General features: G+C 46.6%; 3 protein-coding genes across 6 annotated transcripts in view; all 3 read right to left on the bottom strand.

Annotated features, from left to right (window-relative positions):
• AHCYL2 (adenosylhomocysteinase like 2) overlaps positions 1-337 on the bottom strand; it is a 163,453-nt gene extending 163,116 nt beyond the window's left edge. Inside the window, exon 1 of one of the 2 annotated variants that reach the window (XM_034671909.1) lies at positions 96-337. The gene's annotated coding sequence lies outside the window, so the exon portion shown is untranslated. Of the gene's footprint in view, positions 1-30; positions 68-95 lie in introns of those variants that run through there. The other variant, XM_034671912.1, reaches the window with a different exon arrangement.
• Positions 338-7,495: 7,158 nt separating this feature from the next.
• Positions 7,496-27,512, bottom strand: SMO (smoothened, frizzled class receptor). Of its 2 annotated transcripts, XM_034671884.1 has the most exons (13): positions 26,609-26,746; positions 16,414-16,530; positions 15,561-15,766; positions 14,596-14,805; positions 14,169-14,341; positions 13,607-13,826; positions 13,397-13,520; positions 12,049-12,141; positions 11,494-11,602; positions 10,505-10,690; positions 9,897-10,045; positions 9,265-9,399; positions 7,496-9,019 (listed from the first exon to the last, which is right to left on the bottom strand). In XM_034671884.1, exons 3-13 carry the CDS (start codon positions 15,705-15,707, stop codon positions 8,586-8,588), a joined length of 1,980 nt encoding a protein of 659 aa, XP_034527775.1. In that variant the 5' UTR covers positions 15,708-15,766; positions 16,414-16,530; positions 26,609-26,746; the 3' UTR covers positions 7,496-8,585. The 2 variants fall into 2 exon arrangements, with proteins under 2 accessions (XP_034527775.1, XP_034527770.1); XM_034671879.1 differs by lacking the exon at positions 16,414-16,530 and having other exon boundaries at positions 26,609-27,512.
• A 14,080-nt stretch (positions 27,513-41,592) lies between these two features.
• Positions 41,593-60,191, bottom strand: TSPAN33 (tetraspanin 33). Of its 2 annotated transcripts, none has more exons than XM_034671872.1 (8): positions 59,832-60,191; positions 47,274-47,331; positions 46,483-46,607; positions 46,064-46,138; positions 44,922-45,017; positions 43,483-43,611; positions 42,919-43,080; positions 41,593-42,708 (listed from the first exon to the last, which is right to left on the bottom strand). In XM_034671872.1, the coding sequence occupies exons 1-8, from the start codon at positions 59,931-59,933 to the stop codon at positions 42,607-42,609; spliced, it is 849 nt and encodes a 282-aa protein (XP_034527763.1). In that variant the 5' UTR covers positions 59,934-60,191; the 3' UTR covers positions 41,593-42,606. The 2 variants fall into 2 exon arrangements, with proteins under 2 accessions (XP_034527763.1, XP_034527759.1); XM_034671868.1 differs by having other exon boundaries at positions 46,483-46,610; positions 59,832-60,189.
• Positions 60,192-68,122: the final 7,931 nt, after the last annotated feature.

Below are 68,122 nucleotides of genomic sequence, written 5' to 3'. Positions count from 1 at the left end.
GCTCGGCTCGCGCGCGAGGCGCCACGGAACCTGTAGCGCGCTTGCTCCGGGCAGCACGCGGCCAGAAGACCGTGGGACCTCAGCCCCCGACCTACACTGCGAGCCACTGGGGGCGGGGCCCGCGACGTCTCTTGGGAGTCGTAGTCCCAGTCGCCCTGCCTCTGGCTAGTGGGATTCTGTAAGAGAGATGGAGCTCTAGCACCCGCGACTAACGGAAAGGAAAGGAGTGAGATTAGACGAACACGATGTAGACGATGAGGAAGAAAATCTCCTGAGGAGCTGCGGCTTCCGGGAAGGGAAAGCCAGGAACCCTAGGGTTGGGAAGGTGGGGGAGGAACGACTCCCCACCCTGACAGCATGAATTTCCTCCGTCTGTGCGCGTCTGTGATCACGTGACCAGACATTTAAAGGAAAAGCGGAGACGTCACGTGGGGCGAGTGCCGGCCTAAGGCTTAAAGTGGCTTGGTTTTTCCCTTTCTGTGAAGTCTGGACCCCCCACGCAGCTTTCCGAATTTTAATGGCTATGTTTGTAGAAGGAATAAAAATAGGACCTTACCTGCTGTGGCAAATCCTGTCACGTTTTGAGTTTGGAAGTTTAAAATCAGTCTAAAAAAGAAGTTAGGTATCACTAGGTCGAAATTTCAAAACTAAGAAATAACACGTAACCTTAAGCAAGGCAAAATCTGACCCATTAATTCTACCAGAGAAATAATATGAAATTCGGATAAATACAGAAACAGAGAGGCGTATTAACTAAAATATGAACAGTAATTTCTTTAAGTGATGAGATTTGAGATGACTTTTTACTCTGTAGTTTTAAGTTTTTCTTCGAGGTTTTAGACTGTTTGTCGATGCCGAAGTAGTTTTTTAGATGAAACTTTTGTTTTATTTTAAAAGATCTAAACACAAAGACATATAATGGTTTTATTCTTAGTAACAAAAAGGTTTTGAAATTACTTTAATGTCCAGCAATAGGGGAATGGTTACAGCCTTTAAAATTTAGTTTGCCAAGAACTTTTTTTAATGATGAAGAGAAATAAATGCTTATGATAATATGCTAAAAAAGCAGGATACAAAATTTCACAAAAAGCAGGATACAAAATTTCACATTCCATAAGATTTTACTGTTTAAATGATATTTGAAAAAATACATTAGGGGGACCTGGATGGATCAGTTGGTTAGGCATCTGCCTTCGGCTTAGGTCATGATCCCAGGGTCCTGGGATCACGCTTCCTGCTCAGTGGGGAGTCTGCTTCTCCCTTTCCTTCCGTGCCTACCACCCCCCTCGTGCTTGCTCTCTCTCACTCTCTCTCTCTCTCAAATACGTAAATAAATTATTTTAAAATAGAAAAAAATACATTAAAATGCAATTGAGTGGCAGATTATGGGTTAGGTTATTTCTTCTCTATACTGAGGGAAACTGAGGCAAGGGGGATCTTACAGTTTGGGTTGTTCAGAGAGTAATCAATAGCTCTGACAATCCCAGAAGACCTCTGGACATCTAGTCTTTAGAGTAACTAAATTTTCCCTGGCAAGGAGAGGGAGAAATCATCTGCTTTGATCTCCTACTTCTTTGTTACAGCTGTCTTGGGAAATCTGTTCATTTGTGGAGTTGTTTTACCCTGAATGGAGTCTTTGGCATCCTGGTCTTCAAATTTATGCCTAACACTATGTGTTGGAAGGCATGTGAGCATTGCCATTTCCACAAAGCCCACAAGTCCACCAGACCCAAGGGCTTCTTAAGGTTTCTTTTCACACTGTGCCTTTCAGAATTTCCTTCCTGTTATAAAGAACCAGCCCAGAGCTTCATCCTCCAGCTGTCGGAGCAGAGATTAGCAGCTCTATAACTGATTTCTTTCTTCCCCCTAATACACAAGGGACCTGTGGTACAGCCACCTGGCATGTGTCGGAGCTCATAGACAGCAGCTGCCTACCTGGACTGCCACCAGAATTGATTACTGAAGGGAGGAATTAATTCCTCAGTGGGATGTGGTTACAAAACCTAAGGAGTTGGAACGCTGAAGGAAACTGATATTCATCCTTTATTTATCCAGACACCCTCCTCTGGTTAGGACCAAACATCAGGGCACACTCCTCAACCATTCTCAACTCCATCCTACACACCTGCTGCTTCTGCCATCTTTGTTACTGAGGGACACCAGGCACAGTTGAAGATGGAAATACCAAGCTGGAAACAGGATGATTAAGCACAAGTTTGTGAAATATTTATTTGTTAGTTTGTTTTTCAAAGTTCCAAAGATACAAGAGAATTTCGTGAAAAGTAAATCACCTTCAGCTCCTCTCCCTGCATGCAACCAGTTAAGTTTCATCTGCAACCTTCTAGAAATATTCTATGTATTTATGTATGTATTCTCCTTTTTACAAAGAGTAGCCAGGACCCTTGCTGCTTTCACTCAACAATGGAGATAGCAAACCCAGAGAATTACATATAATTGGAAGGGTCCTCTAATCCTCACATTGTAAAAATAATGAGATTAATAATTGAGGTTAAAATGATTTACTTAGAGTACTTCAGATTTAGCAGCAGATTCAGGACCAGAAGTCAGAGATCTTTATACTGCAAGATTATCTGTCCAATAAGAAGTACGGGATTGGGCAGTCACTGAGTACATGTGGTCCATGACTTCCCACTGGGTATGGAGGGCCTTGTTGTGTTTCTATATACCACTCTCCTTCCTCTGGGTTAGGATCTTAAAACTTCACCGAGATGTCCAGGCAATGCTCCACCAAAAATTCTTCTGTGTTTGCAAGCTGCATGCTCAGATAGCCATCTACAGATACCAGATAGCCTTTGTACTCCATTCCAGACTTCGGTTTCACCATACTGCCTATCTTGTCAATCCATTCAGGAAAGGTTTGGGATTGAGGGACAAACTCATCGCAATTACAAGCAAATGCCACAGGCCACTCACTGCCGACTGAGCTGTCGTCTGGCCCTTGTGACTGGAGGAGCCACGGCCAGCAGTTTATGAAATATTTAGACTACAGTTCTTCCCTACTAGTTCTATTCAGCTGCTACACCCTGGCAAGCAAGAATGTATGTGCCATGTGGGAAATTGGAAGAACTTCTGAGGTATCTGACCAACTCAAGAGAGAAAACTTGAAGATAATCAACACTGAGAGTTCCCCCAAGGAAATGGGCCAGCCAGATCACTCTTGATGAAGACCATACCCATTTTCACAGAGTTTCCAGAGAACCATTTAGCGTCACACTCTTAAGTACGAGCAGATAGACAGTCCTCAGATATATGAAGAAAACCTTTAATACAAAAGACAGAGACCAACATAAGCAAGGAGAAAAAAATAAGTGACTTAAAGGAAACAGAAACTATGCATCAAGAAAAAAATCAAGACCAAAAAAAAAAAATCATGAATATCCTCAGAGACTTAAGATACTGTATTTCTGAAAGAACATGCTATTTTAAGAAGTGAACATTGAGAAAACAAACATGAGACTTTTAAAATGAAAGCACGGAGCAGACATTTTTTTAAAACTCAATAAATAAAAAGAGAAAGAAATTAAAACCGGGAAAATTGCATTTTCTTTTTGCTCAGATTGTTGAAGAATGGTGGCTTGTTTCATGGTTTTTAATTTGTGCCTAATGCATGTTTTAACATGATAGATGGAATGCATTGTGTAGTTACAGTTTTCCGGAAAAGTTGGTCTTTTAGGAATTGTTTTTCATATCTTCAATAAGTTTTTTCTTTAAATTAAAAAGAAGAAGAAGAAGAGACTCCTGGCTGGCTCAATCAGAAGAGCGTGCGACTTTTGATCTCGGGGTCATGAGTTCGAGCCTCAGGTTGAGTGTACAGATTACTCAAAAGCAAACAAACAAATTAAATGAATTAGAAGACCAGTCCAAGAAGTCCAACATCTGAGTAATAAGAGTGTTAAATGAGGTGACGAAGTAAATGAGGTGTGTGTGTGTGTGTGTGTGTGTGGAGGGGGATGTGAATCAAATAAATAATTTTTTACATTTCCCAAAACTGAAAGATGAGAATTTCCTCAATGAAAGGGGTCATTAGGTACCTAGCCCAACAGATGAAAATAGACCTACATTAATATACATCATCATAAAACTTCAAAGTTCTAGGGACAAAGAGATAATCCTTTAAATGTCTGGAGTGGGTCAAGGAATAAAAATTTTACAAAAGCTCAAGAGTCAGAAAGATGTTGAACTTGTTAAAATTAATTCTGGAAGCTAGAAGATAATTCTTTCAAATACCTACTCTGTTAACCTTCCCTAGATAATGAATGGACAGAAAGCCAGGTGTGAGAACGGCAGTCATCTGACTGCTCAGAATTAGATAGGAGATCAGGGACAAGTCGTCCTGTTTTCATTTCTACCTTCAGAAGTACCCTCTGCCTCCAATTCAAAGTCTTCTGGGCGTGCTGCAATGTAAGTTTTCCCTCCTGCTGGCTAAGACTTTGCTTTTTCACATCTGCCAAATTACCACTCATCATTTGCTTTCCAGCTTTGGAAGCTGTTACTATTGGCTCCTCCCCCTGCCGCTCTGTTTTTCCCGTAGGCAAAGATTGAAATACCACTAAATCCTGATACTGTGTATCAAAAAGTCAAATGATAACACCTCAAATGAACATTCAAGAGGTAACATTATCATGTTGTTCAGACATATGGAAGTAAATATAAAAATCGTCTAAAATAAATTGGTTGACTCCCAAGAACAGGAAATGATGGGGTATCTGGTGGAGTCAGGTCCCAAGACAGCTGTGTTAAACAAGACCCATAGAACAATTTGACTTTTCACACTGTATCACGTGCAGCTCAAAAGAAGTTGAAAAGATGAAAAGAAAAAGTTAAAAAGCAGGCAAAAGCAATACATAAACAGTTTATGGCTACCTAGCTGCATATGCATATATGAAAGTTCAATAATGGACTGGAAGGCAACCCACTGACCTCAAAGAGTTGTTTTTCTGTCAAAGAGAGGGAAATTGGGAGGAAAAATGGACCGGGGATGTTGGTCACAGGGGACGTTAGCAAAATCTGTTACACTTTATTTCTTAAAAAAATAATAATAATAAGCTGGAAGGAAATATGGTAAAATAATTTTTAAAAAAGGAGTTAATTCTGAGTAGTGGGAATATGGGTGTTTATTAGGTTGTTCTTTGTGCTTTTCTATATCTTTTCAATTTCTTAGGTGAAAAAAAAAATGGAACTCCAGCAGGCAGAGGAAGGGTTGGGGCAGTGGCCAGACCACTTAAAGGAAGTTGGGACCAACAGAGGCAGGCCTCCCCACCTAGGAAGATGGATGGATGCCTAAACTCAGTGTGGCAAGGGACCCAAAGGAGCAGTTGAGGGAGGAAGTGCCCTGGCACTGAATGCCTGGAGACCTCTGTTCTCAGGGCAGCAGCCAGGCCACAGGGAGCTCCCCAACCAAGCTCTTTTTGGACCGTGAAGTATCTCATCCAGGGATCTAGTTCAGGAGCTTTGGTAGGAAAGTGCACTGTGACTCAGTCCTGAAAGCTGGTGCTCCTATGAAAATACTGCAAGATTTCTTGCCCTGCTGGAATGTCTCAGTCCTGGACCTCTGTCTGCCGCCTAACGTAAGTGTTCACAAAAAGTGGGCTCACAGTGCCCTCTTGTGGTTACAGCGTCTCTGCCAGCCTCCACGACCAGAGGTAGAAAGGTAACATTTCTGAGCTTTTAAAACCCACAGTCAACTCCCCACTATGTCCCATTCCTCATCCTTTATATAAGTATTCCCATTAAAGAAAGAAGGGATGGAGGGAATGTCCACGGAGGTGAAAAGAAATAAAATTGTTAACATTTTCCCTTATTTCGGAAAAGATCATTAGACCACGCTGATACATTTTACTGTTTTGAATACTCTTGTCGATAAGGGTTAAAAAATAGCTATATCCCCACTGAGAGAGGCACTAATGGCAAGAATGAGTGAGGTAAGCAAGCACCAAGGGGTTCAGGGAGGCCAGAGGGAACCCAGCACAGAAAACCTGGAGGGGAGGAAAAATCCAGAGCCAGAGCTGAGACTGGAGAGTCTGGATTTGTTTAGTTAGGAACACCCTAGGGCCGGGGTCCATACGAGCTGTGAGGTTGTGAGTAAGTCATTTTGCTTTGCTGAAGTTATTTCTTCAAAAAACTAGATCCTCTAGGGGCGCCTGGGTGGCACAGCGGCTAAGCGTCTGCCTTTGGCTCAGGGCGTGATCCTGGCGTTATGGGATCGAGCCCCACATCACTCCTCTGCTATGAGCCTGCTTCTTCCTCTTCCCACTCCCCCTGCTTGTGTTCCCTCTCTCACTGGCTGTCCCTATCTCTGTCAAATAAATAAATAAAATCTTTAAAAAAAAAAAAAAAAAACTAGATCCTCTAATCCCTCTGAATTAAACAGGAGGCAGTCAGACGCAGCAGCCAAGAGCTCACCCTGGAGCCAGATATTGGGAGAATCCCCACATTACCACTTACTATGTGGCCTCGGCTGAACCATTAAAACCCCTCTGCCTCACAGATCTGTTGTGAGAGTCAATGCGTTAATGTATGCGAAGTGCTTGAAAAGAGCCTAGCAAGCATTCAATAAGAGTTAGCTATGATTATAATCGTTTGTGTGTGATGTACCCAGAATACGATCAGATCATTACGCTAGTTCCCTTTCCCCTAAAATCTGGCTCTGGGCAGTTTTGCTTATGTCCCCATCACAGGAACAAACCTGGTCAGTACTCCACAATAGCTTCCCAGTCTGTGGGTATCACCCCCTTTCCTCCAGAGATCCTTTCCCCATGATCCTGAGTCCTTGCAACCCACCTCCTGATCTTCTACTGACATCTTTTTGGAGGAGGTGGTGCTAACAGGCTTTCCTCGGGGAAGTCGGAATTCCTTTGACTGCCCAGCTGTGGATCAGAATGCACTGGTCTTACTGACACCCCTTTTAGAATGAAGAGGTCCCCAGAGGTGGGAAGCAGGATTGCCACCAGAGCTATGCTCACCGACACTAGCGAGGGGGCCCCTTGGTTCCGATCATCAGTGCAGAGGCAGGCTGCATGTTCTCGCTCAGTCGGCTTATGGGCAGTACACGGTGAGGCAGCTGTGGCTACAGAAGAGTGTTTGTCCACATGGAAACCAGCGGCCGGGAAGGCCAGCCAGCACATTAAGCTGACATCAGCCTGACATCTGTCCGTCATGACCTCAATAGCACCAAGCTGTTTGCCTTTCAGAATAGCCTGAGGAGGAAGTGGGGGAAAATGCGATCAGGACCAGGTAAACAGGTCAAGACCAGGGCCTATGGACTTTATGTTATGTTATGTTGTTATGTTATTTTATTTTATTTTAATTTAATTTTACTTTACTTTTTACTTTTTTTTTTTTTTTAAGTAATCTCTATGGCTAATGTGGGGCTCAAACTCTCGACCCTGAGATGAAGAGTTGCACGCTCTACTGACTGAGCCAGTCAGGTGTCCCTCTCAAGACCAGGGCCTGTGAAAAAGCAGCACACCAAGAGTTTTATACAAAAACCTTTTATTTACTGTTTGTATTTCGTCTCCCCATCCCTATCCCCGATCTGGAACCCAGCCAGCTCCTAAGGCTTCCTGCTGTCTGGTTCTTGAAATTGGGGCCTCGGGGACATAGTTAGGAGTTATGAGAAGTGGGAATCTCCTCACCCACCAGTTGTGGAAGTTGAAGGAAGCTCTCCTGCCTGGCTGAAGCTCCAGCAGCCTCGCAGGGTAGCCCCTCAAGTCAGAGGATCCATCCCCCACTGGATGGATGGAAGAGATAACACACGTCTCTCCTGGGCCCAGAGGCTCCCTGTCACTCACTGCTTCTACCCCACGCCAGGCTCCAGAGCTGAGCCAATCTCTCACCTGGAGATGGAGCCCAGCATCAGAAGGGGGGGGGGGGACATGCAGCAGTTCTGGGTCCTAATCGACAAACGGGAAACAGGAAGAGGTTGGCCTGGTTGAACTGAAATGGGAAAGGGGAAGGAGGGTACAGGAGCACACAGGATGGGTTACTGGCCTGGGGTCGGGCCAGCTGGACTCCTGTGGAGAGAGGTTATAGCCCCTGTGAGAATGGGCACTTCCAGCTCCACAACCACCTGGAAGAGGGAGAAGGGAGCCCTGTCCCCACTTAGACAAAGGGCTATGACACAATAAACGCATTTGGTCTGAGAGTGCCAGAAAAGGGCAGCCAGCCCTCATCTGCCAGGCACAGGCTTGGCTGCCTCGTTGGCCACCACAGCCCACTCTGGGTACTGTCACCTCCGCCTCTACCATTACTGTCCCCCCTCAAGCTCTGCCTATCCCATGACCGAGCTGCGGATGGATACCGCCAGCCAGACTCCAGCTGGCGGGGCAGAAACAGGGACCCTGAGCTCCAGGGCCCTTCCCCGGATGAGGCCCACCCGTGGAGACGTCAGGGCCCTTCCCCACAGTCCCACTGCCAGGAGCCAGACACAGAGAGCCCTCCTGGGAGGGCACTGCACCCTCGGGTTCTCCGGAAGACAAGATCCTGGGGAGGCACTCTCAGGGGGGATGAAGCACCTCAGAACGGTCTTTGCTCCTCTTTCCGAGCCCCGGCCCCGCTCTCCAGGGTCAGAAGTCTGAATCTGCGTCCACGAGCTCGGCCTCCATCAGGTTGGTGCGGGAGTGAACGGGCCCCAGCCCCTGGCGGCAGCCCTGAGCCCAGGCCGTGGGAACTGCGGCACTGGGCAGAAATGGGTCCCGCAGGGGACCGGGCTCTGGGCAGAAAGGGTTGGAGACCAGGGTCCAAGCTCTCTGTCGGCAGGATTCCCCGGCTCCCCAGGCACCTGCGGCCACCAAACACTTCTGCCGGGGCAGCTGCGGCAGGCGAGGAACGGCGCTGGTCGCAGGGGCCGGGGCGGGGTGGTGAAGCTCAGGGGGTGGCACCAGGGGGCACACCTCCTTCTTCCTCTTCCTCCGCTTCTTCTTCCGGCCCAGGCGCTTCTCCAGCTCTGGGGAGATCTCTGCCTCAACCAACCACAGGTTGGCTTTTTCCTCTGGGGGCACTGGTGGCAGGAGAGAGAACGTGAGCTTGGGAGGCTGGCTCTGTCCGTATCACCCGTTCTGTCCTCAGACCCCTACTTTTGAGCTCTGTGACCCACAACTCTAGGTCTCCAGTGCCTCAGTTCCACACTCTAGACCCACCAGGGCCTTTCCTTCCTCCTCCCCTCTGGCAGCTGCTGGTGCTCCGGTCCCAAGAACCCCCAGCCTCCATGCCCCCACCTTCCTACAGAAGCCTGATCCCTCATACCTGGAGTTGCCACAGGGGTGACAGACACATCCTGGGGCAGTATGGCTCCTCGCCGAGCCACCATCTTCGTGACATGCTGGGCCCAGGCAGAGGACACGTCTGCGGAGGGCTCATTGAGGTCAAAGGCCAAACCCGCTGTGGGGATGGAAGGAAAGGCTAGGGAATCATGACTGCCCAGTCCTTGGATGGCTCCTCCCTTACTCAGCACATTTACCTTCTCCCAGCAGCTCCTTCCCCGTCCAGCTAGCCCAGAAAGCCCACCCAGGTAATCACAGCGATCTACCCAGTCCCAGTGTGAAGAGTAGGGCCTCACTAGAGGCCAGAAATCCAGTTCCTGGAGCCCTGATTTACTCTAGCCCAGGGAGAACAATTGGAGAGGACAGAAGGGAGAGGGAGATGAGTCCTTTTGAAACCAAAGTACCAGCAGGCAGAACCAGGAGCAAAAAGAGAGGGCAGAGTAGCCAGGGATGGAAGGGGGACTGGACAGAGTTGAGTGTGTGAGGAGAGGCCGGGGTGCTTTATTCCTCCCAGCCTTCCAGACAGTCCATGTGTCCACACCAGCCTAGGGGGATGGGGCCCAGGTACTATGGGTATTGAGTGGCTCCAGTGGAGGAAAGGGGCCCACAGCTCACCCACAGGCCCATCGTGGGAGACAGTGTGCATGCTGAAGGAGAGTTCCTGGCCTGGGTTCTGCAGCAGCTCACGCCGCTTGGAGAAGGCCTTGGCAATCATTTTGCTCTTCTTGATGCGTTTGGGCTCATCATCACTCTGCCCAGTCAACCTGAGAGCAGAAGAGGTGGGGGAGGGGAAGTGGAGGAGCAGCCTCTTCCCATCAAACCTCGTGAAAGACCAGTGAAGCCATTCCCTCCAGGGAAGTAGCCTCCAGAGGGCCCCAAGTCCCTCGAGGACTCTGAGGTGTAGAGACCTCTGCAAAGAAGTGGGCCTAGAATTCGGGGCTCCTGTATGCCCAGTACTCAAATCACTCTGATCATTCCACTCGTAGAAGATGCCAGAAGCTGGCTCAGCACTTGATCAGTCCTCCCAAGGACAGGAGGTGTCACCAGGGGGCAGTGGTGAGCCACAGAGAAGGCAGCCTTACGCAGCTCAGCGCAGACCCTTAGAAAACCAGCCTGCCCAAGACTGCTGGGGGACCATGGAGCCCACAACACCTGTTGGTGGGGACACCAAGCCTGAGAGAAGTAAGGCCACAAGGTCAGAACCAGCTGGCTGCTGACCCCACCTGCACCAGGTGCGCCTCCAGATGAGCAGCGTGGCTTTGGTCCAGACCCAGGTGCTCATGGCAATGCCGGTTCCAAACATGGCGAACAGGTTGATCTTCTCCACCAGGAGGCTAGGGCGATTCTTGATTTCACAGTCGGGGATGGGCTTCTTGGTGGGCAGCCCGATGGTCACATTGGCCTGGCACCTGTGGCAGGGGGATAGCAGACAGTTGAGGGTTTCTGGGTCTCCTGAGTAGTACCTAGAAAATCCATCCAAAGACTTCAGAAAGAGCTAAGCCCCACAGCAATGATTCACAACCCTGGGTGCTTGTTAGAGTCACTTGGGACATTAGAGTTACTTTTAATAACTACTAGTGTCTGGGTCACACCCCAGACAATTAAATCAAATCTCTGGGGAAGAACCAGCCATCAGTGTGGTTTAAAGACTGGAAGCTGGAGCCCTTAAGGAAGAGCCGGAGGCAGTCGGGACATGGACTGGTGTTCCTTTTAATGAGCCCTGTAACTGCTGTTCCTGCCATCAGCAAGGGTTTCAGCGGGTGAGCTGCCTTACGCTCAGATTCATCGTCACGGTGACACAGAAAAGCACAGACAAAGCTAGCAAGTATTAGCAGGTCGTTAACCTATCCTGGCGAGGCAACTATTTCTGTGCAGAGCTCTGTAACAGAGTACGTGAGAATGAGAGTGGCCAACACAGAGTCATCAGAGAAGCCCCCACATGAGAGGGCTTAACAGTTACAAACACACCAGCCAGACCGCGGCTCGTGCAGAGAGGAGGGCAGAGTTGAGCCAGGGTAGGAGAGCTGTCTGCCGTGCTTGCAAATTACAGAGCAAATGACATCTCGGGCGCCCAGAGCAAGGTGGGCAGTTTCACCTGCCATCGGAGGCAGGGACCTGGCAGACCCTTGCTGAGGGGCAAGAAGGGCGATCTCTGCAGTCCAGGCTTCAGCTCCCACGGCAGCTGCCCCCCAGCCCCCACCTCTGCACTCACAACACATAGTCCCGGAAGCTGCGCTCCCACTCAGCCTGGTTGAAGAAGTCGTAGAAATGGCAGCTGAAGGTGATGAGCACAAAGCCAAAGGCCAGGAAGCCAAAAATGCCTGTGGAGGTCCAGGGGTGGGCAGAGCATTACCTATCCAAGGTGTGGAGCAGCAGTGGGGACAAGGTACTTGCCCCCTCAGGCCTGAAAGATAGCTGAGTCTGGGGTGAATCCATGCCAGGCTCAGTTTGCTGTATTGTCCCACACGAGGCCTGAAGGGCACGTCAGCCAACTGTGGAGCAGTGGCCACGAGGAAGCGATCTTGGCGTGAACTTGAATTCCTCTGTCCAAGAAGGCCCCCTTCTTTTGAGTGGCTACCACCATCACCACACACGCACACGCACACGCGCACACACACACACACACTCCCCAAAGCCTTGTCTTGTCCCCCTGGCTGCTAACTTGCACCACTGACACTGCGTCCTCCAAGACCCTATCCCACAGGTCCCACAGCCCCAGGAGGGGACAGTGTTGGACTGGCCAGTAAAGGCCTTGAGGTCCACTCACCCAGGCGCAGCATGGTCTCATTGATCTTGCTGGCAGCCTTCTCACTCAGCAACCCAGGATGGTTGCTCTTGATGGAAAACAGAGTCATGACTCCTGGATAGAAGGAAGATGGCGGACATTAGTGGGGTGAGGCCACTCTCCCGGGAGGGATGGGTGGGGCAGGGAGTCCCCAGTCTGCTCCCTCCTATGGTTTACAGCTTGGGGAACTGGAGACACTGGAGAAAGGGAGCACAGGTGGTGGCAGATGTGCTGTGCCCTGGAAGGACCGGGGCAGAGCCCCGAACAGACAGACAAGAACAGAGAGAAAGAGACAAGAAGAGAGAGAAGGTGCCTTGTCCTGGCTCCAGCCACCCCTACGTAAGGCAGCCAGGTCAAAGCAGTGCTGATGGAAAAGGCATTAAAAAGAGACGCAAGAACAGGCTAGCCAACAGCAATGCAACGTGAGCCACATACATAATCTCAGATTTTCTAGCAGCCACATTAAAAAAGTAAAAAGATGCAAGGGAGGCTAATTTCCACACATTTCATAAACAATATGTCATTGTTTATTTAATTAACATTTCAACACAGATTCCATATAACAAACTACTGATGAGCTAGTTTGCTTTCTTTGTGCTAAGTATTTGCAATACCGCGCGGATATTATACTCAGGACACATCTCAATCTGGACGGGTTTCAACACATGCGGCCGGTGCCTACCGTACAGGACCGCACAGATACGAAACATGAATCAGAGGCCCCGAGACTGCCAACAAGAGGCGTGGGTTGAACCGAAGGCTGACAGCACAGGGCGAGGGGGCTGAAGTTTACAAAGAAAATGCAACAAGAAGGGGCTAAGAAGAGACGGAGGCTTACAGTGGAGGCGGCGGCTTCAGACGGGAAATGAGGGAACAGCAAATCTGTGAGTGTTGTGGAAACCGTTGTGGGTAGGAAGCGGATGAAGAGCCTGGCTCCAAGACATGGAGACCAGAGAGAAATTCAGGGTGCACACACTGTGCAAGGTGGCAAGGACTGCCATGACCGAAGGCCCTGAGCTGGTGAATGGGGACAGGCCAGGCGCTAGATCCCAGCTCAGGATCTGTGCAACAGGCTGCGAGCTCTGGCCCAAGGCCCTGGAGAAAGCGGCTGCATTTCTCTGGCCAGCACAAAAGGGCTGCCGCACCCCAAGGAGCCATGATACTGTGTCTGCCCAGAGGGGGCACCTTCCATTAGCACTGAGACCCTGGGTGAGCGACGGAGGTCCCACCGCCAAGGCAGCAAGCTGCCTTGCTCCTTGCTCCTCCTTCCGCAGAGCAGGTGCTCAGTGCATTTTGTTGCCTGGCTGGTGCTGGCCCGCTGCTCACTCACCTCGGATGAGGAAGTAACCTCCCACGATGAGCACCAGGCCGATCGGGGCCAGGACGAAGCCAGCGCGGTATCGGTAGTTCTTGTAGCCAACAAAACAGATGCCACTTACGGAGTCCCCATCCACCTGCGGCAGGAAGGGGTGGGGGAGGGACACAGTGGGTCACCAAGCCCACTCCGCTCTGGTCCCCAGTCCCCTACCAGTCGCCATACCTGGGCCACGGCAAGGATTGCCACGGTGAGGACAAAGGGGAGTGACCACGTGAGCAGGTGGAAGTAGGAGGTCTTGCCGGAGAGAGGCTGGTAGGTGGTGCCCAGGGCTTTGAAGGAGGTGTGCCAGGCGTAGGTGAGGACCACAAACCAGACAACACCAGCCATCAGGGCGTAGTACACGATGACAAAGATGATGACGCAGGACAGGGTCTCATTGGAGCTGTGCGGACACGTGAGGGGTCAGCTGGGGAGGTCATTCTGTACTTCCTTTATCTGCTCTCTCCACCCTGTCCCCAGATCCTTGGCTTCTAAGGTCTGGAGGTTCCCTAGGAGTCAGGGCTTAGAGACAGGACCCAGGTGGGATTCAAAGAGGGTATGGAACATGCCCCCCGGAGCAGATGCCAATAACCATAGCCCTAACGCTGGAATCTTCGGGCACCACAAGCAGAGCTGAAGCGTACACTGAAATCTCACTTTCAAGCCCCACCTGTCCCTTTTGTGGGAAACACACATTTCAGCCTTCTGCCCCTCACCCTTCCTTCTGGGTCCCCAAGACACCTACGTGGGCTCCCCAAGCCTCATGGTGCCATCTGCACGGCAGACGATCTCCCGGCGGGCGCCATCCATGAACTGGGCCAGCCAGCCAATGCTCCCCACAAAGAAACACGCGTTGACATAGAAGAGAATGACAGCAGGGTAGCGATTCGAATTCCGCCAGTCAGCCACAAACGTGGCCTAGGAGAGAGAAGTGAAAGGGCCGTTCTATGAGGTCAGGGTGATTCTGCTGCCACAGACACCCTTGTCTGAACCCCGGGCCCCTCCTATCCAGACCCTTCCCTGGGGACCCGACCAGGTTATCCCCTCCCCGCTTCCCTCTGCCCCCATAGTCCAGCTGCCTGACAATCCACTTCCTTCCCACTTTCTAGGCTGTGGGTTCTAGGCCCCCTTTCCGCTGACACCCCCCCCCCGCAGGCCTGCCCTCCACTGACCAGGGTGAAGAGCGTGCAGAGGCCCGTGAGCGCCCCGAAGGCTGCGATGTAGCTGTGCATGTCCTGGTGCTCGGCCTCGGTGAACAGCGGGTTCTGACACTGGATCCCACATCCCTCCACGTCCTCATACCAGCTCTTGGGGTTGTCAGTCCGAACCAAGGGAGCCTCGCACTGGCCCGAACTGTTGAACTTGATGTTCTGCACCTCATTCTGGCACAAGGGAAGGGGAGAAGCCAGTGCAAAAGGGAGCAGGAGGCCCAGGGGTGCTCTTTGGTTTAATACGAGGCATCAGGGTAGCACGGCGGAGTGCCCAAGAGCACAGGCTGGAGACAACCTTCCAGCTTTTGAATCCCAGCCTGGCCACTCCATGACAATTATATCAATAGCCTGGGGCAAATTATCTGACCTCTCTCTTGCCTCAGTTTCCCCAGCTCTAAGATAGCAATTGCTACTTCAGGGTATGGTGTAAGGGTTAAATGAATAAATAGATGTAAACTGCTTATATGGTATTTGGCTGGTAGTAAATAAAAATAACTAGTATTATTACCAAAATCATTGCTGTTATTATTATTATGACTTCCACCTCTCCTTGGCCACCAGAATGAGATCACCCACCCTCCATCTTGGCATCTCTAGCTGTTTTACGTGTGCATGCCTTGACCCCTAAATACGTGATAAACTTCTTGGAGAAGGAGCTCCTGGCGTCCGTGAGGCCACAAACTCCCCAACACCTAGTAGAGTAGGTGCTCAAAAAATATTTGTTGAACGCAGTTATCTTTTATAAGTAACAGATAATCCCTAACAGACGGGCCCAGCCAGTGAGCGTCAGTTTGGGTTTGTGGCTCATTGACCCCATGGCTGCAGATGTGGGGTCTCCCAGGAGAGAAGGCTGTGGGGCTCCCCTGCCCCTGCCTCCTGTGGGGGCCCTGCCCTAGGCCTGGGGCCTGCCCCCTCAAAGCACTCACCGGGCAGCCCTCGGGGAAGCGGTCGGGGGTACAGCGCAGGAAGTCAGGCCAGCCGCGCTCCCTCTCCACGATGGCACAGGGGCCTCGGGTAGCCTGGCAGAGGGTGCGGCTGGGCAGCTCCACCCGGTCATTCTCGCATTTGGGCATGTACACAGCACACAGCAGGGGCTGGATCACTGCCCAGCAGCGGGGGGCGTTCCGGAGGCCTGTGGGAAGGCAACAGTGTGGATACATTGCCGTGAAACCCCTCCCCACGCTGACCCACAGTCACAGCTGTTCCCAGGCCTCAGGCAAGTCTCTGTGCCACAATGCTAGAGCGGGCAGGCACAGTGTTTCTCAACAGGGCATTTGGGCAGGATGATTCTTTGTGCTGCAGGATATTTGGCCTCCCTAGACCCTTCCCACTAAATGCCAGCAGAACCCCGAAGTCATTATGACAACCAAAAAATGCCCCCCTTTGCCCTTACTCCAGGGTTGGTGACTGGAAGAAGGCCAGAAGGGGAGCCTCTGGGATGCTGGTCATGTTCCATTTCTTGATCTGGTAGTGGTTACATGTGTGTGTTCACCTTGTGAAAAGCAAGCCTGTGATCCACACACTTTTCTGAATGTATATTGCAATTCAATTTAAGTTTTTAAAAAGCAGCCTCCATTTCCAAATGCCCTGCTAGGGAGTATTATGCCTCTGGCTGAGAACCCCAAGCCGACTTGCCTTTTACCTTTTCAGGGGCATCCTTAAAACCTTCTACATGTCTCTTCCAGGGAAAAGGGAGGTGGGACCCACCCCTCGCAGGGCCCACGCACCAGAACCAGATGTTGCCCCTCGCCCAGACCCCAGGATCCTTGTTTCTCTTACCAAGCTGAGGTGAAACAGAGAACAGGTGGGAGCTTAAGAAGAGGTAGTCAGGGGAGCCAGGTACTCCAAAGCCAGAGGAGGAAACAGGAAATCAGATGGAGAGAAACAGAGGAGGCTCTGTCCAGTGCAGAGGGAGGAAACGTGTTGTCAGCAAGACAGAAACAGGTGGAGGTCTCCCAGCGCCCCTGGCCCAACCCAGGCCTCTACCCTGCTCCCCAGGGGCTGGGCCCACTCAGCATTCTGCCCTCGTTGCCCTCCTGAGTCATCCCTGCTTCAGGAACACATGTTGCCCACACAAGAAGTTGTATTAGGAGAGGCTTCTAAGGACGTGAGACCAAACTGGGTGACTGCCACACTGCCAGGCTGGGGGTGGTGGGGGCAGGTGCCTGCTCTTTTTGGGAGGGAGGCAATACAGTAGAGAGATATGGGGCATGGAAACTGCAATTAGCCTCCCTAGGTCCCCAAACCTTGGCTCTACCATTAGCCGGCTGTGTGATCTTGGGCAAATTTATCTCTAGCCTCAGTTTCCTCATCTGTGAAGTGGGGATAATAGATTTACCTCGTGGAAATGTGAAGAGTTAGATAATGCATTGAATGTGGTTAGCATCGTACCTGTCAGATAGTAGGTGCCCAGGAAATATTTGCTGTTATTACTCATCTGAGATCTCTGACCACTCACAGCTCCCACCACCACAAGCCTATTCCCAGGGCCACAGAGCAAGTTCCCATCAAGAAGTGATGTCGTGGGATGCCTGGGTGGCTCAGTCTGTTCAGCGTCTGCCTTCAGCTCAGGTCATGATCCCAGACTCCTGGGATCGAGTCCTACATTGGGCTCCCTGCTCAGTGGGGAGCCTGCTTCTCCCTCTCCCTCTGCCTGCCACTCCCCCTGCTTGTGCGTGTGCTCTCTCTCTGACAAATAAATAAATAAAATCTTAAAAAAAAAACAAAACTGACTTATAAAAAAAAAAAAGAAGAAGCAATGTCCTCAGTTAACTGTTTCCAGACCCGACTCAAATCAGAATCACCTGGGGACCCTTATCATTCTAGATGGAGAACCCTGCTCTCAGAAATTCTGACCAAGTCAGTATGGATGGAGAACACAGCAGTAAGGTTGCCAGGAGTTGGGTAGGAGGAGAATTTGCCTGCAAAGGAGCAGCACAAGGGAATATTTGGATCTGATGGGATTGTCACTATCTTCAGTGTAGTGGCTGGTTACCTAACTATGTGTTTGTCTAAATTCATAGAACTGTACAACAAAGAAAAAGTGAATGTTACTGGATGCCTACTGAAAAATATATTTAAAATGGCGGGAGCTCACTGGAGTAAAATGTATTCCAGAGGAGTAGCAAGCAGTTGATTAATAAAAATATTGTGTTGTTTTTCTGCATTTTGTGATATTTGCAGTAATCAACTTCTAAAAATGTGGAATTTTGTTGCTTTTCTTTTTTTTTCATTTAAAATATTGTTTTGTACTGTAAAAATAAACTACCCAAGGAAAAGACAGATTATTAAAGAAATCTTAGAAGACAATTGAAGAACTATCTAGGGGAAAAAATAATTTGGATCCTTACCCCATTTCTTACATAAAAATAAATTCTGGATGAATCAAAATGACTACATGTGTTTTAAAAATTAAAGTACCAGAGGAAAAGATGAGAAATGTTTTTTAAAATCTTGAAATAGAGAAGGTTTTTTTGAAGTATGACACAAAACCCAGAAGCTATAAAAGATTTAAAAAGACTTCAGAAAAGTAGATAATTCAGTAGAGTAAAATACAAGATCATAAGAAAAGCAATACACTTAAGAAAATATATATTCTTTTCTTTTTTTTTAAGATTTTATTTATTGGACAGAGAGAGACACAGAAAGACAGGGAACACCAGCAGGGGGAGTGGGAGAGGAAGAAGCAGGCTCCCCGCTGAGCAGGGAGCCCGATGTGGGGCTCAATCCCAGGACCCTGGGATCATGACCTGGGCCAAAGACAGATGCTTAACCGACTGAGCCACGCAGGTGCCCCTCATTCTTTTTTTTTTTTTTTTTAAGATTGTATTCATTTATTTGAGAGAGAGAGAGAGAGTGCAAGCAGGAGGCAGGGCAGGGGGGAGGAGGAGGGAGAGAGACATGGGGCTCCATCCCACCACCCTGAGATCATGACCTGAGCTGAAGCCAAGAGTCAGACCAAGGGTTTGAAGCTGAAGGTCGGTCGACTCAGCCACCCAGGTGCCCCTCAATCTCACTCTTAATGAACTAAATGTGAAATAAAGCTACAATGAGATAGAATTTTTAAACTTTTAGAGTGATAAAGATCAAAATAGTTGAAAACGTTGTATTTTTTTTTTAAAGATTTTATTTATTTATTCGACAGAGATAGAGACAGCCAGCGAGAGAGGGAACACAAGCAGGGGGAGTGGGAGAGGAAGAAGCAGGCTCATAGTGGAAGAGCCTGATATGGGGCTCGATCCCATAACGCCGGGATCACGCCCTGAGCTGAAGGCAGACGCTTAACCGCTATGCCACCCGGGTGCCCCGAAAACGTTGTATTGACAAGAATGTGGGTGAAACTGGCACGTATATTTTTAGTAAGAACAGAAATTAGTAAACACTTGCAGAGACTGTTTGGTATTATCTATCAAAATTTTATACTTGCGATCCCACTTCACATGTTTACAAAGATAATACATAAGATTATTCATTGCAGCGTTGTTTGTAACAGCAAAAGAGTAGGACTGTGTGAACGCACAGCCATCCATAGGAGACCAGCAACATAAAACATCATATATCAACATAATAAGACACTACGCAAGGTCGAACTATTTGCACTGAAATCAAACTATCTCCAATGGATCTTGTTACATGGATGCAGTAGAGTGAGAACAGTCTGAAGAGCAGGCTCCTAGTGGTTGTAGGAGGAAAAAAACTAAGGACACATCTACACTTAAACATATGTTGGATATCTCTGAAAGGACACACAAAAACCAGTACTGGCGGTTGCCTCTACGAAGGGGAAGTCAGTAGCTGGAAGAAGTCGAGGGATTTAACTTTTGTTACTTCTGAATTCTGTCCTATGTGCCCATACTACCAATTTTTTTTAGGAGTAATTAAGCTTAAAAAAATAAGTATGCAAATTACCGAGATGGGGGAATCTCCCTAGAGAAGAGAAGGGAACAAAACTGTAGACAAGAAGAAAGGGGACCTCAACTTTATCTGTATTATTTTATTTCTTTGATTTTATTAAAATCTGAAACAAAAAGAAAAAATAAAGACATAGGTGTTCTATTAGTCTTGGCATTTTCTATATTCATAGACTTCTTAAATATTTGGCATGATTTAAACTTTTTTAAAAAGATTTTTATTTATTTGAGAAAAAGAGAGCACACATTGGGGGTAGGGCAGAGAGAGAGAGGGAGAAGCAGACTCTCCACTGAGCAGGGAGCCCGAGGCAGGGCTCAATCCAAGGACGCTGAGATCATGACCTGAGCCAAAGGCAGATGCCTATCCGACTGAGCCACCCAGGCGCCCCTGCCACAACTGAAACTTTAAAAATGACTTTTTGTGTGATTCTGATGATCAGTCAAGTTGAAAACCATTGTTCTGAGATTGGCTTAACATTAGGAAATTCAATCAATGCAAGTTACCACATTAACAGATTAAAGAAGAAAAATATCGTATGATGGTATCAGTAGATGTAGAATTAGTCATAGAGTCCAACATCCATCCACGATAAAAAGAAGAACAGGCCAATTAGGAATAAAAGAACACTTTCTTATCTGATAAAACGTAGCTACAGGAAACCTACACTCAACATCATATGTAATCGTGAAGGACGGAAAAACTTTAGAACACAGAAAGTCAGAGATAAGGGATGCCGCTACTTTTACCCCTATGTATTTAACAATGTACTGGATGTCTTAAGTAGTGCATTAAGAGGCAATAAAGATTAAAAGATACACGTCTTGAAAAGGGAGATACAAAACTCATTACTCACAAATGAGATGTCTATGTGTATAGAATAAATCTAGCTAGTTTACTGGATTCAAAATCAATTGTATTTCTAAATGCCAGCAACGAACAGAAAATGAAATGTCAAAGGGACTATTTATAATAGTGTTTTAAAAATCAAGTACCTAGTATTAAATCTAACAAATGACATTTAAACACGGCACAAAAATTAAAAATTTGGGGAAATGAAAGATCTAAACAGACAGAAATATATAATGAAATGATTGGAAAACTCAATATTGTAAAGTTGTCTTTTTTTTTTCAAATTAGTCTGCCTACTCGATGTAATCCCCATCAAAATCACCAGCAACTATTTTTATATTAAAACACAAAGGGTCAAGAATAGCCCAGATTCTATTAGATACTGCTATACCATAAATACTATAAGCATTATAAGAATAGTGGAGGGGTCGTGATCTCACGGTGGTCAGAGGGAGCCCACATTGGGCTCTTTGCTCAGTGCGGAATCTACTTGAGATTCTCTCTCCCTCTCCCTCTGCCCCACCCATTCATGCTCTCTCTCTATCTCTCAAATAAAAACAAAAACAAAAAAACAGTGGAGGTTCTTTTCTTGGCTTGGAACTCACAAAGAGTTCCAAGATTTTATTTATTTATTTGAGAGACAGTGAGAGAAAGAGAGCAGAAGCTAGGGGGAGAGGCAGAGGGAGAAGCAGGCTCTCCACTGAGCAGGGAGCCCGATGCGGGGCTCGATCCCAGGACTCTGGAATCATGACCTTAGCCAAAGGCAGATGCTTAACCGACTGAGCCAACCAGGTGCCCCTCACAAAGGATTCTCAGAGAGATTTAGGGGCCCATGAACTTGGATGAGAAAAAAATTACATCTAACAGAGGGAGAAAGAGAGGGGAAGCAGGCGGGGAGCCCCACACAGGGCAACTTCAGGATTCTGAGATCGTAACCCGAGCCAAAAATCAAGAGTAGGATGCTTAACCGACTGAGCCACCCAGGCTCCCCATGAAAGGACTTTTTAAAATAAGACAATAAGCGCTAATCATAAAAAGTTTTATAAATGACTACCTTAAAGCTCAGAACTTTTGTTTAACAGAAGACACAAAGAGAATGAAAAGGCAAGCCACAGAAAATATTTTCAACACCTACAACCAATAAAGGACTCACACCCAGCATAAAGAACTCTTACAAATCTTATGAAAATGACAGCCCTATAGAAAAATGGGCCAAAGATGTGAACAGACATTTCATAATAGAAGAAATCCAAATGGCCAGCAAATATTTGAAATGGTACTTAACCTCACTAGTTATCAGGGAAATGCAAATTAAAACCATAAATACATACCACAATATAGCCACCAGATTGGCAAAAATGTAAAAGGCTGACAACACTGAGGATCAGGAAACACGTGGAGCAATGCTGACTCTTCTACGGGATTACTGGGGAACCTCAGTTGGTACAACCACTTTGGAGAACTGCTTCGTATTACCCAGTAAAGCTGAAGGTTATGCATGCCCTACTGTCTGGAAATCCCATTCCTCTAAGTAGGTACCTAGGGAAAATTGACCCAGGTGCACAGGATATGCACAGAAGAATACTCACAGCAATGGTATTCACAGTGGCCAAAAACTGGAGACAACTTAAATGTTTAACAACAACAAGATGGATTAATAAATTGCGACATAGTCTACAACGGAATACCGTTTGGCAATGAAAAAAATGAGCTGCAATAACATGGATAAATCTTACTTACAAAAGAATGTATAACAAAAGAAGCCGACATAAAAGACAAAAGAAAACACATATCATGATTTGCTTAAAGCTCAAAAACATTCAAAACTGAAATGTACTGCTTAGGGATTCCAAAACTAGATGAAAAAACTGTAGAGGAAAAAGGAATTGATAATCAAAAACATTAAAGTAGTGGTTACTTCTAGAGTTGAATGGAAGGAGATGTGATTGAAAAAGACAAAGGGGATCTTCTGGTGGCCCGGCATGATCTAGTTCTTGACTCAGGTGTCTCTTTATAATTATTTGTTATTTAGTTCCTCTGTGTTTTATGCACCTTCTGTATACACACAGCATTTTACAATTAAAAAGTTAAAAATCTCAGGGCACCTGGCTGGCTCAGTCGGAGGAGCGTGCAACTCTTGATCTTGGGGTTGTGGGTTTGAGCCCCACGTTGGGTGTAGAGATTACTTAAAATCTTTAAAATAAATAAATAAAAATAAATTAAAACGTGAAAACTCTAAAGCAAAAATTAAAACTTGGGCCAGTAGATGCTTTTCTGTATTTTCATACTTTCCAAATACACGTATCTTAACTGATTCTCCTCATCAGCCAGGTTTGGGAATAGCTCTCGGGAAATTCTTTCTGATCTGCCCCTGCAAACAACCCACCATCACCAACAACATCCCTCCTCTCATCACCTCAACCAGATGTCTGAGAGGAAAAGAGAAACTCCTGCCAGCTTCTCTGGCTCTCTTCTACTGGCGGCCCCCGGCTAGGCAGCAAGGCCACACATCACTGTGCACACACAGCACAGCAGTGGTCAAAGAGGCTACGTGCTGGCCATCAGGGACCTAGTTCCCTCACCAGCCGCAGGTCTCTGCTTTCTTGCCCCATATACCAAACCAGATTTGGCCCAAGGTGGTCCGGGGCCTGGATATTATGTTTGTCTGGTCAGCCTGGAATGCCTATGAAGAGACATTTCAAACTGTAATGGGGAAAGATGCTGAGTGCCTGAATAAACCCAAGTCCAGAGAGTCGAAAGATACAGGAGGGACCTGGGTTCTCTGCAGATCTAGAAAGTAGTCCAGCCTGGGCTGTAAACTTCCTCGCTCCATGGCGTACTTCCAAAGGCTCTAGGCTGAGGAAGCACGCAGTGGCCGCTCTCTTCAGCAACTCCTATTCCAAATCTGCTGGTAATCTCCAAGAGATGTCCACTGAGCCCCTCTAACTCACATGGCCCAACTGAAGCCATGCTTTCTTCCTCAAACTCCTCCTCTCCTCCAGCATCCCCAGCTTAGAGAAACAGAACAATTCCACCTTCCCCTGAAGCCTGAAACCTAGGTCCTCCCGCTCACTCATGCCTTCCATCTAACTCATCAGCAAGCCCCGTTGGTTCTAGCTCTGATATTCTGGGATCTGTCCACTTCCTTCAGCCATACCCATCATCTCTGGATGATGGGCCCCCACCTCCATCATGACCACTGTCATCTCTCACCTGGACTACTTCAACCATCCCCTAGACAAGCAACCAGGCTCCAGGCCCTTCCCCCTCCCACGGCTTCTTCACACAATACTCAAAGAGATCTTTCTAAAATGCAAATATGATTACATCTCTCCCTTGCTCAAAAGCTTTCAGTGGCTCCTTATTATCTCCTGGATAACATCCAAACTTCTTAATACAGGGTATGAATCCCTTTGCTTTCTAACTCTCTATGTCTTATCTCTTATAATTCTATCCCTCACACGCTTTGATCCAGCTCTGCTAAAATTCTTGCACTCTTTTCAAAGTACCAAGCCCTGTCACCTCCTCACCTTTACATGCTGTCTCCTCTTCCTATTCCTTCCCATCCACCTTGGCTCAGGTAATTCCTACTTATTTCTCAGGTCACAGGCTAAAGGTCAGTTCCACTGGGGGTCTTCCCTTGCTCCCCAAAGTCCTTTGCGTTCCTTCAGCACACTACCCTGTCACAATACCTCTCACAGGAACTGCTAAAGCTGTTTGTCTGTTTTCCGCTTGTTGGCAGGGATCATGTCTGTACTCCTCGTCTTTATAGGGCCCAGAACCTGATCCAGGCTGACATGTAGCAAGCACCCAATGCCTAATTTAATGAATGAGTGGATGGCTGTTACTTCTCGAGGCTTAAAAAAAAAAAAAAGAAGAAGAAGAAGAAGGCTCTACCTTCAAAAGTCACCAGATGAAGACAACCTAGACCATCTTCATCCTTCACCCACAAAAACACCTCCAAGAGCCGGTGACACTGACCATTTAGACACGGTCAAACCAAGACCACGTACTCAGGACAGGACAGCTCACTCACCAGAGGCTCCCAGCCGAAGGCCTGTCTGTGATTCTTACACTTGGCTCTGATTTATTCTACCTACCACTCACCCAGCTTGCACCACCATCTGCTTCTGACCCCATTGCCCGGAACATCTGGCAGAAAGAACGACCGGAAAACACAATGTGACGGAGCTGAGGGATGATGGCAGCAGAGAAAACTGCAGAGTGAACTAAAGACCTGGGCTCCAGGCTGGCACCTCCGCAGGACCCTCCCTGACCCACCTGAGGCCCAGCTAGGAAGGATCGAAACTGCACAGCCAGCAGACGGTACGAATTCCTAAACTTTCCTGCCAAAACCACTTCTGCCTGCTCAACAGCTTCTCTCAGGAGTAGGGACTGCAAAGAGGTCCGTACCCTTCCTCCTTGATTTGATGGGAACTACAGAAGGGCAGCACCACACGCGCATTTAACTTAGCAGAATTCAACCACGGGTCCCTGCAAAATAAATAAGGAGAGAAGGGTAGGGGTGGGGGGGTGTGAATATCCTCTCAGTGTGAACAACTCGGAACCGAGTGAGCTCCCAGTGCTGAGAGATCTGATTCTCCATACTGCTGGCTCCTAAACGCAGCCTTCTTTCAGGTAGTGCTCAAAGAAACCTGCTTACACCTTTCTTTCGTGTTCCTTTTTTATTCTTTCAGTCTTCTGCTCTTTTGCTTTTACATAACTCTAAAGACTAAAATTATATTTTCTAGGTATGTCCCTTCTTATATACTATGCATCCCTATATGTTACACATATATACAAACATACTACCACAAAAAGAGTGTAGAGGCAAAATCACATAGAACTTATGTTAATTGTAACTTATGGATTTTTCAAAGCTACGGTTGATTACACATGGCTTCTGCCTACATGCCGACTTTAGAACCTGATACCCACTGAGGATGTAGCTCCACCATGGGTACCATCTTCCAAGTTCCTCCTCTGGCATCTGCCAGAGAATGATACCAGGCCAGGAATGACAAGCTTTGTCCAACATCCAGCAATGACTCTGAGAACTCTAGTGGCCAAGTTGACAATGACAGGCAACCCACATATGCTCCATCATCACCAGCCCCCAGGGCAGAACTGAGATGTAGGGCACCCAAGCCCTGTCCAAAGGAGGAGGTTGTCAAGTTGGCGTCTGACTTTCAGTTTTTCTGTTTCGAGGACAGTTTTGGAATCACACTGACTAGAAGCAAGGGATGACAAGACCAGTTCTCTTCCCCAGGCCCCCTCAGGCCCCCAACCCAGAAGAGAACCACGTGGGGAGAGAATCCACTCCACACTGCTGAGGAAGGACTTGTTTGGGTTCACGCTGCAGTTTTTCAGGTAGGCCATAATCCTACCCTGAGGTGAGTGGTCTGGGACTTCAGACCACTATGAAAGTTTCCACAGGCTCTCAACGTCCCAGACTTAAGTGTCCTTCTGCAGCCCTGAACCCTCCTGAGGATCCAAGCTTCCAAAGAACACACAAATAGTCCTTAAAATAGCCTCATTCCTTCACAACCTCAGAAAAAGATCAGAGTCCCCATTTTTCAGATGAGGAAACAGGGAAATCTCCTGTAAAAGCAAGACAAGATCACAGTTCTCCGGACTTCCTGTCTCCCAAAACAAGATTTCTGGAAATTTCTGGTTAACGTTTAATTACTCAACACCAGGGGGTTTCGATTCCGTCACAAATTTCACTTAGTTCTTTCCCCCCGCCGTGTCCCTCAATGCCTAAATCTACCCCATCTTTCCTTTTTTCCTCTCCAACTCGACTTCCCGGTTGGTTTATTTTCCAAGATCTAAACACCTCCTTGAATCCCCAAGGACCCCGCTTCCAGAGCAGCACTTAGATGGAGCAGCTCCATTTCTTAAAAAACGTCCTTTCCGGTGGCTCTGAGCCCCCTCCTCATGGGCCCCTCACCCCTTCACACACACACACCCCCACATCCTTGGCGCACCCACCCTGCTCCGGCCTTTTGTGACCGGCTCCCTCCACTGCCTCGCCCTCCCTCCTCACCGAGGGTCCCAGCCTGCTTACAGCCGGCACCCAAAGTTTCCGACTGTGTTCTTCCAACTCTCCCGGGTGCAGCTCCCGCCCTCGCCGAAGCTCAGGCCCGAGCCTATTCTTCCCAAGCGCCCCGCATCCCACCACTGCAATCCCCGGCTCCGGCTCCCGCGCGCTTACCCGACCAGAGCACGAGCTTGCCGTGCGCTTCTTCCTGGGAGTCCGAGTCCCCGGCCAGCAGCGTGGAGGTGGCCCCGTAGGGCAGCGCCGAGCCCAGGCACACGTTGTAGCGCAGCGGCTCGCAGGGGGCTGAGCGGCCGCAGTGGCTCAGCAGCGGCGGAGGGCCGGTCACGGCCGCGCTCCTCCTTGCGCTCCCGCCCGCGCTCCGCGGCCCAGGCCCAGTCGCGTTCCCGCTCAAGGCCGCCCCCCGGCCCGGGCCCCCCAACAGCAGCAGCAGCAGCCCCAGGAGCAGGATCTCCGGCCCCCGTGCGAGGCGGGCAGCGGCCATGGCCAAACCCGCCAACTCAGCAGAAGCCCCGGCGCCCCCGCCCGCTCTCCGGAGCCCCCCGGCCACACACGCAACCCTTGGGGCCGCGGATGTGGCTCAGGCGACCTGTGCGCCCCGCAAGTCCGGTACCGGGCCCCCTCGGACGCTCCGCGCGCCGCGGGCCCTCGGCGCCCAACTTCGCAAACTTTGGACCCCGGGGCCCATGTTGGGCGGCTGAGGCCCCGGCCGGGATGCACCACTCTCTACTCTTTCTCCGGGCAATCCAAATTTTCTTCAGCCTCGGGAGCCCCCTGGGCCCCCAATCTCCAGCTCCATTCCTTCTTCCACCATTAAAACTACCTCCCGGCCCTGCGATGGAGGCCAGGCGCGGGCCGGCGTTGGGGGACTAGCTCCCCGGCTTCTCCTCTGTGCCAGCCCGCGGCCCAGCCGCCACCTTCGCCCGAGCGCGCCGCAGCCCCCCGACTTCTCCCACTGACTCCCCGGCTCCTTTGTTGCTCTAGCTCGCTCGGCTCTCTGGAATGCTCGGGCCTCGCCGAGCCAAGCCCGGCCCCACCTCCGCCACGGCTTGGGGAGGGACTGGCAGAGGGAGGGAAGAGGAGGGGAGGGGATGCGAGAGAGGAGGAGCGCGAGCTTCACTGTCCCGGGTGCCCAGAGGGGCCCGGGCCAGGCGGCTCTGGTGACCCCATTCGCCGCCCTGGGGCAAGAGATGGGAGGAAATCGTGGCCGGGAGCTGCAACCAGACTCAGCGGGCACCTTGATCGGCCTGAGGATCGTTCGACTTGTTCGTCTGCAGGAATAGACTCTTCTGGTTTACGATGGGAGAGTCGGGGGATGCCTGAAGTCCCCAGAAGCCTACATCCTTGCTCGGTCCCCCAACCCGCCGGTTTTTTCTGTTTTTGATCTTTCAACTTGTCCCGGGGCCCCCTGGAGGAGAACCAGGGTTTGGGAGACTCGCTTGTCTCAGTCCTTCTAACTCAGGACCTGTGTGAGAGATAACTCAGAGTCACTCGGGGCAGCTGCCTGACTGCTGTTACCTGTGAGAGCAGGTGTCTGGAAACCAAACGTATCAATATCAGCCTTTATTGCTACAGATGTGTGAAGTATGAACCGTGGTTTCCAAAGACTGACCCTGGCATGTCTTTGGTTATGTTCAAAGGAAGCCATTCCATTCTTTATGGCCCTCGCTGCTCATATGCTGGCTGAAAACGTTTCTGCTGCTCTCCTTCCCTAGTCTACTCATTTGGCCTTTCCTCACTCCTTTACTTGTGGGGCTTTGAGTCACCGCCCTTGATTTCACCCTGCAACAGTTTACACCTGCAACAGTTGACAGCCAGGGGTCCCTCCAGGAGAGTGGACTTCCATTGAGCAACTTTTCCATGTTGCAACACGCTAGGATGGTTTTTCCTTTCTCACCCCTACCCTTACCCCTTCAGCACTGCTGAAGTAGATGAGTTTTGTTGAGTTTGGCCATTTAAGAGCAAATTCGCTTTTGCTCTTCAGCTACCACCCTCAGAAACACAGAGAGAGGATTTAATTCAATTTAGTAAGTCTTTCTGAAATCCTAGGATGTCCATAGCACCAGAATAATGATATCCTTGCAGAACTTGAGAACTTGCATTTTACCGAGGAGACAGCCTTGCCCTCAGGAGATAGTAATATATCATCATAAAGCATGTCTTCTCCACCAGGGCAGGGACCTTACTCTATTCTCTGTAGTCACAAAGTATCTGGTGCAGTCAGACATGCATATTAATCACGCAAAAAATTAGCTGCCAAAATGAGGTGTATGCAATGATGAGTATGCAATAGGCATTTCTAGCAGGGAGAGATTGGTGTGGGGAGAAGTGGAGGACGTGGGATTTGAATCCAGCCCTGAAGTGTGAGAAGGAGGAGTTAGAAAAGTAGAGAGGAGTAGAGTTGCCATTACAAGCACAGGAAACTATGACTTTACCCCAGAGCGTGGCTGGCCTGGCAATCAGGACACAGTAGAGGAGAAGGAGGGAAAATGATTGGTAAGAAACCTCTAATGGCATAGAGAGGAATTAAGGTTTAAGCCCATTGGCAACAAGGATACAGCGCAGATTTTTGATCAGAGGATTGATATGCTTAATTAATGAGGCATTAATGAGGCAATGTGAGGATGGTCTGAAGGGCAAGAGGCTGGAGGCAAGGGACCATTTTGAGGGAAGTCACTAGTGATTTATGGAAGAAGTGGGACTAGACTGTGTCATTACAGCATAATATTCCCACTGGAAAAATAATTTAAAGCATTATGACCTACCTGATTAATTTTTTTCCTGTGATATAAATGAAATGCTGTTATAACATGTCCAAAGTCTGAGCCACAGAGAAAGTCACCTGGATACCATGCTGACCTTTTGCTTTGTGAACTTTCCTCACTTATTTTCTATCTGGTTGTTCTTGAGGCAGCTCTGAAGCCCTGTGGGATTTTCTCAGTATTCTGCGTATTAGGAGGAACCTACATATGTGCTCGGGCAACTCCTTACCTCTCCACCTAAAAATGTTAGTAATTCATTAGGCATGAAGACTCTATCATTCCTTGTCTGGGATCTCTTGGCAGGTATGAGGAAGAATGCCTCATTGCAATATAGCACCTTACACTGGAGAGAGAAGAGGGTAAATGGAGAAGATCCTAAGGTGGTATCTTCTGGCCAGAATGTTTTTCCCTTCGGGAGGAGGGAGAAGATAATTCTAATTTCTCAACTCTGTATATGTGTGTGTGTGTGCACGCATACACACACATGTGTGTGTATGTATAATAGAAGTATACTTCTGTTTACCAGGCTTCAGCATTCCTTTCTGGATATCTTGCAGCCTAGGCAAGGGCTAGCAGGAAAGCAGCCTGAGGAAATTCTCACAGCACTGTCCACAGCCACTGGGCCAGGTTCCCATCAGTGGGAGCCGCAATAGTCATGGCTCCACATTTAAATTGCCTGTGCTGTTCCACGGAATCAGCAGGAGGTGGAGATTCAGAGATCCCATGAGACAACAGGTTTGGGAAAGGAGGAAAAGGATTCAGCGGGGACTGGGGAAAAGAACCTAGTGGTTCCTGAATGGCATTCAGGGTCTCGGACAGAGCTCATCCCACCCCTCCTGCAGGCATGTCAAGACTGCCATGGCTGTTAGAGACTCTTCTGTGTTACTTGACACACTCCTTGTCTCCAACCTGGTGGCAGGCTGCAGAGGGCACCTCTCCTGAGCCCGAGCCACCAACACCCAGTTCCTCAAGAGTATTAACCCCATCTACGTGCCATGACACAGCCCTTCGGTTAGGGCCATGAGAAACTCTCCTGTGTACTTGATTTGGTACAAGTAGCTTCTTGATTTCTGAGTCATTCTCACCAACCATTTTGGCATTTTGAGGTCACACATTCAATGTTGACTCTTTGTTATTTGTCTCTGGGCCCTCCACTCAAAAAGAATGGACATGAATGTGTCTATGGAATATCGTGGGTGTCCTTGAGAACTTGGTTGCCTCCTTATGGCTCAGTTGACACACTGGTCAGAATTTAGAGCATAATTGTTGCAGTGCTCCATTTTCTTCTTTTTCTAGTGTTTCTTAATTTGCAACTAAGAGCATCTAGTGAGAGAGAAAGGACAATATGGGAAAGGGGCCTGGTAAACTACCTCCTCGTAGAAGTAGGGCAATAGATTTGGAATTAGAGACCTGAGCTGGACCTTACTAGCCAAGGACCTTTGAACAACTTATTCTAAGTCCCTGTTTATTCCTTTACAAAAAATGAGATATTATCAATGAGATAATATCAATGACATATTATCAATTCAGTGAACAACCTGAAAAGGAAATTACGATGGCAATTCCATTTATAAAACATCTAAAAGAAGTAGGGGCGCCTGGGTGGCTCAGCTGTCAAGCATCTACCTTCAGCTCAGGTCATGATCCCAGGGTTCCGGGATTGAGCCCTGCATCAGACTCCCTGCTCCGCGGGAAGCCTGCTTCTCCCTCTCATACTCCCCTTGCTTGTGCTCCCTCTCTCGCTGTCTCTCTCTGTCAAATAAATAAAATAAAATCTTTAAAAAAAAACCCAACATCTAAAAGAATTAAATACATAGGAATAAATCTAACCCAGGAGGTAAAAAGACTTGTGTACTAAAAACTACACAACGTTGCTTGAAGAAATCAAAGAAGACCTGAGTAAATGGAAAGACATTCTGTTTCATGAATAGGAAGATGTCAATACTACCCAAAGTGATCTACAGATTCAATGCGCTCCTTATCAAAATTCCAGTAGCCTTTTTCACAGAAATGGAAAAACTGATCTTCAAGTACATACGAAATTGCAAGGGCCTCTGAATAGCCAAAACAATCTTGAAAAGGATTAATAAAATCGGGAGACTCACACTTCCCAACTTTGAAACTTACTACTCAACTGCAGTAATTAAAACAGTATGGTACTGACATAAAGACAGCCAAAAGAACCGAAGAGGGAGCCTAAAAACCAACCCTCGTATAGATGGTCAATTGATTTTCTACAAGGGTGCCAAAACTATTCAATCAGGAAAGGACAGTTTTTTCAACAAATAGTGATGGGAAAACTGGATATTTATAAGCAAAAGAATGAAGTTGTACACTTAACCTTACATACCGTATAAAAATTAACTCAAAATCGATCAAAGCCTATATTTAAGAGCTAAAACTATAAAACTCTCAGAAAAAGACATCGGAGAAAATCTGCATGACATTGGATTTGGCACCAATTTCATGGGTATGACACTAAAAGCACAGGCAATAAAAGAAAACAGATCAATTGGACTTCATTGAAATGAAGAACTTTTGTGCATTAAGGGATAGTATCAGAAAAACAAAAACAAACAAACAAACAACAACCTATAGAATGGGAGAAAATATTTGCAAATCATATATCTAATAAGGGATTAGTATCCAGGATACATAAAGCCCTCCTAAATTTCAACAACAACAACATAACCTAATTTAGAAAGGAGCAAAGACTCGAATGGACATTTCTGCAAAGAAGATCTACAGAGGGCCAATAAGCACACGAAAAGATGTTCAACATCATTAGTCATTAGAGAAATGCAAAAGCACAATGAGATATTACTTCATAGCTACTATACTAGGAGAAGATAACAAGTGTTGGCAAGAACAGGGAAAAATCGGAACCCTTGTGCATTGCTGGTGGGAATGGAAAATGGTGCAACTGCTATGGAAAAGTTTCATGGTTTTCTCAAAGGCTAAACATAGAATTGCCATATGACCCCACAATTCCACTTCTAGGTATATATCCAAAAGAACTGACAGCAAGAAGTCAAACAGATACCTATACATGAATATTTACAGCAGCACTATTCACAATAGCCAAAATGTGGAAACAACCCAAGTGTCCATTAACAGATGAATGGATAAGCAAAATGTGGTATATGCAGGCAACAGAATATTATTGTGGTATAAAAATCAATGAAATTTTGATATATGGTATAACATGGATGAACCTTGAAAACTATATGCTGAATGAAATAAGCCAGACACAAAGGGACAAAGAGTGAATGACTCCACCTGTATGAGCCACTTAGGATAGGCAAATTCACGGAGACAGAAAATAGAATATGTTTTACTAGGGACTGAAGAGGGAGGAGGGGAGTTATTGTTTAATGGGTACAGAATTTTTATTAGGGATGATGAAAATGTTTTGGCTCTAGATAGTGGTGATGGTAATACAACATTGTAAATATATTTAATGCCACTGAAGTATAAACTTACAATGGTTAAAATGATAACTATTAAGTTTATATATATATATTTTTTTACAGCAATTACAAAAGAAAAGAGAAAAAAAGCATATTACTATTTAGCTATAAGGAAACTAATGAGGATTAATGTGAAGTAGCATGACAAGTCTTGGTCCTTATGTGCTTAATAACTGTTGGTTTCATTTCCCTTCTTTCATCTCCAGCATCCTTCCTAGGTGCCATTTCAGAAGTTTCTGGAAGACCAACTAGTAGCCAACCTTGCAGAAATGTGGCTGGTCTGGGGCTGCGCACTGGGGTAAAGGTTTTAGGTCTTTTCTGGATGGTGACAATTTTTGTTTTTATGCTAAAGAATGAAGTTTTCCAGGGATGCCTGGGTGGCTCAGTTAGTTAAGCATCTGCCTTTGGTTCAGGTCATGATCCCAGGGTCTTGGGATCGAGCCCCATGTTGGGCTCTCTGCTCAGCAGGAAGCCTGCTTCCCCCTCTGCCTGCCGCTCCCCCTGCTTGTGCTCTGTCTCTCTTGACAAATAAATAAATAAAATCTTAAAAAGAAAAAACAGAATGAAGTTTTCCTCTTCTCAGTAAATGACACCACTGTTTAGCCAGCTGCACTGGCCAAGAACCTTAGAGTCACCCTCAATTCTTCCCTTTCCCTAACATCTCACACCCAGTCCTTTCAGCTACACCTTCGAAATATGTCTAGACTGCAACTATTCCTCATCACCACCACAGCTGCCAACCTGGTCTGCGCTACCAGCCTCTGTCACCTGGGCCACTCCAAGAGCTTCCTAATACAGCTTCCTGCTTCCGCTTATCTTCCCACAGCCTATTTTCCAGTGCCAGGACAGTCCCTCTAAAATATAAATTGGGCCATATCATCCCTGTGTTCAAAACTCTCTGATGGCATCTCATCACATTTAGAGTAAAATTCTATAGTCTCATGTCATGAGTTCACCAAGGCCCTGTCGACATCTGACAACCTGGATCTCATTTGCTACTACTCTTTCTCTAGTTCACTCCACCTCAAACATGCCGTTCTGCTTGCTGTTCTTTACATACACGAAGCAAGCTCCTGTCTCAGGACCTTTACACTCATGCTCACTCCATGTTCTTGCTTCACTCAGGTCTCTATTCAAATAGTCCCCCTGAAGAAGGCACACCTTATAAATCGCTCCAAAGAAAATAAAATACTTAAGTATAAATCTGACAAAAATAAGTATAGGATCTGTATGGTGAAAATCATAAAATGCTGATGAAAGAATAAAAGACAACCCAAATCCTTGGAAAGATACACCATTCATGGATGGGAAGCTTCAATATAGTAAAGATGTCAATTTCCCCTAAATTGATGCCCTAAACCTCTAGGTTTAACATAATTTTAATCAAAATCTCAGCAAGTTTCTGTATTAGACATAGACAAGCTTATTCTAAAATTTATGTGGCAAGTGAAAGGCTCTCAATTAGCCAAAACAATTTTTGGAAAACAAAAATGAAGTGGGAGAAACCATTTCTTGATATTCAGGTTTACTATAGGGTGACAGTAATCACAACAGGGTGACATTGGTAGAAAGATAGACACATTCACCTAGGGAAGAGAGAACTCAGAAACAAGCCCACAAATATGCCCAATTAAATTAGTCAAAGTTGCAAAAAAAGTTCAACGGAGGAGGGATAACCTTTACAATAAATGGTACCGGAGCAATTAGACATCCATAAGAATATTAACTCAATGTACACTTCATACCTTATACAAAAATTAACTCAAAAGGAATCATAGACTTAAATATAAATGTAAAACTATAAAACTTCTAGGGAAGAACATAGAGAAAATTTTCAGGACCTGTGACTAGGCAGAGAGTTCTTAGACTTAACACCAAAAGAATGACCAATAAGAGAAAAAATTGATAAACTGGACTTCATAGGAATTTAAAGCTTTGTGCTGCAGATGACACTGTTAAGATAATGAGAAGACGAATTATAGACTGTGAGAAAATATTTGCAAATCACGTATCTGACAAAGGTCTAATGTCTGGAATATATTTTATTAATTTATTTATTATTTATTTTTTTTAGAGATTGTATTTATTTATTTGACAGAGAGAGAGCGCACACAAGCAGGGGGAGCACCAGCAGAGGGAGAGGGAGAAGCAGGCTCCCCGCTGAGCAGAAAGCCCAATATGGGGCTAGATCCCAGGACCCTAGGATCATGACCTGAGCCAAAGGCAGACACTTAACCGACCGAGCCACTCAGCGGCCCCTGGAATATATTTTTAAAAACTCTCAAAATTCAGGGGCGCCTGGGTGGCACAGCGGTTAAGCGTCTGCCTTCAGCTCAGGGCATGATCCCGGCGTTATGGGATCGAGCCCCACATCGGGCTCCTCCACTGTGAGCCTGCTTCTTCCTCTCCCACTCCCCCTGCTTGTGTTCCCTCTCTCGCTGGCTGTCTCTCTCTCTGTCAAATAAATAAATAAAATCTTTAAAAAAAAAAAAACTCTCAAAATTCAGCATTAAAAAACCCAGCAATCCAATTAGAAAATGAGCAAGACATGCACAGACACTTCACCAAAGAGAATATATTGGTGGCAAACAAATACATGAAAAGAGATTCAACAACATTAGTCATTAGAGAAATGCAAATTAAACCACAATGAAATATCACAGCATTCTTATCAAAATGGCTAAAATGAAAATCTGTGATTAACACCAAATGTTGGCAAGGCTGTGGAGAAACCGGATCACTCACATGTTCTGGGGAATGTAAAATGATACAGCTTCTCTGCAAAACAGTTTGTCAGTCTCTGGAAAAACCATGTTTAAAAACCATACCATACAACCCAGCAATCACACTCCTGGGCATTTAGCCAAGAGAAACAAAGACTTATTTTCACGCAGGAACTTGTACACAAATGTTCGTAGCAGTTTTATTCGTAATAGCTCAAAATTGGAAACTAACCAAGCGTCTTCTAATGGGTGAATGGTTAAACAAACTGTGGTACATCCATATGCAGGAGTACTACTCAGAAATCAAAAGGAAAGAACTATTGATACGTGTCACCTGGATGGATCTCAAGGGAATGACATTGAGTAAAAAAAAAAAAAAATCTCAGAAGGTTACCTACTGCATGATTCCGTTTAAGTCACATGAAATAACATAATGATAGAGATGGAGAACAGATTAGTGATTGCCAAGAGCTAGTGATGGTGGGGAGGGATGAGTGTGGCTACAAAAAGGTAACACTGATGTGCCTTGTGATGATGGCACAGTTAAGTATTTCCTTGTAATAGCTTCATTGAGTATAATTCACATATGTAGGTCGGTACCTGGATTGTGGTGATGATTATGCAAGACTACACATATGTTAAAATTACCTAGAATTATGCACATGTACTCAAATGAGCACGTTTGTAGCTGGTTCAGGTGAAATCTGGCAAGCCCTATGGATGGCACTAATGTCGCTTTCTTGGTTTTGATACTGTACTATAATTGCATAAAATGCTAACATTGGGGAAGATGAGGGAAAAGTGCATGGGACTTCTCTGTATGTTTCTTTGCGACCTCCTGTGAATCTACCCTTGTTTCCAAAAGCAATATTCTTTTAAATTTGAGGCATTTTAAAACTGCCTTATCCAAACCAGCACCTCTTCCATCACTCTCTATCCTCGTACACTGCTTTACTTTTCTTCATAGTCTATCTCTCTCCCTGACATTATGGTATATGTAATGTGTAAGATATAACATATTTTGTATAAATCTGTATTTTCCAGTAGAGTTAGGAAGGCAGGAACTTGTGTTCTCCATTGTATGCCCAGGCCTACAACGGCACCTGGCCCATTTGTCTTTGTTGACTACATGAGTTTATCTCCTTCCTGTAAGTGTACATTTCCTTTTTTGTGTCTATAAGTACACTGGCCTTTACAGCCTTCTGCCAGAAACAACACCTTTATCAAGGTATCCACCCCAGACTCTCTGTTCAGAGAAAGTTCAATTGTCTTTTTTTCAGTAATAACATCTTAATACATGCAATTCTCTAGTGGGAAATAAGCAATTTGATTCCATTCTGTTTATTCCTTCCGGGCTCCAATCAGGTCTTTTGGGAATATATCCTCGTTTAGTGTGTTTCCGGGATAGTTAAACCTTCAGCTATGAGAAGGCAGCTAAATAAAGGTCCTTGATCCGACAGAGTTGACCCTGTTCCTCAAAAAGAGCTTTAGGAGGCCAAAGCTTCAGAATGAGTCGTTCAAATAAAATGAAACAATTTTACAAGAGAAACAGTGCAAAGAAAGATCATTAAAGTCTCAGCCATCTATCTTATTCAAATGATCATGACACATTTTGTTATGCATCTGTGGAAGGCATAAAAATGGGCCCAAAAAATGTTCACATTCTAATCCCCGAACCTGTGAATATGACACCTTGCATGGCAAAAAGGACACTGCAGATGGATGTGATTAAAGTTAAGGACCTTGAGGTGGGGAGATTAGCTTGTGTTATGCAGGTGGGTCCAATCCAATCACTTGAGTCCTTAAAAGGAAGAAAAGTTTTCAGGCTGTAGAGAACCAGACAAATGACTTTAAAGATGGAAGAAGGGGCTTCAAGAAGTTGGAGAAGTCGAGGAAAGAGATTCTCCCCCTGGAACCTTCGAAAAGAATGCAGCCCTGCCAACACTGTGATTTTAGCTCAGTGTGACCCATACCAGGTTTCTGATTTACAGAACTGTGTGATAATAAATTTGTGTTGTTTTAAGCACTAAGTTTGTGGTAAGTTGTTATAGCAGCAAGGAAAACTAATAGGGTATCTTATTCTGATTACAGCTTTTCTATTAGCTTTGCTTGTAAGCTACAAAATCCAAGTTGAGTTTCCTTAAGCAAACAAACCAAGCTTTTTGGGAAGCCTACAGTGCCTCAGGGAGCCCAAGGCAGGACAGCAGTGGAGCTGCAAAATGTTGTAGGACCGTAGTGAAAGCTGCCACCTGGGGCATCCTTCCTCTGCCCTTTTTTTTTTTTTTTCCCCTCTGCCTCCCCACTCCTCATCTGTTTCATTCTTCTCTTTCTGTAAATAGACTCTCTGCTACTTAGTTCGTGAAGTGTAAGAAGGCTGAGCCTCAGTTTCCATTTGTTTCTCTTTCTTCACCAGACCAGTCAGCTCAGGCTGTGACCAGAATCTCATTCTCAATTCCAAATCCCAGAGTGGGAACTCATGGCACTGTTTGGGCTAGGTGCGTGTTACGGGGTAAATGGTGTTTCTCGTTCCTCCCCTCTAAAAGGGGAGCCCTAACCCCCTGAGTACCCTAACCCCCTCAGTACCTCAGAATGTGACTTCACTTAGAAATAGGGTCATTGCAGATGTAATTAGTTAAGATGAGGTCATACTGGAATAGGATGGGCCCTTATTCCAACACGGCTGGGGTCTTTATAAGAAGAGGACATTGGCACGCAGACACAGAAGGAAGATTGCCATGTGAAGATGGAGACAGAGGTTGCAGGTATGCTGCCACAAACCAAGGAATGCCAACCAAGGTTAAGGCTCTGGAAGCTTAACCAGAAGCTGGAAGAGGCAAGAGGTGCCAGGAGGAGCATGGCCCTACCAACACCTTGATTTTAAACTTCTGGCCTCCAGAACTATGAGACAATAAGTTTCTGTTGTTTTAAGCCACCCAGTTTGTGGATCTCTGTTACAGTATCCCTAGGAAAGTAATACAGTGCCTAAAACTGGTCCTGTTAGCTCGGTCTGGGAGACCATATCTTACAGTACAAATATGGCTCCTTGAGACTCACCCCTATGGCTTGAGGTGTAGGGGCCTTATTTCCAAAGAAGGAAGAACCATTGTGAGCTGGGCAGGTGCACCGAAAAGCTGTCCACTCTAGCTCCCTACAGCTGGGATCAATATGATATTCCAATTTTTGTTTTGTTTTGCTTTAAAATAATTATTTTACTCTCTTGAATGCAATCTAGTGTATGTGACAGATGAATATCAGTTACTTCTTTCTCATACTGTAATCTACTTGTCCTAACATTATTAGTGATCACCCCTTCCTCTCATCACTGTGTTGATTAGTCAGTGAGTACCGATGGTTGAACATGCTTCTGGAGTATCTATTGCTATTCCATTCGTCTGATTGATTTACCAGGTTCCCGGTGTGGTATGAGAAGACTCTAGAGGCTTAATTTCCAATATAAATTCTAGAGCATGGTTACTCCTCACTTTATCCCCTTCTCTAAGTGTTTTATCTATGGCAATTTGGAATATCTAATTACTCTTATTTTTTGTGGGGAGAGGGTGTGGTTTACAAAATGTTCCTGACCTCTTTAGAGTAATGGCCCAGGGGAACTCTTTGGTAGAAGCAGCTTTCTGTATCCCCTTTTTGAAACTGGTCCCTGACCCTGTTAACATATCTGCTCTTTGGGATGAGGACATATCAGAAAATAGCATATTAAGGGACCCTCATATTAAACTTATAGTAAATATGTGCCAGGCACACAGTAAACACTGAATAAATGTTAGGTAATTTTTAGACCCAAGGCCAGACAATGTCCACCTCAAGCTTTTGCCAGTAACCAACAATAGCTCATTCCTACGATTCCCCCACCTTAAGAGATGCATGAGAGTGGGAAGGGGCTGTCGTAGGCTGAATGATGACCACCCCAAAATGTCCATGTCTTCATTCCTGGAACCTGTGTGTTTATTACCTTACACGGTAAAAGGAACCTTACAGATGTGGTTAAATTAAGACTCTTAAAATTGGAAGATTATTCTGGATAACCTGGGCAGGCTCGATATAATCAGAGGGACATAGGAGAGTCAGGGTTAGAGAAAAAGAAGATGTGACCACAGAAGCAGAGGTCAATGTATTTTGAAGATGAAAACAGCGGCCAGGCAAACAAACAGGCTCTAGAAGTTGTTAAATGGATCCTAACCCCAGAAGGAACTCCGCTCTGATGACACCTTGATTTTAGCCCAATGAGACCCATTTCAGATTTCTGACTTCTAAAACTGTCAGATAACAAATTCGTATTGTTTTAAATTCGAGGTAATTTGTCACAGCAGCAATAGAAAACAAATTCAGAAGGAATCAGAACCTCACTGAACATTCTGCAAAATTTGCGCTCTTGGACTCAAAGTCCCTGTTTACATAGTAGGGTTTGAGGCCCACGGAACTAGCAGTACCTTTCTTGCCACCTCATCCCAGCAGGATTTTCACCATCCTTCAGGCCTTTCTCCCACTTCTGTCCGTCTGGCCTGATTTCCGTGGCCCCAAGAATTTTCCTCCGTTCACCACCTCTGAGGCCTAGTTTTGATAGCTATTCTAAGATACCGGTGTTAACCCCACCACATGTTTGAGACTAGGATTATTAGAAGCTGAAATCCAGGGAGCAAATTAAAATGAAACATGCAATACCAATGAGAAACCATTTTAAAAATCGGGGCATTTTCTCTCCCAGCATCAGGCCAAAGAGAAAGTAAGCTAGAGAGACTGAGAACCAGAGACACTGAGAAATGAATCTAACTAGGAACAATGAACTGCAATATAAGCTTCTGAACTTTTGCTAGCGGCCCTGTAAAGCCTGGGACTTGGGCAGAATTCCTGATCCTTTTGTCCAAGCCCAGAAGGCTAGAGCCGAAAGACCTAAATAAAGGTGGAGTTTGGAGTTTTAGCAGTCTGGATTTGAATCCTGGTTCTGCGGACCTCCATTCCTGTTCTCTTATTCCGAGAGGCCCCAGACAAGCCCCTTACCAGGTGAGCTCCTCCAAGCCGGTGAACCAGGAAAGTGCGTCACCCCAAGTCCTAACCCAAATGACGGTCCGCGTCACCAAAAGAATCAAAAGTATAAAATACTTTATAAAACGTGTCTTCCACACAGAGAAAGCGCGCTTTTTTACTCTTCTCTCAGAATAAAAGGCCCTTACTTTTAATTTTTTATTTGTGATGATTTTATTTTTTCTTTCCGTTGTGTTACTAGCTGGAGCTAAACATTGGCTGGGGCCCCAGGCGGCTGCTGGAAAGGCGCCCTCCCAGAAGCAGAAGGCTCGTTTAGAAGAAACTGGGGGCGGGGAGAGAACTCGCGACTCAGCCTCTCCAGCGAGGTCGGGATTTTTTCGAGTCTTTCACCCGCCAGGCCAAAGCTCCTAGTCTGAGACCCCCGACAGCAGAGGGCAGCGAGGAGACTTCGGGGAACACTAACAGCATAGCTGCGTCCCACAGCCCCGTACCGCCCCCCGGGCAACCTAGCTCCCAGCGACTCCCTGGCTGGGGGTGGAGGCGCCGGCTCTTGCCGCCGCGGGGGCGGGGACCACCCACAGCGCCGCGCGGCCCCGCCCCAGCCCCCCCCGACGCGCCCGCCGGGCCTCCAGGCTAGCCGCCCTCGCACGCTTCTCTGGGCGTGAGGAAGCCCCGCGCCCCGCTGGGAATTTTTTCTGAATACTCCTTGGAGTACGGCGGGCAGCGGTACGAGCTCCTTCAGATAAAGAGGGAGGAGGGGGCTGGAGGGCCCAGACTGGGGGGCGAAGGGAGGGCCTTCTTCCTCCTTGTTCCCCTCCCCGCCCCAGCGGAGAGTGCTAGACTCTGATTTCCAGCTGTGTGCCTGTCTACCCCCGTGCTGAAAGTTTTGGGTGGCCAATTTTAATTCAGTTTAGTTTGGGGAAAAAATTAACATCAGGCTTTGGGAAACATTACGCCATTCCCAGGTCGGAACTGGGAATCTTTCGACCTAATTTAGACCAGAGGGGGCGGGGTTGTGGGAGGGGAGTAGTGCATCTGGTTGAGGGAGGTGGGGCGAGGGATGGGGCCCGGGAGGTATTGTGGTGTTTAGGGGAGTCTCCAGTCCCCACCTGGAGGGAGGGCCCACCCGCTGCGCCCTTCTACCCCACCCCTTCTTGTTGCCAGAATGGAAAATTCATGGAGTCCAATTTAGCGCATGTCAACAAACTTTTATTGCCACTTCTGGCTCCCCTGCCCCAGCAAGATCCCTGCTTCTTACACTGTAGAAATACTGAGCTCTGGTGCAGGGTAATGGGGGCGGGGGGGGTGTGTGTGAACCTTTCCTCTTCAGCACACTGCCAAGGTTAAAGAAACCCCACTCGCTGGAGAGGGAGGGCCAGAGGGGAGGAATTCAAGGGCACAAGTGGCTCGGTCCCACCTCTGCTGGCTGCAGAGTATAAAGACCATGGTTCCAAACCTTTTAAAAAGGGGTGGAGTGGGGGAGAGGGATGAATTCGGCTGCTGTTGTACCCCTTGCCCTTGCTGCCATGTTTCCATGGAAATGAGGGAGGGACAGGATGTAGCTCACTTTGACTACCTGGGAGGATGGCTGGGCAGCATTTAGTAAACACATCGCCTTCCATTCCTACCCAACACATATAACCGTCCCCAGTCGACCCCAAGCTCACTGCCTATTCCACTCTCTTCCCTTCTGGAGCTGGTATCATACGGACTGGACTCCAGGTAGGGCTGTTAGTGTCCACTCTCCAGCCAGGTCTTGCTGGCAACAGATGGAATCAGAGTATGTCCAGCAGGCTCGTAGCAGCCCTGGTAGAACAATTGGTTGTAGTGCCTCGGTGAAAAGCAACACCTAGCACCCCCAAGACTCTGTGCAACTGATGTTTCACAAACATCTCTGCCCAGACTAAATTTAAAAAAAAACAAAACAAAAACCATAAACCCAAATGCGTAAGGTTAAAAATAATGCAAAATAACTCTAACAATGCCAAGGGCTAAGATGGAGAAGAGGAGCAAGTGCATCCTTCCTAAATTTGAGCCACCTGTGCACCCTGCCTTCTGCCCGGCTGGATTTGGCTTCTCCCCACTGGGCTGTCACTGGGGAACTGGAATCCAAACCTCCATTTGGTGCTGAGAGCTATACCCATTGCTATTGGTCGATGAGGCTCGCCTGTCGCCATAGTGAGGAGGTGCAGGATGGATTCTCAGTACCATGGGTCAGCTCGGTGCTGCTGGTTGTAGAGCTGTAGCTTGATCTGATCTTTGATCTGATTCACAAGGATCTGGGACAGCAGGATTCCTACCAGCTGGGAGAGGTGAGATGGATTGGGCCCTCAGCAATGAGTGATGTCTTTGTTTTCCCTGACTTGATCTTCCCAGTATGGTTAGCACCATCCCATCCCCTGCTTCGTAGTAATGTCAATGCCTGACACCCTAGCTGGTCCCCAGGTGCCCTCCCCAAAACAAAGAAGTCTTTCCAGAATTGTAGGACCCACAAGTCTTACAGGGTAAGTTACCTGGGGGATGGCCAGGCCCAGTGCTACACCACCAAGAAGGAAGAGGTTGCTGTGTATCCAGTTGACCAATTTGTCAATACAGCCATTGGTATAGATGACTTTACTAGCCTCCAAGTAGTCAAGGGCCTGCATACCTTGGCCACACATGGTGTTGATCACTGCCTGGGGAAAGAGTTGAAAAGCCAAATGGAACTCTCATTCCCAAGCTTTTTATTTTGGGCCCTAGCTGATGGTCTTCCCACCCTTCCTAAATTCCTAAATTATTAGGGAATATACGTGGAGGATCCTAACTTGGAAGTTGCTAAATGCAAGCTTCCTTTCCTCTGGGAGATCTGAGTTCAGTTCTCTTTGCTTTAGAGACCTTCCCCTTCTGAATCCCCACGTGGACCGCAGGAGTGAAAAGTTAACAGAGTCATTAGATTGGGGTGAAGAGAAACATCTGACAGCTGTCCTACGAAATTGATGGGTTAAGCTAGGCAATGGGGATTCCCCACAGTGGCTACCCTAGTTGGGAAGTAACTGAAATTGCTGCCCAGGAGGAAATGAAGTGGGATGTAGGCTCACCTGGTTCGGGGTAGGCAAGCAACAGGAGTAAGGCACAGAGCAGCGCTCACGGCTCGGGTTGTCTTCTGAACAGTTGAAGTACATGTTCTGGGACCAGTCCCTATAGGAAATCCCTCCACAGCAGCTGAACTGCAACAAAGCCCACCACAGAGGTTAAGAATCCCCCACTCCTCACACTGAAGTGACCAGGGGAATTCTCAGAGCAGTCAAAAGTCCATGGCCAGCTTCCATTTGTAAATTCAGGTTGTTTTTAAACACAATGTTAAACCTTGAGCTCACGTTTCTCAGTGGCCTTTACCTTTATATACCTTGTTATAACGACCATAGTTGTATATATTTTTTGTTTTTCACATTCAACTATGAGCTCCTTGAGAGCAGTTTCTGCATAGTATAGAGGCTGCAAAAGGAGGTGTTCAAAAACACTGGCTAAAATAATTAAAGGATCAGTGTTGAAAATATTTGTTTTAATACAGAGGAAACAGAAGAGAATCTTCAATATTATGTGCCCATAATTACTCCATGAAAGCAAGTAGGATCCAAGTAACTTGCACCAAGGGAAGGGGAACTCAGTACTGGTCTCAAAAGCACTTTTATTTAAATTCAACTTTTGATTCATAGCAGCATTATTCACAATAACAAAATGGTGGAAGTGACCCAGGTGTGCATGATGAATGAATTAACAAAATGTGGTTGATACATACAATGGATGTTATTCAGCCTTAAAAAAGGAGACTTTGACATATCCTACAACATGGATGAAATCTGAAGACATGCTAAGTTAAATAAGCCAGTCATAAAAGGACAAATACTGTACAATTCCATTTATATGAGGTCCCTCGAGTGGTCAAATTCATACACAGAAAATAGATGGTAGTTGTCAGGGGTTGGGGCGGGGGAAATCGGGAATCAGTGTTTAATCGGTAGAGTTTCGTTTGGGGAAGACGAAAAAGTTCTGGAGAGGGATGTGGTGATGGATGTAAACAATGTGAGTGTGCTTGGTGCCACAGATTTGTATACTTAGGTTAAAATGGTAAATTTTATGTTATGTACATTTTGCCACAATTTTGAAAACTTAACTTTTGAATAGGTAATATTTTAAAATCTGCCCATTTCCTTATCCCCCTATAAGTAACAACTTAGAATAGTTTCTACATATCCTCGTAAATTCCTTTTGCAAATATGGATACATATTTTTCCTCCCTCTTTTTTTTACACAAATGGTAGATTACTATATACACTACTGTTATGTTCTCTTAAGAGTACTTTCAAAGCACTCTGCTATGTATGGTTTTTTGCCAAAGCTCCTTCCAGAATCCATTACCTGGCAGGTAATGAAGAAGCCCATAGGCCTGGAGGGTGAGGTGTCTCTTGGGATGGCATTAACTTTTGCCTACAGTCTCTCAAACCACAGGTGAACTCCCCCCACTCCTAGCCCATACCTTCTTCTGGCCAAAATCAATGAGGTTCTGTAGATCCAAGTCATCTCGGTAGTGCACAATGGCATTATTGATGATCTCACTCACTTTCCCTCGTGCCTGCCAGAGACATGAGTAGGGAATCAGAACACAGGACTGATCCCTAGCCTGTTCCTCCCTTCAGGAATAACAGTAGACAGTGGTCATCCTTCTTCATTTAAGTCAGCCTTGAAATCAGAACCAGGTCCTAGGTGGATGGCCAGTTCCAAAGCCCATCCATCCCTGGGCCCTCAGGTATCAGTAGGCAAGAGAAACACAGGACCTGCTGTTGCCTCTTCTCAGAGCCACATTTTGAGATAATCCAAGATTTATTTACCTCTGAACACTCTTACCGCAAAATACTTGTTGATGAAAAGCAGAGAATTTAATACATACATATTTTAGTAGAAAAGAGAGATTACAAAGCTGAGACACTGACCTCTAGTGGACAGAAGAGAACTGCATCTCTTTAGACTCCAAACATCATTTTAGGATTTTACTAAGTCAGAAGGGTTAGGACATTCTGAATGAACTCAGTGGTTCCCCATTTCATAGTTTCCACCATGCTTTCTTCCTTCTTGCTCTGCTACTTTTCTCAGAGTTTCTTGTCTATAGCCCAATACTATCCCTGGATCATTTGCCCTTTGAGAAAGGAATTCTGGTTCTTAACTAAAAGGACTGTCACTAAATAGCAGACCAATTCCAGCTATGGTGAGCACTGCTCAAAATCTCGTTTAGTTACCCCCTTCTTTCCTTTTGATTATCCCAATAAGCAATGTTTAGAAGAAAGAAAAGATTCCTCATATTGTCTATGGTCTACTTGATAATTGTTTTACCCAATAATTTGCCATTAAAGTTTGAAGATTATTTTAACTTTGTGTTCGTAGAATGTATTTTCCTGTTCGCTTCTAAGAGTGTCAGAGGAAAACACTTTACCATTTGGAAATCCTCTTTAAAAATGGTGACTTTAAAGGCCATTCGTTCATCCCTAAGGAGAATCTTTCAAAGGCTAATGCTTCTCAGGGGAAGGAGCCCTGTGGTTAATTAATCAGGCTAAGCCTAGTCAGGAACCTTCTCTTCCTCCCTCTGGTTCACACCTGAGGAGGCCCCTCGGCTCCCAACGTTACCTTGTCTGAGAAGACGAAGCCCAGGACCCCTGCAGCCAGCTGTAGCAGGAACACGATGGTGAGACAGAGTGAGAACTGTGGGAAGCAGGCAGGAAAAGGAGACAGCTGATTACCGTGCTGGGCTCTAGCCCCTCTCAGGGCCATGGGGAGTACTGGGTCCTGGGGAGCTATGGGGCACTTCTCCCAGATGCCCCACGCATGATAAAGGCCTCTGCCTCTGCCATGCTGTCTTGAGGGTGGCCACCATGCTGTCTTGAGGGTGGGTCATCTGGGCTGAGCCCTATAGTGGGGAGCAGACAGCACAGGCCTTGGAGTGGCGGGTGGGACAGACGAAACTGAAAGGTTGTAGGGACGGCATCCGGAGCCTGGGAGGCATATGGAGGAGGCCAGGGTCTTTCTGGGGGCCCCTGACCACTCACCGTCTGTAGGAGGCAAATGTTCTCACGAAGCGATCCAATACAGCCGCAGAAGGTGAGCAGGAACATGAGAACGCCCACCACAATCAGCAGGATGGCAGGGTCCACGGCCAGGCAGGCCAAGGCTGCTTCTGGGGGAGGGACTGTCTCTCAGTCTGAGCCTGGTGCTGACTACGAGGTGGGGGGTGTCCCCCAGAACTGTTCTCCTCTGCTGGGGGAATCCCTAGTATGGTCGGATGATGGTTATGGGGAGGCAGTACTCTCCCCTCCCGAGGCGAGAGTAAAAAAGGCCCAGAAGGGTTTGTGACATTTAATTTGAGGAACTAACAAAGTGAGAGCCTTTATTCCCAAGCTTAAGAGAGGAGGAACCACTTTCGCTCCAGAAAAGAATTAGAATGGCATTAGGCTCCCACTTTTGCAGATTCCGTTTCCTGGAGACTTTGTGCAGTGGAACAGGAATGGAGGTTGAGTTACTTCAGGACACAGTGAGGGAGGGGCTGAGGCCTCTGATGACTCCCTGCTCCCAGAGGCCTGCCTCCTTTCCTAGACACTTCCTAAGCCTAAAATGCAGGCAGATCCTGGATGATTCGTGGGAGCTCAGGGAAATCCTAGTGAACAGGCATGGCTGGCCTCAAGCCTTGGAGTAGGGTGTTAAGATTGGGCAAAAGGACAGCTGTCCTCTTTAGCTCCACAGCTTATGTGGGAAAGCGTATTAGAGGGCCAGGGCTGAAGGAAGCAGGGGAGGAAGGGGCTTGGCAAGAGTCATGGGGGGATGGAGGGGACCTCTAGCTCACCTGCATGCTTCATCAGCCGAGCGTAGACTCCCACAGCCACCATCACCATGGAAATCACCTGTGGACACAGGGAATGAGGCAGACCCTGAGATTTTGGAAACCAGAGAGCCCACTGCAAGTTACCTTAAGGAGGAACAGGAGGAAGATGACTTTCCTAGGAGCCAGAGATAAGCATCTCTGTCCCCCCAGAGATTCAGTTGATAGCATCTGTCTACTTTGCCTCCAAGAAAAGCTTTTACCAAGATGATCTCATATGATCCCCACAACACAGTTATCTTGTGGGGCAGCTATTTTCGCCGTTTTACAGATGAGAAAATTAAGGCAATTCAAGGTTACTAACAGTGGTTAAGAATGTGGGCTTTGGAGCCAGTCAAACCTGGGTCTCTGATAAACAAATCTCTGAGCCTCAGTTTTGTACCTAAAGATGGGAATTTAAAACAACTACATCGAATAAAACTGTGAAATTAGATAATGCATGGAAAGCATTTAACACAATGCCTGACAATAAATATATCTATCATTACTATAGTTAACTTGTCCAGGGTCACAAGTTTTTAATTTGAATTCAGCTACATCAAAAGGAAGGGTTTTTTATTTTTTATTTTTTTTTAAGATTTCTTTTTTTTATTCTACAGAGATAGAGACAGCCAGCGAGAGAGGGAACACAAGCAAGGGGAGTGGGAGAGGAAGAAGCAGGCTCATAGCAGAAGAGCCTGATGTGGGGCTCGATCCCAGAATGCCGGGATCACACCCTGAGCCGAAGGCAGACGTTTAACCGCTGTGCCACCCAGGCGCCCCCAAAGGGAAGGGTTTTTTAAAAATATTTTATTTATTTATTTATTTGAAAGAGAGAGAGAGCATGAAGGGGGAAGGGACAGAGGGAGAGGGAGAAGCAGACTCCCCACTGAGCAAGGAGCCCAAAGCAGGGCTCTATCCTGGGATCCTGGGATCATGACCTGAGCCAAAGGCAGATGACCAATCGACTGAGCCACCCAGGTGCCCCCAAAGGGCAGGTGTTAAAGCTGAAGCAGGCCTGAGTAGATGCACACTCCCAGATCCCTAACTCTCTTGGGGGTCAAAATGGTGTCAAATTTGAGAATGGAAGAGCATACCAATGTGAAAGAATGCATGCATGAATGCATGTGTGTAAAATACCTAACTGCCTTGGCAAAGGAGCCTTATCTTTATAACCCTGGATTCCAGTGTGGAGCAAAAGACAGTTCAAACTTCCTGGCTCCTCCCTGAGAGAATAAAGCGGTCTACCAACAATCCCTAAAGGGGCCTTTTCTGCCCCCACCCCCACCCCCAGGCCTCCAGGAGTGCAGAGCAGCCCAGTGTGCACATCTCTTGGCCACTCTTTCTTTGTGCCCAGTCCCCAGGCTGGTGCTAAGCAGCAGCTGGCTGTCACCATGGCAATAGCTGGGGCCAAGCTCTGGCTGGAGGGAGTTCTCAGCAGCAGGGACTTGACCAACTCAGTGGGGAAGGAGATGGCTGGGTAAAAGACAGAGACCACTGTCCTAAAAGACAGAGACCAGCTGGAAAGAGCCATCTTGAGGCTTTGGTGGGAGAAGGGAATAGGGCCCCTAGAGAGGTAATAGGGTCAGAGTAGTCCCTCAGCAAAAAGACATTTTTCCTTAGTGGCCTCTGCCTTCCGGTGCATTTAGACCCTTATCTAAAACCATATCTTTCAGGACTCTTCTCTGGCTATATACACAGCCTTGCCCCCCCACCCCAGTCATTTGACACTGCCTCGGACTCAGGGTCAGATGTGTTATCTGCTGGCCCTCCCTTATGCGATTTGTCCAGGAGAGAGGGAGCTGCTTGCAGAGCGGGGAGTGGGGCTGGAGGTGCCAGCTGGCTTGTAGTCCCCCAGCAGAACCAGGCTGAGGGAGCAAGGCGGAGTGGGTGGGAGGAGAGGAAGCCGCAAGGCAGAGATCCCAATCACCCCTGAGGCCTGCAGGCACAGCCCTCTGCCACAGTGATTGAGCATCTTGGCCTGCCTGCCCTTTAAAACTCCCCGCAGCTAATTAACCGTTCTGAATATCCTTTTACTGAATCATTGAAAGATATGTATCTGCTCTTTATTTCTGTTGTTCCCAGTCTCCTCACTGTTTTGCAACATGTTAAATTTTCCTAGGATGTATAACTTTCCACAGAGACGGTCTCTGATTAAATCCTAACCCAACTAAAACAAGAAAGAGAAAGTAAAGAGATGCCACGTATGGTGGTAACTTCATTCCACGTGTGGGCCTGTAATTGCAAAGCTGCTCTGTCTTTATCTGTGGTAGGTAGAATATGTCCCCCCAAAGATGTCCTGTCCTAATTCCTGGAACCTGTAAATATATCACCTTCCGTGGCCATAGGGGCTTTGCAAATGTGATTAAGGATCTGGAGATGGGGAGATTGCCCTGGTGGGCCTTAGAAGAGGGAGGCAAGAAGGTCGGAGTCAGAGAAGGAGATCAGTATGACAGTGGAAGCAGAGGTTGGGGTGCAGTGGTGCCATGGGCCACGGAAGACAGGCAGCCTCTAAAAGTTGAGAAAGGCAGGAAATAGAGTCTCCTCTGGAGCCTCCAGAAGGGACCATCCCTGCTGATACCTTGGTCTTACTCAGTGAGACCCATTTTGGAATTCTGACCCCCAGAACGTAAGAAAATTAATTTGTGTTGTAGTCAGCAATGAAGTTGGTGGTCATTTATTACAGCTGCAATAGGAAACTAACACACTGTCCAAATTCTGTTCATCAGCTGCTCTGCACAATGTACTCTGAGGACTGCAGAGATGAGTAAGATATGGTCCCTGCCCTTAAGGAGACCTGTATGTTATACGGGAGAGGGACAAGAGCATCTAGAGTCTATCTTTTCCAAACTCGGTGTCATTAGAATGGGAGGGAGGCCAGGGAGAACTTAAAACCGCTGATGCCTCTGCTGCACCCCAAAGCACATATTTCAGAATCTCTGACATTGGAACCCAGGCAACAGTACTTCTGAATGCGTTCCAGGTGATTCCAGTGTGCAGCCAAGTTTGAGAAGCACAAGCCTAAAGCACACTCAGCCAGGCATCTAGAGCAGCCGGTGCAGGTTACATTAAAATCGAGATTAAGACTTTAATATTATCATTAATATTTAATACGATCACTAATGACACTGCTTACCCGGAGCTCACTAGCCAACTCTAAAATTCGACATTTTTATCACTGATCTGCCTCTTCATCCTGGAGTCACAGCTTGCCCTTTCACACTCCTATTCCTGCCCACATCTCCCACCCTGAATTCCTCAAAGCTATTGCCATCCCAAAGTTAATGCAGCTGCTGTTAATAGCACAGCGTTTTAGAGCTGAATAGAACCTTAGAAATGAGCTCAGCCACTCACCTCTTTTATAGATGAGGCCCAAAGAGCACAGTGATACTTGACCAAGTGCACATGGGTGCAGAGGAAACATCTGGACTGAACCCAGTTTCCAATCTCAGTCTGGAACTCTTTCCACCATGTCAGGCTTTGCCACAAAATCCTTATAACACCCCGCAATATCGCCAATGACCTCCTTTCATCATGAGGATGGAGATAAAGACACTTCTTAGAACGGCTTTGCATATTCTGGCTAGAATGAAGCCTCACTGGAAATTTTTACAAGCTAGACACAGTTTTTAAAATAGCTGAGTCTAGCAAAAGGCATGTTCCTGAAGAATTGTCAATCAAATTATATAAAATAACTTGCATGCACCAATACTTTTATCCTTATAGAAGGTGAGTAATCACCTTATAATGAAAATAGCCACCCCCTGGGCTCCTTGGAAAAATGGTTCAATCTACCACTGGAGCGGGAGATATACGAGATAAGCCTGGAGCATCTCATGGTGCCAGAAAGTGAGGAAATGCTTAAAAACAAACAGCCNGGGGGGGGGGGGGGGGGGGGGGGGGGAGACTAACTTTACGATGGAAACACCTGGCAAACACTACCTCAGCCAGGTAGGTAAGGTCAACATCCACAGAAGTAAATCACAGGTATGTGATATGATGGGATGGAAAATGACACTTCACTGCTATGGCTTTCCTCCTGAAAACACATAACCCCGTTACAGCCATGAGAAAAACACCAGGCAAGTTCCAATACGGGGACAGTCTACAAAATAACTGACCAGTGCTCCTCAAAACTGCCAAAGTCATCAAAACTTAGGAAATTCTTTCCTTTCTTTTTTTTTAGGGGGGAGGGGCAGAGAGACGCTCTCAAGCCCGTCCTTGACCAGCTCGAGCTCCATGCGTGGAGCTCCATCCCACAACCCTGAGATCAGGACCGGAGCTGAAATTAAGAGTCAGATGCTTAACTGACTGAGCCACCCAGTCGCCCCCAAAACCGAGGAAATTCTGAGAAACTGTCACAGCCAATGAAAACCTAAGGAGACAGGACAACTAAATGAAATTTGGTATCCTGGATGGCATCGTGGAGCACAAAAAGGGTGTTAAGCGAAAACTGAGGGATCTGAATAAAGTATGGACCTTGGTGATAATGGTAATACCATTAATTGTCATGAATGTATGCTCATGTCAGATGTTGAGAGAAACTGGATGTGGGGTATATGGGAACTCTCTGTACTATCTTCCCAATCTTTCTGTAAAACTAAAACTGTTCTAAAAAATGAAATCTATTTAAAAACAACCATTCCCAATTTGTTAGGTGTTAGTTGGTTAGTAAATCCACATTTTTTTAAAAAGATTTTAATTTATTCATTCGACAGAGATAGAGACAGCCAGCAAGAGAGGGAACACAAGCAGGGGGAGTGGGAGAGGAAGAAGCAGGCTCCATAGCGGAGGAGCCTGATGTGGGGCTCGATCCCATAACGCCGGGATCATGCCCTGAGCCGAAGGCAGATGCTTCACCGCTGTGCCACCCAGGCGCCCCAGTAAATCCACATTTTTTAATAACAGATTTTCCTAAACTGGGATTCACTTGCATGCAATTTCGCAAACTTTAATCGGGGGGTCTGTCCTTACACCAAAGTGTAAGGCAACGGATCTTAATACTGTTGAGTTGTCAGAGCACCAGGAACCTACAATGCTCTGTTAGTATAACCTGTACAATTTTGACACGTTAAATTCTTTTCTTAAACTTTAATATGTTATCACCGCTATCTAATTTACAGTCCATATTTACCTTTCCCCAATTCCCCCAATAATGTCCTTTATAACTGTTTTTTTTCTTTCTATTTTTTTTTCCTGATCCAGGATCCCATCAAGGATCATGCATTTAGTGATCTGTAGTGATCAAGTCTCCTTTGGCCTGAAAGAGTTTTGCAGCTTTTTTCTTTTCTTTGTTTTTGGTCTTTCAAGACCCTGACTTTTAAAAAATTGTGGTAAGGGGCAGCTGATCCCAGGGTCCTGGGATTGAGCCCCTGTGGGGCTCAGCAGGGAGTCTGCTTCCCCTTCTCCCCCTGCCTGCTGCTCCCCCTGCTTGTGTTCTCTTCCTCATTATTTCTCTCTCTCCCTCTCTGTCAAATAGATAAATAAGATCTTTTTAAAAAATAACATAAATAAAACATTATGGTAAAATACATACATAAAAAAATTAACCATTTCACAGTTGAGCAGTCTTAAGTTCGTTCGCATTGCTGTGCAAGCATCACTGCGATCATGTTCCAGGACTTTTTCATCACCCCAGATAGAAATCCTTAACCCATTAAACAGTCACTCCCCCCATTCCCTCCACACCTCCAACCCCCAGCAACCACAGTCGGCTTTCTAGCTCTATAGCTTTGCCTATTCTGCACATTTCCTATAAATGGAATCATACAGTATACGGCTCTTTGTGTCTGGTTTCTTTCACTGAGCATAATGTTTTCAAGGTTCATCCACGCTATGGCATGTATCAGGACTTCATTATTTTTTATGGCCTAATAATATTCCATTGTATGGATATTTCACAATTTGTTTACCCATTCATTCACGGATGGACATCTGAGTCATTCCCACCTTTTGGCTCCTGTAAATAGTGTTGCTGTGAATGCTGGTGTACAGGTTTTTGTTTGAATACCTGTTTTCAGTTCTCTTGGGTGTATACCCAGGAGTGGAACTGCCAGCTCATATGGTAATTCTATGTTTAATTTTTTGAGGAATTACTGGACTCTTTTCATAGTGGCTGCAACACTATTCCCACCAGCAATGTACCAGGGTTCCAAATTCTCCACACCCTTGTCAACACTAGTTCTAACATTTTTTTGACACTGGAATTTTTTTTAGTAAGCTCTATGCCCAACATGGGGCTCAAGCTCACGACCCCAAGATCAAGAGTTGCATATACCGACTGAGCCAGCCAGGTGCCCCAACACTGGCATTTTTTATAAGTCCAGGCCAGCTGTTTCGCAGAATATCCCTCGGTTTGAATTTATCTGATTGTTTCCTCACAGTTAGATTCAGGCGACACATTTTTGACAGAAATATTGCACAGATAATGTTGTGTCTTTCTCAATGTGTCATGTGAGGAAGCACAACATATTAATTTCTATCACAGAAATTAGGAACAATTTACTAAGCAACGACAAGGCTGTTAAGCTTATGTCTCTACATCTCATAAAACAATAATACAGGCACTACTCTAAATAGTTTCCTAGTTTTACATAGTATTTGGTTGCTCCTGTCCTCTTCCCTTTGCCTTCTGCTAGCATTTGCTGGCAGATAAACGGCCACAGATACTAATGTTCATGGGAGAAAATAAAAAATGGAGAAAATTCTCTCCATTATTTGACTTTTTTTCCCCTGCAAATTGTAGAAAGACAGCTATGATTTGGCATTATGAGAAAAACCCTATCCTAGTCCCTGGAACACTCACAACTTCAGGGCCATTATAATGCACTAAGGGAGGAAGGTTATAGGGCCCCAAGGTGAAACTCTGAACAAGAGTTCTCCTGGCTCTAGTGCCCAAATGCCAATAATAACAGGCAAATTAGCTCGTGGAGTCCACTTGGATTGTACCTTAAGACCAAGGTGGTGTGACAAGCCCTGACAAGTGGACCTACCTAAGGCCCTCAGAGACAACAGTGGGGTCTCTGTTCTCATGACAGATATGAAACGTCTCTGTGAACTATAAAATCTATAAAGACACCATAAATTATCACCTCTTTCTGGCTAACAGTAGAAATATGAGCAAAGGGGGTTTGAGGCTGAAGGAAGTCAGGCCCAAGGTGAGCTAGCCCTCACCTAGACTCAATCTTCAGCTACTTGCCGCGTGTCAGAAGAAACACCCATCCTGGCTCTCCAAGCCCATCCCTAACAGGTGACCTCTAGGAGCTCTTTCTAGCAACAGCAATAGCTACCCTTTGTTGAGTGCTAAGGGTCAGGTACTTTATACCCACTCTTTCGTTGCATTCTGACCACAATCCCAAAAGGGTGTTAGTATCTCCATTTTACAGAACTGATGTTGGGAGGATTCAAGTAACTTTCCCCAGCTCCCTCAGAAAGTGAGCAGCTAAATGGGACAGGAACCTAAGTCTTTATGTCTCCGGAGCCTTGTGACCTGGGCCATGCATTCACCTGGGGGCATCACGTGAGGTGGGAAGAAGCTGCCTGCAGTCCTCTTGGGGGAGTAGCTGGTCATCTCCAAACTGGGTGAGGCTAAGGTGGTGGTGCGGGGAATAGGAGAGCACCAGAAGGTGATGATGCCAGCAGGGCCCAGAGGGAAGTCCCTGGAACAGCACCCTGAAAGGGGAAGACACGGCATCACCACGCAGGGCCCACCAGCCCCTGAGAGAAAGCCCTGGCCTCATCTGTCTCCACGTTCTAAAGTCCAGCCTACATGAAGTGGGTGCCTCTGTCTCTGAGTCCTCTCCTCTTCTTTGGAAGGTGGTGGTAGGGGACAGCTGTGAATAGAGTCATTCTCTGTGTGGGGATCAAAGCCTTGCCCCTACCCAGAGGGACGTGGGGAGGGAGGCAACAGTATGTCTGGTTCCTCAGTCCTCTCTATCCTTATTTCTGGATAAGCCTGCTTGACCTAAAGTAGGGCCCTCTCTCTCACTGCCCAGGCTCTGCATGCCCTGGTCCTTGTGCGACCATCCCAGCACCATTGTTCCTGGATTTCTGAGCTGGCAACTATCTATGTGAAACTGGCTCTTGGCTTTCTCCCTCTGGATTGGACAGAATTGTCCTGCTGGTGTGGGGGAATCCACAGAACTCTTTCCGATGTCTGCAGCCAACCACTTAGCTTCTCTTTAGGCCATGGCTGGTCTTGGTTTTCCAAGGTTATACACGAGGGACAGAAGTCCACAGGGGCTCACAGTAGTATAAACACTCAAACTATGGCCCTGGAGTCCCCAGCCTGACACAGAGTCTGTTATCAAGATTCTGAGAGGTGTTACGTGTTTTCTTTTAATCTTTCAAAGGCTTCTTGAAGTTTATGATTTTCTACTCGGTACAAGGCAAACAGAGCTGTTGAGATAAGAAAGCATGTGAATGACTTGACAGCATAGGAAATGCTTCTTGTCTTCATTTTTAGTATTTTCTTTTTTAATTAAAAGAATGTAACTACGTCACTTATTACAGCGTGCCTAGTCTACAGGGAAAGGAGGAGAGTAGGGGTGGGGGGTGCGCTCTGTCTTGTAATGTACTTAGGTGTGAGTGTGTGCGTGTGTGTGTGTGTGTGCTGGGGGTTATGCTGGGTGGTGGAAAGGGCCCTGCCACTCCAGAGGGGTTTTTGCCAGGCTTGATGCCTGCTCATTTCCTCATGGCTTCTGAGCCAGGTTACGACGGATGGTGCTACAGGTGGTATGGGGCATTCTCACTGCCCGGGGGACTCCAATACAGTGGTCCTGGAGGGGGGAGTGAATTTCTTAAAGAAGATACTTCACTAGAGGCCTGGCTCATTCTAGGAGAGACTAGGATGGGGGTCCACATGTGCTGCATGGGAAGTGAAAACATCCGGGTGTTGTAGGTAGTCATTATGCATGACCCTGAGGGAGATGCTGGACAAGACGGCTGACCTGGCTTGAGGGGGGGTGCTGGGCCACAGGACCCAGTGCAGAAGAAAACACAGTGGGATCCCTCTCCCCCACCAAGAATGCTCAAGGACTCAAGGTTGTGCTGCGTCTTGACAGACTAGTAGTGTCCATAAGAGAGGGAGGAGGGGCAGCATGCCTTCACCAGGTAAGGGCTGCTCCCTCATTTGCCACTCAATAAGCATTCAGTAAGGACCCACCCTGCCAAACTCAGCTGGGCTCTGAGAAGCAAGAAGTGAATAAGGCAGAATACCCTCAGGGGCCTGAAGTCTAGAAGAGGAGACATAAATAAATATACAATTGCAGCAGAGGGAAGGGATGTGGCAATCAAGGTATATATACACGGTGCCTTGGGAGCCCTGAGGCATGGCCACCAAAGAAGCCTGGGTAGAGTCATAGGGACTGGAGGTCTGAGTTCGGCTTGGCTCAAAACCACCCCAACGGCTGCCCTGGGTGGAAAAAGGACCAGCAAGGAGGGATATGACCGCTATGAGCAGTGCTGATAATGTTCCTGCCAGCGCGTGCTCGAGGCTGATAAAGCCTGTACCATGGCATTGGTGTTTTCTCTGCACAGAGCTGTCCAGCACAGGGAGGGGAAGCGAGTCAGCTACTTCTTAACTGACAAATTGTAATACAACTTTTGGGATCTTGGGGCAACTACTCTGGGTCATGGGATTCCAACAATCAGTCATCCAGCAGCATGATTCTGGGGAGAAGACCAGAACTCCTGAGCAAAAGGAGAAGTGAGATTTGAAACATGAACAGGAGGAACAGGTCCTGCTTCCAAAGAAGCCAGCAGCCTTCTGAGTCAGACTAAATGACCCAAGGGCCAGGGCTGTTAGTGCCACACCATCACCGAGTGTGACCCCAGACAATACTGGCTGCCTTTCCAATTTGTTCCAGCACAAACACCACCCATACACAGCTCCCCCAGCAGCTGGCCAGAACATGCAGTCCGCCTGGAAAAGGAGAGCAGCAACAGGGGTGTCTCCTGGGCAGAAGTGGGGATGATTAGGATGGTGAGAGCCCACAAAAAAGAAAGCACGGGAACCAGTCCCTGAAGGGTGGTAGGAAGAAAGAGGACCCCTGAGCTGGAAAAGCAGCCCTTCATCTCCAACTGCATTTGTGTAGAATGTAGCTCTGGGACTCTGGGCCTGGGGGAGATGTGACGCTCAGTAACACCCAAAAAGTACTGGCCTCTGGGAAGGTCAATGTCCCAGGGACACGAGGACACAGACAGATGCATCCTTAGAACCAGCCCCAGGTCCTGAAGAAAGAAAACAGACCCCAAAGTGATGCATTCATCTTTGAATAGTTCACAGAGGCAGAAAATTTTTCTCCTTTAGAGGAGAAAGATTAAGGACAGAGAGACAGGTACATTGGCTTAGGGTCACACAGTAAGTTGATGCCAGAAAGGAACTGGGCCTCTTGTCCTTCCTTGTGCTATTTCCAGAGCCTCTGACTTTTTATGAGTCTAAAGTAGGGCTAAGAAGGGGCTCTTCTCTAATTTGGGGTGGTGCCAGCTTGGTTAGCCAGGTCCTCTGACCCTGAATGAATCATTTTTACCAAGGTAAATGGGTCTATGGAGCCAAACTCTCACCCTGGCTGCAACCTCCCACAGTCATTTGTCTGGTAAAAGGGAGAGGGGGATGGAGTAGGGTGGGGAAGTCCAAGAAAATGCCCATGAACGCAAGTGTAACAGATGCACCCAGCTGTCGTCGCTGGGAAACACAGATAAGGGTGAAGTGCCAAAGGCTCCAAAGAAGAAGCAGAGTCTTGGCTGACAGAGAAACTTCAAATGAGGATCTGAGGTCCCTGGGATGCTAATGCTGGCTCTGATGATGGTATGGCATCCCCTAGGATGGCATGTTACTGGCCTGGCACATTCAGTGAGCATGTAGGAGGGTTCACTGGGACTTGCCCTTAGGCGGGGAGTTTCCCTTAGAATGTCCCCCAGCCTTGGCAGAGTGCTGGTGAATTTTTCTTCTGTTCTTTCCTAACCTCCAGCTGAGGCAGACCCTAGACCATGGGAAGTTGGGTTAACTACTAACACTAACACTCCGGCTACAGTAGCAGTTGTCTGGGCCATGGACTTTCCCCTAGACGCACTGTAGTTCAACAGAAAAACCACCAGCTCAAACTTACTAACCAGCTGTTAGACCTCAGATAAAACAATTAACATCTCTGTGCTTCAGTTTTCTCATATATAAAATGTGGGTGCTGGATAGAATGTCTTCTAGATTTTTTTTTCCAGTTCTAAAACTGAGAATTTGTTAGGAACTCCAACTTCATTTTTCCCAATACAGTGGCTGAGCTCTTATCACCACCCTCTGGGATTTCTCTCATTTGTCCCAACAGGCGAGCACTTATGTACTTTGTGTCTGTTCTTCAAACCACGGCCCCTGTGAACCTTTCCAGCAACTGGCTTAGATGCCTGGTCTGCTCCCTCTCCTAGGAAACATATTTTAGACTCAAGCTTTCTCCCTCCTGCAAGTCTAAACTTTAGGTCTCAGGCTGAAATGGGCAGGGATAATGGGTACCCTACAGCAGCTGCTCTGGCGCGACCGGAGCTGGAAGAGAATGGGGGATGGGAGAAGGACCTCTCTATGTTCGCAAACCCAGAGGAGCTCAAGGACTCTATAGACATGAAACAGGATTGAGCTACCATTTCATGATCTGGTCCAGCTGGATTCCCAGCTCCAGCAGAGTGTTTCAGCCATCCCTGATCATACCGGGTTCGATTTTATGCAGAAGGGAACTAAGGCCTACAGAGAAGAACATATTGCCCAGGTCAGTCAAGTCAACAACTGCAGGTTGGAGATGGGAATCCAAGTGGGCCCAGTCCAATATTTTTTCCACTTTTCCACACTGCTTATAAGATTCTGAAAGGACTGCTGGCCTTTTAGCCCAACACGGGGTCCAATTTAAAGAAGCTGGACTGTCAGGCTCCAGGAGATGGAGTCTGGTCCTGAGAAAGGTGGGGCAAAGTTTCGGACAGTGCTGGGAAAGGCATCCACATCTGGAGGCCATTCCTGCCCCTTCTCAGCCTTTGGGAGGAAGGGGGCACCAGAGGCCTCCAAAAGGAAAAGATGAAGCCCTTTAACCCATCCTCTCTGAGGGAAGGGGGAGGGAAGGTCTGGGTTTTCCCCCCCTTCATCTTTTTTCTTTGCTGTTGGGCCCCCCAGCCCCCAGGCCTGAAAGTCCCCCAATCATGAATGTAGCACTGGATCTGCTTTGGGCCAACAGGAAAACCCGCTTCTCCCGCGCAAACCCATTTTTTTGGCCTGTCACAGAGGCTCATCCGATGACCAGAGGATACCCCTAAGTCTTCACTGAATCTCTTGCATTACCCTCCCCCTCCCCCCCCAATATCCCCTCCGGACGCGGCGCCAGTATGGTGTCCCTCCCCAGGACAAATTACCCCCAAAGTGTCATCAGCCCAGAAAACTAAGCAGTGTCGTTCACGACGCTCGCCTGGAACCTGGCATCCCGGGACGCCCCCTCCTCAGCCGTGGGCAGCCCACTGTACCCTCGAGGGGTGCCCTGCAGCCCAGGTGTCCCCAAGACCCCCACGACTCACCCAGAAGAGCATGTTGAAGAAGAAAAGCAGGTATTTCACCAGCGGGCTGACGAAGGTGAACTCTTCCCCATACGCGGCCGGCGCCCCGGGTCTCCGGGCCATGCTCCCACCGTCGTCCCCCCGGGGGCCTATCTCCCCGCGGCGGCCGGCCCACCTGCGCGCCCTACGACTGGGGGCATGAGCCGCGCCACCGCGGGAGCCCGGGAGGCGGGGGAGCTGCGCCGCGGTGGGAAGTGCCCGAGCCGTGCGTCCGGGAGGAGCGCGGGCAGGGGAACGGCGCCACCACCGGAGCCGCCGGGAGTCGCGGGAGCGGCGGCGGGCAGCGTGAGCGGCGGAGACTCCGCGGCGGCGGGAGGACCAGCCTGGCCCGCCCGGCTCCCAGGAAACCGGGCCCGCCCCTGGCCGCCCATTGGCGCGGCTGCCGAAGCCTGACTTCTCATTGGTCGGTCGCTGATGTCACTAAGTGTCCAGCCATCCCTCTCCTCCGAAAGGCGGGGGAGACACCTGTTCTGTGAGGGACAACTTGTTAAAGGGTCAGTGGTTTTGCCGCCTCCCCCGAGAAGGGAAGCATCCAGGCAGCAGCTGCTCAAGGGAAAGGGGATGAGATGGAATGCACACTGCATCACACACCCATGTCCTCTACCCGGTTGCTGCACACATATGCAAACACACATACATTAAAATCAACAAGTACGTACGTCGTGTGTTCAGCAATGCGCCGAAAGCTCTGGGGATACAAGGGAATAGAGAGAATCCCTGGGGGAATGACAATAAAATCAGGGAGGCAAAACTAACCTACGTGTAACAATTAGAAAATATTTAAGAGTAGCGGCAATCCTGTTTAGTAACTATATATTTTAAATGCTTATTTCAGAAGCTCTGTAACCCACTAGTGGAAATTCAGAAGCATCACCAACAATCCTGCCATCCCAATTCGTTACTGTTTCAACACCCCCCTTCCTATTTCCTTAGAATCTTGGTCTATAGACAGACTGTTTTTAACATGTTGATCTGACACAAACAGGCTGAGTGCAGTGTAGGTAGTGGGCATTGTGCTGGCTACCATAAGTAATACAAACACGAATGTTACAGATTGAAGGTTTGTACCCTCCCCCCATTCATATTCTTAACACACACACCCCCGTGATGGTATTAGAGAAGAGGCCTTTGGGAGGTGCTTAGGTCATGAGAATGGAGTCCTCATGAATGGGATTAGTGTCCTTATAAAAGAGACCCCAGAGAGTTTCCTCACCCTGTTCACCATGTGAGGACACAGGGAAAAGACAGCCGCCTAAGAACCAGGAAGTGGCTTTCACCAGACACCGAATCTGCAGGAGCCTTGATCTTGGACTTCCCTGCATTCAGAATTGTGAGAAATAAGTTTCTGTTGTTCATAAGCTACCCAAGCTATGGCATTTTTGTTATAGCAGCTTAAATAGACTAAGAAGGAGTCCACCCTCCTCAGTTGCATGACCTGGGCAAGCTACTTGATGTCCCCGAGCCTCAGTTTCTTCAGTGTTAAATGGGGAGAGTCCTGTCCTACAACGTTGGTGTACGGATTAAACAAGATAATGTATGCAAGTCACTTAGCACAGGCTGGCACATTGAAGAGTTCACTCAAGGCAGTATTTTGTTTGAGCAGAATTTAGAATCCAGTAGGGAAGTATGACAACTGTGCAAATAACACAGCACATTTACTTGGTGGAGAGTTATTGAAGATATCATAGCAAGTGAAATTAAGGGAGGAAGAGACTTAGAATAGAAGAGATGAAGGGGGAGGGTAATCCAGGTGGACAAAAGGGTGAACCACAGCCTGGAGGCGTAAAAACACAGTGTGTGTTTAGTGAAGAATAACCAGACTGGTTTGGCCAGAGCATTGGGTATGCTTAGTATAGCAGTGGAAGATAACACTGACTGATGCCAATACACACTGAAGTGAGTTAAAATCATGGAAGGGCTTGAATGCCAGATTGGTGAGTTAGTGCTTCATTGGTTTGGAAATAAAAGGTTGGGTTTTTTTTTTTTTTTTAAAGATTTTATTTATTTATTCGACAGATAGAGACAGCCAGTGAGAGAGGGAACACAAGCAGGGGGAGTGGGAGAGGAAGAAGCAGGCTCATAGCAGAAGAGCCTGATGTGGGGCTCGATCCCACAACGTCGGGATCACGCCCTGAGCCGAAGGCAGACGCCCAACCGCTGTGCCACCCAGGCGCCCCAAGGTTGGGTTTTTTTAAAAAAGATTTTAAGTAATCTCTACACCCAATTTGGGGTTTGAACTTGCAACTCTGAGATCAAGAGTCACATGCTGTACTGACTGAGCCAGCCTGGCACCCCCTGAAAGAAAAGTTTTGAAGAAGGGAATGATGTAAGATCTGCTTTTTTGTTTTTTGTATTTCATTCTCATTCAGAGTGGGAAAGAGGCTACAGAGAGGAAGGTTTGTTAGGAGACCATTATTAATAGTCTGGATAATCAGAAGTTAGGAACTGATTTAGAGGTGATGGACAGAGTTGATAGGAAAGGGTAGTTGTGAAGCCATTGGGAAGACAGACTCTTTAGGGCTAGCTATGGTGGGGCGGTAGGATTGACAGGAGCTCTAGGGATAGGGTTCAAAGAAGTGATTGAGACCAGGTTGCTGGGAGATGGGGTATTAAAGGATGACTGCTTGGAGATCCATTTTAGAATAAAAAAGAGTAGGGTGAGCAGAAGCCATTTTACAAGACGTTAGGAGTGAATGAGTAACCAAGGGTGGGCACCCTTCTTCAGATGTTAGAGAGGTGAGAACTGAGAAAAAGACCAAGGTGCTGAATGTTTCTAGTAGATGACAGTTTGGAGATCAGTTTTAGCACAGACAGGAAGAGGAAGGCAGATCACAAGGGGTCAAGGAGGGAATGGGGGTGAAGTGGAAGCTGTGAATGAAGACTGTGGAAACCTCAATCTGGAAATTTGAAGGTTATAGGAGCTTTGAGGGACCTTAGAATGAAGGGAAAGTTCTCTTTCAGCATTCAAGAGATCTGACATGTGTAGGCAAAACAAGCCAGTAAAAAGGGATTGAGGTTGTTAATGGATGGGACAAAGTTTTGGAGTTAATGGGTAGAGATGGGATTAGGAATCAATGGGATGACCACAGTGTCCATCAAGGATGGACAAGATGGAAGTCAAGGATGGCGCCTGTATAGTGGGAAAGGATGCAGCTGTACAACAGAGAATGAGGAAACTCTCCATGTACCGAGAGCAATCTCCAAGATAAATTACTAAGTGAAAAAAGCAAAGTGAGGAACAGTGTATGTCATATATGACATTCTGATAAAAAAAAAAGACAAAAATAAGAAATGATATTAGTATTTGCTTACATCTACCTAAATAAACTCTGGAAAGATACAAAAGATACTGAGAAAGGAGGTTATGTTCTGGAGTGGTTGAGAACCAAGATGTGAAGAAATAGACTTTCCACTGTGTGCTATTTTGTTTTTCCTGTGCCATTTTTGAAGCATGGAGTATATTAAGTCTTCAAAGCATTAAATTAAAAACATTACATCCCTATTATTACATGTGATGCAGCCATTTAAAATAATGTAGAAAATATAGATAGTGACTTGAGAAAAGGTCCATGATACAGAAAGTGCAAAAAAAGCAGATTGTAGAAAAAAGTCTATAAAGTATCTGATAACCAGGAAAGGGCTTTGACTTATTTCAGGTCCTTGGAAGGCATTTGAATCACTTGGACCATATGATGCAGCCACTGAAATTGAAATCACAAAGATTATGTAATAATATGTGACATTTTAACAATGTAAATGAAAAATCCTAAACAGCTTATTCACAGTACGACATATGTGTAAATATCAACAGAGACAAACCAAAGAAGATGTAAAATTATTTGCACTGATGTGGTAGGATATGTAGCAGTTTTGAACTTTAAAATTGTATTTTATATTATTTATGTGATTATGAACAGAATTAAAATATTTGAACAATATTTCTGTAAAGCAAAAAAAAAAAAAAAAAACAAACCAAAAACCAGTCACGTGGCTGGAGCTAATGTTGGCAAGAGGGTGTGTGAAGGAAGGAAGGGTGCCAAGGAGGAAAGAAGATGTGGATCAGGAGCTTTGGGAAGGAGGAGCTTGAAATAGAGCAGGGCAGGAGACTGGAAGGAAGGTGGTTCAGAGAAGCAGCGGGGAAAGCCCAGCTGGGGTGGCTGATGTCTATGTGGTGTCCCAGTTAACCAGGCTGGTGACTTCCTTAAAAAAGCATGTGGTAGCCTGGAGAGCCCACCCTGAGAACTGCAAATGCTGGGAACTGCAAAAAGGCAAGTAAGTGATTCAGTGATGATTTGAAATATACAGTTGAAAAGCCCATCTGTGGAATCTAGGATTGTAAAAGAATTCGCTGCTATGAGTCTAGGAGAATTGGGAGGCAAATCTATTTAGCGCTTTAAATTTTTTTCTTGTTATTTTAATTTTTTATTGATATGTAACATACCTATAAAATGCACTGTTCTTCTATTTATGTGCCCTTCTTTCTCCTGTTGCACATGCTCTTTTAAAATCTGAGATCAGGGGCGCCTGGATGGTTCAGTCGCTAAGCGCCTGCCTTCGGCCCAGGGCCTGATCCCAGGGTCCTGGGATCAAGCCCTGCATCGGGCTCCCTGCCCCACTGGGAGCCTGCTTCTTCCTCTCCCATTCCCCCAGCTTGTGTTCCCTCTCTTCCTGGCTGTCTCTTTCTCTGTCAAATAAATAAATAAAAATCTTTAAAAACAAAAAATAAAATAAAATCTGAGATCAGGGGCACCTGGGTCAGTTAAGTGACTGACTCTTGGTTTTGGCTTAGGACCTGATCTCAGGTTCTGTGGTGAGGTCCTGTTGGGCTCTGTGCTCAGTGTGGAATCTACTTGAGATTCTCTCTCCCTCTCCCCTCCCACCTGTGCTCTCCCTCTCTCTCTAAAATAAAATAAATATTTATTTAAAAATTAAAAAGAATCTGAGATCAATATAAACCATATGTCCAGAGTAACCACAGTTTTATAAAGTAAAAAGAAGTATATTTGTAACTGTATAAAAGGAAATTCATTATAATATAAATGATCTCTGTGTAGTAGGATAATGGTTCTTTTTTATTGGTGTTTCTTTAGCGAACATGTTTTACTCCTACAGGAAAAAAAATGTTTGGGGTTCTTGTTTTCACTTTTGATTAGAAATGTTTTCAAATACACAGAAAGATGGAAAGAACAATCCCAAAACATCTCTCTTCCCAGTACCAAATTTTCACACTTTGCCATGGATCTTTCTTCCATTTTTAAACCTCAGCCATCATAACATTCCACCCTAATTAATTCCATTTTCATACCTAAAAATAAAGATTTTTAAAACATAACTACAATAACATTATAATTTCTGATAAATTCAGCAACAACTCCCTAATATCATTTTGTGCCCATTTCATACTCAGATTTCCCTAATTTACTCCTAAATATCCCTTTTTTTTAAGATTTTATTTATTTATTCGACAGAGATAGAGACAGCCAGCGAGAGAGGGAACACAAGCAGGGGGAGTGGGAGAGGAAGAAGCAGGCTCACAGCACAGGAGCCTGATGTGGGGCTCGATCCCATAACGTCGGGATCACGCCCTGAGCCAAAGGCAGATGCTTAACCGCTGTGTCACCCAGGCGCCCCACTCCTAAATATCTCTTAAAGCTGATTTGTTCAAGCCAGGTTTTAATCAAGAGCCAGCCATTGCTGGCTGATTTGGTGTTATGTGGGTTTCTTCCTAAGAAACCTGACTTAATTGAAACGTCATAAGCAATCACAACATTTCATGAAAAAGGTGGCATTTGAAATCTAGGACCTTAAGTATATGTCAGAATTATTGACATGGGGAGAGAAGTGAGGAGGTCATTTCAGGAACAGAGATCAAAGGAGAATATGAACGAGAGAAAGGTAGCAGATTTGTTTGGGGGAGCAGCAAGTAATCCAGTTTATTTGGATCAAAGGAAAAGGAATAATGGGGGATAGGATTAGCAAAATAAATTGGAGACAGATCAGGGAGGGACTTAAAGTTGTTTCCAGTCCACTGTGTAGATCATTGGGGAATTCCAGTGAATAACCCAACAGCCCATAATTCCTATGGGACAGTGGCTGTGTTTTAATCACCCGTAAATCCCTGACACCTAGTAGAGCATACTTACAGGATGCTCAGATTGTATTTGTTGTTGAAAACATGGTGCTAATGAAGAATTTTTAGTCAAAGACTAATATGCTAAAATCTCCTTTGGGAAGATTTAGAAAATTGGTTAGTAATGATGGTGAGTAGAGCAAGATTTTAGAGAAGAGAGCCAGCTGACTAGATTGGGGCAAGTGAAGAAAGCTTTGTGGACGGGATGGGGGCTTGGCTAAACTAGATGGAAAAGCAGCCAAAGCAGGAAAGAAGAGAAGTCAGGGAATGAGTTGAGGATAGCATAACGACCAGCGACCAGCGAGGACAATGTGCTTCGGGATGTTCTGAGAAATGACATTACAAAAGATAGGATCAGGAATGGTTGGGGGAGTCCTAAAATTGGTCAATGATCTCTGTTACTACTTAACAAATGACTTCTGATCATACTTGAATTCAAGATTTGGGGTTTTAAAATTTTCATCTACGTATGTTTTTACATGTAAGAAGAACTTACATACAATGAGAAAGACAACATTGGATAAGATCATTCTGAGCCCAAAAAGAATTGATAACTCAATAAAGCCTAAATGAAGGGAATGTTAAATTAGACTTATACTGGACTGTGTTCATTTCAAATTTGTTAGACAATTGAAATATGATACTGACTACAACCGCCTCTACGACATGGAAATATGATTGGCAGTATTAGCAAATTTAGTTAAACTTAATAGAGAAAGAACATTTGCTCAAAACCGCATAGGAAATTGTGTGTTCTTCTTGAAGCTTTACACTTTATTCCCCTTCCAGAAGGAGGACGGACCCTCCTTGATTATATTCATATTAGGGTCGGTAGGCGTGAGAACTGGTGTACAACTGGAAAAAACAAAAACAAACAAACATAAAAAGCTCTACGTTTACCTTGCTGCCCAGAAAAAACCTCAAACCTGTTTGGATTATATTTGGGGGGGTTGGTTCTCAAGATTTTCTCAACACTGGGATCACTGGGGGAGTTTGTGAAAAAGGCAAATTCCCCAGGACCTAGCCCCATTAATTCTGATTCTTAGCTGGGAGGGCAGGTCAGGCAAATGAGCACATGGGAAATTTATCTTCTTAAACAAGCAGCCTGTATAGTTCTGATGCGGATTATCTATGGACCATACTTTGAGAAACTTCTCTAAAGGACCCCATCTTTTCTTAGGTGAGACTATAAGTTGTACAATTAAAATAAGAGTTCTAGTTTAAAATAATTTTTTAAGAACATTTCGTCAGGTCTGTTTGTTAGATCAGCTGCAAGTACTTGAAAAGACAACCAACAGTAGCTTAAGCAAGTAAGTCTTGGTTGGTTGGTTGGTTGGTTTGGTTTGGTTTTTATCTCAAGCAACAAGAAGTCAGGGGCTGGACTGTCCAGGGCTGGTCTTTTGCATTCAGATTCAGTAATGTCTCCAAGGAGCAAATCTCCTTCTATTCTGCTGCCTTCGTGTTAGGGCGCAACCTTAATTTTCATGGTCAGAGGGCTGCTGCACATCTAAGTATCGTGTCCACGCTCCAGACAAGGGAAGGGAGAAGGAAAGGGTGCAAGCCAGACACATCTGTCCCTTTTGCAAAGTGTTCACAGATGCTCTACTGGCAACTTCTGCTAATATCTTATTGGCCAGAACTAGGTCACATTTTGCCACCTTAGCTGCAAAAGGTTTAGAAAAGTAGTCACTATACATGTACTATTCCTTGAGGGGAAAAAAGTGGCTGTGATCTTGTGCGGAGACCCAAACCTTCATTCCTGAAGGATCTCGTCCTTGAACAGTTGGTAGTTAGATGGTAGTTCTTCACTGACTTGAATCACTTAGTAATACATGATCTTGTGTGTCTCAGATACCCCAGGAGCCCACCTGCATTCCAGACATACTCCTCCTTAGCTCCATTGTGGAGTAACTTCTCAATTTCCCCTTAGTAGTCAGGATCGATCACCCCAGCCTGTACAGTAACCCCTTCCCTTGTTTACTGATTCATGGACTATGGCTGCTTTGCTCATGAGCTCATTGGCTAAGAACGGGGATGGCTGGAGAAAGAGGCCAACATATCCACGGGACAGGTCTTCTTGCTCGATGGACTATTCACATCCTCCTTACTGAGGTTGCTCTTT

This window comes from Ailuropoda melanoleuca, chromosome 1 (assembly GCF_002007445.2).
Source record: "Ailuropoda melanoleuca isolate Jingjing chromosome 1, ASM200744v2, whole genome shotgun sequence".
Taxonomy (NCBI): Eukaryota; Metazoa; Chordata; class Mammalia; order Carnivora; family Ursidae; genus Ailuropoda; species Ailuropoda melanoleuca.
This window is presented reverse-complemented; position numbering and strand designations above follow the sequence as displayed.

Coding starts and splice junctions, on each gene's coding strand:
- SMO (XM_034671879.1), bottom strand. CDS start 26,936: ATGGCCGCTGCCCGCCTCGCACGGGGGCCGGAGATCCTGCTCCTGGGG. Junction 13,827..14,168: donor ATGAGGCTTGGGGAGCCCAC/GTAGGTGTCTTG, acceptor GTGTCCGCACAG/CTCCAATGAGACCCTGTCCT. Junction 9,400..9,896: donor CTCCCACGATGGGCCTGTGG/GTGAGCTGTGGG, acceptor CCATCCCCACAG/CGGGTTTGGCCTTTGACCTC.
- TSPAN33 (XM_034671868.1), bottom strand. CDS start 59,933: ATGGCCCGGAGACCCGGGGCGCCGGCCGCGTATGGGGAAGAGTTCACC. Junction 46,139..46,482: donor ACATTTGCCTCCTACAGACG/GTGAGTGGTCAG, acceptor TGCTTCCCACAG/TTCTCACTCTGTCTCACCAT. Junction 43,612..44,921: donor TTGATTTTGGCCAGAAGAAG/GTATGGGCTAGG, acceptor GCTTTGTTGCAG/TTCAGCTGCTGTGGAGGGAT.